Source organism: Molothrus aeneus, chromosome 10, assembly GCF_037042795.1.
Source record: "Molothrus aeneus isolate 106 chromosome 10, BPBGC_Maene_1.0, whole genome shotgun sequence".
Taxonomy (NCBI): Eukaryota; Metazoa; Chordata; class Aves; order Passeriformes; family Icteridae; genus Molothrus; species Molothrus aeneus.
Window position 1 is genome coordinate 24,842,882 of NC_089655.1, and position 65,588 is coordinate 24,908,469.

The 65,588-nt window shown below is 48.8% G+C and overlaps 1 protein-coding gene across 1 annotated transcript; it reads right to left on the reverse strand.

Annotated features, from left to right (window-relative positions):
• Nucleotides 1-15,586: 15,586 nt before the first annotated feature.
• Nucleotides 15,587-47,564, reverse strand: MME (membrane metalloendopeptidase). The gene is made up of 22 exons (XM_066556651.1): nt 47,405-47,564; nt 45,806-45,841; nt 42,009-42,170; nt 40,470-40,550; nt 39,694-39,789; nt 39,474-39,592; nt 38,697-38,762; nt 36,040-36,174; nt 34,587-34,688; nt 32,901-33,037; nt 32,712-32,805; nt 31,886-32,014; nt 30,389-30,487; nt 29,812-29,892; nt 29,464-29,567; nt 29,231-29,289; nt 23,420-23,539; nt 23,043-23,176; nt 22,044-22,109; nt 19,876-19,971; nt 19,396-19,472; nt 15,587-16,929 (listed from the first exon to the last, which is right to left on the reverse strand). The coding sequence occupies exons 1-22, from the start codon at nt 47,562-47,564 to the stop codon at nt 16,830-16,832; spliced, it is 2,253 nt and encodes a 750-aa protein (XP_066412748.1). The 3' UTR covers nt 15,587-16,829.
• Nucleotides 47,565-65,588: the final 18,024 nt, after the last annotated feature.

Sequence of the window (65,588 nt, forward strand, 5' to 3'; positions counted from 1 at the left end):
AAGGGCTGGAGAGGTGGGGTAACAGAAGTGTGGGCCATGGAAATGTTTTCCAGGGCAGGAGGGGCTCCCTTCCCCTGCCAGGGCTGATCTTCTCTCCCTGGTGGTTATTTTAAATAATTCCCTGAGGTGGCTGAGGGGCGGGGAGAGCCGCCGCGCTGTTTGCTGTCTGCAGGTTCTGCATCCCAAGAGGAGGGGTTTGCATCCAGAAATCACAGACAATACAGTATTTATCCTGTAATGTAATTAATTCTAGGAATGCTTCATTATTTTTCATTTGTTTACCCATTCAGAGGAGTTTTCCCCAGGCGCTGGCACCGCGGCAGGCCCGGCTCTGCGGGCAGGGATTGCCCTCTGCAGGCAGCCGGCCCTGCCTGGAGCAGCCGAGCTCCCCGGGGCCATTCCCAGTGCCCAGCCCCTGCTGGCACCCGGCAGGGCCCTCTGAGCTGGGCAGGACAGGGCCTGCGGCTCCGGAGTGCCAGAGTGCCCGGGGGCACGGCCTGGGGCAGGGCTGGGGGCACCGGGCTGTGCCAGGAGCCAGAGTGCGCAGCTGGCACTCGGTGCCACCCTGCAGGTGTCTGACAGCTGTGAGCAGGGCACAGCTGGCACTCAGTGACACCCTGCAGGTGTTTGACAGCTGTGTGTGAGCAGGCACAGCTGGCACTCGGTGACACCCTGCAGGTGTGAGCAGGGCACAGCTGGCACTCGGTGCCACCCTGCAGGTGTCTGACACCTGTGAGCAGGGCACAGCTGGCACTCGGTGCCACCCTGCAGGTGTTTGATAGCTGTGAGCAGGGCACAGCTGGCACTCTGTGACACCCTGCAGGTGTTTGACAGCTGTGTGTGAGCAGGCACAGCTGGCACTCGGTGCCACCCTGCAGGTGTTTGACAGCTGTGAGCAGGGACAGCTGGCACTCGGTGCCACCCTGCAGGTGTTTGACAGCTGTGTGTGAGCAGGGCACAGCTGGCACTCGGTGCCACTCTGCAGGTGTTTGACAGCTGTGTATGAGGAGGGCACAGCTGGCACTCGGTGCCACCCTGCAGGTGTTTGACACCTGTGAGCAGGGCACAGCTGGCACTCGGTGCCACCCTGCAGGTGTCTGACACCTGTGTGTGAGCAGGGCACAGCTGGCACTCAGTGACACCCTGCAGGTGTTTGACAGCTGTGAGCAGGGCACAGCTGGCACTCAGTGACACCCTGCAGGTGTCTGACACCTGTGAGCAGGGCACAGCTGGCACTCGGTGCCACCCTGCAGGTGTTTGACACCTGTGAGCAGGGCACAGCTGGCACTCGGTGACACCCTGCAGGTGTCTGACCCTCGGCTGTGTCCCTGGCACTCAGTGCCATCCCTGCAAACATTAAAGGGTTGCACAGGGCTTGGAGCATCCTGGTCTCTGGAGGGTGTCCCTGCCCATGGCAGGGCGTGAAACCAGAGAGGCTTTGAGTCCCTCCCAGCCTAAACCAAGCACTGGCTTCCAAAAGCTCAACCCAGTCAGTTCTGGGAGCTTAGTTTGGGGTGAAATACGGTGAAGAACCTGGAGACATGAGAAGGGCAGGGAGAACTCCTGCCAGACCAGCAGCCCGTCTCTGTTTCTGCCTGCAAATACTGCCCTGGTTACGCAGGGATCTCACCAGCGGGCAGAGTGCCCTTGCCTGTCACCTTGGAGCATCCTGGCAGCGCCAGAGGGACCTCAGGCTGAGCAGGGGCTTCAGGTGCTTCATTTCCTCCAGCTGTTGTGAGATTCACGGGAACAGGGCCAAAGGCACCCCGGGGGGTGGGGAATCTCCTTTTCCAAAGCCCCAAAAGAGTGAGCACATCTTCCCTGAGGGATGTTTCAAAGCCAGCAGGTTCAGTTTGGAACCCCCAGCCCACACCTCTGTGTGTGGCTCTGCTGACCGAGCCTCCTGCTTCCCTGCACACAGGAATTCGCTCTGGCTGTCACAAGAGGGAACTGCAGCACCAGCTTGGAGCTGCTGCTCTTCACACACCTTTTCTGCAAGGACTCGGTGGCTGCAGTCATCTTCCTCCTAAAATTGCTCCATTCTTACAAATAAGATTGTCTTTTAATTCGTGCATGAAATTGTCCATTTTTATTGCTTTTGAGAACTTTATTTCTGGTCAGGCAAAACTTGGTAATATCTTCACAGCTTTTTAAGGCTTGCAAAGGCTTTTTTGAATTAATTAATTTGCCACGGTAAATTTAAAAGTGCATTTTTCCCAGCACAGAAGGTTAATTTACAAAGGAAAATATAAGCTATAGGAAAAGCAAGGACAAGGATCACTCTCATGTTCTCCTTCAGGTAGATGGACTGCTAAAGGAAGGAACATCTCCAGTGGTTGGACTTGGTGATCTTAAAAGTCTTTTCCAACATTAACCATTCCCTGATTCTACAAAAATTTAGAATAAAAGATCCTGAAGAAATCATTCATTTTGCTCTAAAGAGGACATTGAAATTAGCTTGCTCCATTTTATCCAGTGTTTATGGTCAACTGGAATGGTCAAATCAAGAAATAAATCTTAGACAAACATGACATTTGAGAAAGTCTTTCACAGTTTATGAGCACACCCTTTTATCTTCAGCCAGTTTGTGTTTTGCCATTGTGTTCCTTGCTGGCACAAGCCCATGTTCTTTCAGAGGACACAGTAAGATCAAATAAAGATGTTTTCAGCCTGAGTCTGACTTTGCCCAGCACATGAGCTGAGTTACACAGGTCAGTGGTGGTTTGTGACGTGGGGCTGAACCAAGAGCTGGGACACACATCCCAGCCGAGCACATCCCCTGTTTTTCAGGAGCTAGAACAAAGCAGCAGCCAGAGCTGTGTCCCAGTCTCAGGTCAGCAGAGCAGCCTGGTCGAAGCCCTGGGGCAGTGTCCCCGGTGGCTCCTGCCTGCTGCCCTGTGCCTCCCCTCCCCAGCCGCCTCTGGGGGAAGCTTTGCCCGTGCCTGGCCTGCCCTGGCAGCTGAGGAGCGCTGCTCACTTGGCTGCAGCTGCTGGTGGGCACTCTGGGGGCTGGGGGAGCCATGGGGGTGCCCTGGGGGTGCCCTGGGCTCTTCCCAGCTTTGTGCCAGCCCCATGGAGCTGTGCCAGGGGTGACTTGGGGCCAAAACCACCTCCTGTGCCTGCACCAGGGAGCCTTCCTCAAGCTCTTTGCTGCTCACAGAGTGCACTGCAGGTTCTTTTTTCTCATCCAGAGAAACAGAATGGAGTAATTATTAACCTCATTCACTGCTCTTCTGGGACCCCAGTGCGGACTGGCCCAGCAATGCTCATGGGGATCTCTGCTCTGCTCTTTCCCTCATATCTGCTGCTGGGTTTTGCAGGTACCTCAGAACTCAGCTGAGTGATGCTGCTCTCTGCCAGCAGAAAGGATGTGTACACCCAGAGCCTTAGGAAGCAGCATGTGGAATTAATTATTTAATAGCTTAATACATGGATTTTTTCAGGTCTTTGGCTGCATAGTTATCAAATAAATCAGCCTTTATTTTCATGATGTGAATGTGAGTAGAAGTAATGTCTAGCAATTTTTAAGGGAGCTTTCAAATGTGAAGATTGGTGTGACTAATAAAATGCATGTCATTCGACAAATTCTCCACACATAAACCTATTTTGTGAATGCAATAATCTGATATTCTCATATGTTAGTCTGCAGGTCACAAGAGAGTATGGGAAAGTCATAAAATAATTCAAGGCATATAAACTTGGCTTTTGATTCACTAATAAATCAGGGTTTTCTCTTAAAGGAAAAAAGATCAATTAAAAGAAATATGATTTAAAAATTAATACCAGTATTACAAAGCTATAAAGATTTTATTGCTTGGAGCATTCCCTTTGTGAAGATGAGTTGGTCTGTCCTTCTAATCCCCTCTAAAGCTGTGTAGGCTGCAGTTGTTTATAGGGATCATATAGAATTTGTAAAACAAAACATTTCTTTGCCAGCCTCTTGGACGTGGGTTCAGATTCCCAGAGGTTACAAGTACAGCAACAAAGACAGAAATGTGACATTCCAGTATTTGATCTCTGGCTACTGATACAGCGATGAAGACTGGGATGTGCTCTGAACGTATTGGGTATTTTAACACTAAAAATGGCCAATTTGCTTTGCAAAGTGGGGGAGGTCAGTGAGGTTCTGACAGTTCCTGCCCAAACACCAGGCACTAAAAGGATTTCTCCCCTTGAAATCACTTCTCTCACAGAAAGCCCTGCAGCCCTGCTGCCTTAGCCTGTTCCTCCTCCTAATGTTGGCCCTAACTCCCTTGAAGCACTGCAGACATTTACAGCATCTGAAGGGATTCCCAGCTTGGAGCAGTTCATGGCAGTGAAGCCCTGGAGGCTGCCCCAAAGGCTGCCCTGAGCCCAATCTGTCTGAGCACCTCAGTGAGCTGGAGACTAAAGAGGAATCTCATTTCTGAGCCCAGCTGCCCATCCACGTGTAACTGTGCAGATTGGGTGTCTCAGTGTCCCAGACAGAGGGGGACAAACAAACACCAAGAGCGCGTAATTGCTCACACAAATAGAAATGAGGGGATTGTTCTTGGGGATTGTTCTTCAGCAGCAGAGCAGTGGCTGCATTTTACCACAGATCATTGTGAGTGTTTTCTTAAGCCTTGTGTCCTCTCCTTGTTCTTATATTTTGAAAATGTCCCTCTGCTTTTTTTTTTTTTTGGGCTGTTGGACTGAGGTCTATTGTGGAATTGTTGTCTGCAGTTCATTCCTCAGTTCCCAACAGAAGATGTGTTGTTTAAATAATGTCTATATTGTTACTGTCTTTGCTGCAGTTACAGCTTTGATCTCCTTTGAGTCCAGCTGTGGACGTGCAGGGCAGCACTCATGGGGAGAGCACCCAAACCTGGGGTGAGCAGCACCCAAACTGGGGTGAGCAGCACACAAACTGGGGTGAACAGCACCCAAACTGCTGTGAGCAATACCCAGACTGGTGTGAGCAGCACCCAGACTGGTGTGAGCAGCACCCAAACCTGGGGTGAGCAATACCCAGACTGGTGTGAGCAGCACCCAAACTGGGGTGAACAGCACACAAACTGGGGTGAACAGCACCCAAACCCCCAAACCGGTGTGAGCAGCACCCAGACTGGTGTGAGCAATACCCAAACTGGTGTGAGCAGCACCCAGACTGGTGTGAGCAGCACCCAAACTGGTGTGAGCAGCACCCAAACTGGTGTGAGCAATACCCAAACTGGTGTGAGCAATACCCAAACTGGTGTGAGCAATACCCAGACTGGTGTGAGCAGCACCCAAACCGGTGTGAGCAGCACCCAAACTGGTGTGAGCAGCACCCAAACTGGTGTGAGCAATACCCAAACTGGTGTGAGCAGCACCCAAACTGGGGTGAACAGCACACAAACTGGGGTGAACAGCACCCAAACTGCTGTGAGCAATACCCAAACCGGTGTGAGCAGCACCCAAACTGGTGTGAGCAATACCAAACAGGTGTGAGCAGCACCCAAACCGGTGTGAGCAGCACCCAAACTGGTGTGAGCAATACCAAACAGGTGTGAGCAATACCCAAACTGGTGTGAGCAGCAATGACTCGCTGCCCTTGCTTGTGGCAGCTGGGCCTGGAAGGATCCCAGCCCCTGAAGGTCAGACTGTCTTGTCAGGAATACATGATTCCTGCTGGAAATTATTTCCATGAGATCAGATGGATGGATATAGTTAGCAGAACCAAGCCAGATAGGATTCTTACAGGAACAGCTGTGCAGCCAACAAAGTTATTGTATCAGAGATTTCTTTTTTCCCAATAAATATTTTACACAGAGTCATATTTCTTTTCACAACAAATTGGATCGTATTCCAAAAGGATTTGCTTTGTGGCAAAGCCAGACAAAGAAAGTGAAGCTCATGGTTTGTTCTAGTGTCTCAGAATGTTGTGATAGGCTGAACAGTGCATGGCATGGTAAGTGTTACATAGGCCTGAGTTTTTTGTAGGGTTGCTCCCATTTTGGAGAGGCAGTAGTGCAATTCCCATTTTGGAGAGGCAGTAGTGCAATTCCCATTTTGGAGAAGCAATAGTGCAATTCCCATTTTGGAGAGGCAGTAGTGCAATTCCCATTTTGGAGAGGCAGTAGTGCAATTCCCATTTTGGAGAAGCAATAGTGCAATTCCCATTTTGGAGAGGCAGTAGTGCAATTCCCTTCCTGAGGGGTGCTGGGGAAGGGCTGTCCCTCCCAGCTGTGCTGCAGGGGTGATGCAGGACACATTCCTGCCCCCCTGATCCCTGCCCTGAGCAGGGATCCCTGCAAAGCAGCCCTGCCCTGGGACTGACCTTCGGCAAGTAGAGAGAGCTGGGAACGACAGGGATTCCTGCACAGGAACCCTGAGCTGGGAACCACAGGGATTCCTGCCCAGGAACCCTGAGCTGGGAACCACAGGGATTCCTGCCCAGGAGCCCTGAGCTGGGAACCACAGGGATTCCTGCACAGGAACCCTGAGCTGGGAGCTGATAACCACAGGGATTCCTGCACAGGAGCCCTGAGCTGATAACCACAGGGATTCCTGCACAGGAATCCTGAGCTGAGAGCTGGGAACGACAGGGATTCCTGCCCAGGAACCCTGAGCTGGGAACCACAGGGATTTCTGCCCAGGAACCCTGAGCAGGGAACCACAGGGATTCCTGCCCAGGAGCCCTGAGCTGGGAACCACAGGGATTCCTGCCCAGGAACCGTGAGCTGATAACCACAGGGATTCCTGCCCAGGAGCCCTGAGCTGGGAACCACAGGGATTCCTGCCCAGGAACCCTGAGCTGATAACCACAGGGATTCCTGCACAGGAACCCTGAGCTGGGAGCTGGGAACCACAGGGATTTCTGCCCAGGAACCCTGAGCTGGGAACCACAGGGATTCCTGCACAGGAGCCCTGAGCTGGGAACCACAGGGATTCCTGCACAGGAACCCTGAGCTGGGAGCTGGGAACCACAGGGATTCCTGCCCAGGAGCCCTGAGCAGGGCTTGGCTGGGTTTTCCATAGCAGAGGGTGAGAGAAGCGTGGGGCACTCAGGACACAGCAGGTCCCTGTCCTGCTGCAGGTACAGGGTGCTCCTGAGCGTTAGCTGCATTTGCCATGGGGGCTTCATGCCCATAAAGGGACCATAGAGCAGTTTTCAGCCTTGTCCCTCTCCCTGTTCAGGAAACGGAGCCCTCTGCAGTCAGAGTGCTCTCAAACAGAGGTGCAGTGGCAGGAACAGGCAGAGGTAACCTTGAAGCCCTGAGCTCCTGCCTTTTTAGACAATTGAATGCTTATAGCCAACCCCTGGCACCAGTGAGCCAGGCAGCTGCAGCACATTCCAAATATTGCTCTATTTAAAGCATCCCAGGGCTCTCAGAGCAGCTGCAGAGGCAAACCTTGACCTGCCATTAAACTAGCAGAGGGGAATGGCAGAACCAGGTAAGAGGCACAATGACATGTGGATGTATATATATATATATATATATATATAATTATATACTGAAATTAACAGATCTGGGCAATGCAGTGTGAGTACACTCAGCTACCTGGGTTCTTCTCTGATACACTAGATACATTTTACTTTTCAGTTAGAAAGTGTAATCTATTTAAAAGCTGATTCTATTAACAGCTTGGGTTCCTCCTGTATTTTTGAATCCTACCAGTTTTGTTTTCTTTATGTTTTGTAGTTGTCATTCCAGGTTAGCTGACACAATAGGACAGTGTGTAAAATGAGTTATGTTTGACAGCATTTCTGTTATACTGTGTGGAGCTGAGTTCCAAGTATAGTGCAAATGAATGCAGAATAATTTAGATTTTAACCCCACAAAGCTCAAGTGGCAGAGCAAAATGAAATTTCAATAATGACCTTTCCATTGTAAGCACACTTCACTTTTCCAAGGAGAAAAGGCAGTTTATACAAATGCATTTTATATCTATTGTAAATTTTTTATTTATTTCACTTAAATTTACAACTGTAGCTGTGCTGTGTGCACAGTTACTCAGGTGACACTTGTGAAGGGAACTTCTTAATACACCTTCATAGCTATGTTTAAACTTTTTAAAGATTTTTCTCCTGTTTTTTTGCTCCACTGACTCTAGGGAGAGTGAGTTTCTGCTAAGGTACAAAGGGACGCTGAACACTATTTACTAAGTTTTCATTGATAGCCTCAGAAATTACCCTGATACTGGTTTGAACTGGAGCTCCCCTAACAAAGCCCCCAATCAGCAGAGCTCTGACAAACCCCTCAATATATATAATATCAATCCTGCCCCAGCAGGACCCAGCCCCGCCTTTGTGATCAGACCTTCAGAGAAAGGGCAGGAAAGTGATTCCAGCAGCTTCACCTGGTGGCACGGCAGGAAAGGTCTCTAAATGAAACAGTGAGGGGCTCCCCTGGGGCTAAAGGACACCCGGTTTGGGGCAGATTTTAAATGTGTTTATGTGTTTAATGTTTTCATGGCGGCACATGCAGGTCTGTGCCTCTGGCAGACACCCTGTGCAGTGTCTTGGTGAGACAGGTGTGCTGAGCAGAGCTTCAGAAGAGCAATGGGGCAATCCCTGCATCCCTCTGAGCCTGCCTGCTTGGTCTGAACTGTGCTAGGTGTTGTGGATAGTTTTACACAATTTATGAATCCCTTCAGAAACAACCTGTAATTGCATTAACTGTGTAAAGCTGTGCTGTAAGAGGTGTAATGTGCTGGTCAGCAATAGGGTCTCAAAGGTTGTTATTCTGCTTTCTGGCAAGGGTGTGCTGCTTGCAGGGCACCCACAGCAGGGTCCATGAAGTGCTGCTGCTGTAAGGAGACGTGAAGGCAGTGCAGTGATGGCAGTGTCACACAGTCCTGCTTCCCGTGTGCTCCACACCGACCCCGGGTCTGTCCTGGGCTGCTCTGAGCCTGGCCTAGGCCTGCTGAGCAGCTGAGCCATGGCTCTGCACCTGCAGGTGCCCATCTCCTGTTCTGGCAGTGGTGGGATCTGCTCAGCGAGTCCCTGCCAGCGTCACTGACCCTGTGCTCTGTGTCCCGTGTCCTGTGTCCTGTCCCATGTCCTGTGTCCCGTGTCCTGTGCTCTGTGTCCTGTGTCCTGTTCTGTGTCCTGTGTCCTGTTCTGTGTCCCATGTCCTGTCCCATGTCCCGTGTCCTGTTCTGTGTCCCATGTCCCGTGTCCTGTGTCCTGTGTCCCATCCAGCCCAGGCCCCGCTGTCCCGCCTCCTCGTCCCCGTGCTGCTGGCACTGGGCTGGATCCTGGGCTGTGCCCTCATGGTGTACATCGTCTTCTCCTGACCTCGGAGGGATGGCAGCGCCACACAGAGCCCTGCGGTGAGTGACAGTGTCACACAGAGCCCTGCAGTGTCACACACACACACCCTGCAGGGACAGCAGTGTCACACAGACCCTGCAGTGACAGCAGTGTCACACAGAGCCCTGCAGTGACAGCAGTGTCACACACACAGAGCCCTGCAGTGACAGCAGTGTCACACACACACCCTGCAGTGACAGCAGTGTCACACACACCCTGCAGGGACAGCAGTGTCACACACACACACCCTGCAGTGACAGCAGTGTCACACACACATACACCCTGCAGTGACAGCAGTGTCACACACACACACCCTGCAGTGACAGCAGTGTCACACACACAGAGCCCTGCAGGGACAGCAGTGTCACACACACACCCTGCAGTGACAGCAGTGTCACACACACCCTGCAGTGACAGCAGTGTCACACACACACACCCTGCAGGGACAGCAGTGTCACACACACACCCTGCAGGGACAGCAGTGTCACACACACACACCCTGCAGTGACAGCAGTGTCACACAGAGCCCTGCAGGGACAGCAGTGTCACACACACACACCCTGCAGTGACAGCAGTGTCACACACACACACCCTGCAGTGATGGCAGTGTCACACACACAGACCCTGCAGTGACAGCAGTGTCACACACACAGAGCCCTGCAGTGACAGCAGTGTCACACACACAGCCTGCAGGGACAGCAGTGTCACACACACAGCCTGCAGGGACAGCAGTGTCACACACACAGAGCCCTGCAGGGACAGCAGTGTCACACACACACCCTGCAGTGACAGCAGTGTCACACACACAGCCTGCAGGGACAGCAGTGTCACACACACACCCTGCAGTGACAGCAGTGTCACACACACCCTGCAGGGACAGCAGTGTCACACAGACCCTGCAGTGACAGCAGTGTCACACACACCCTGCAGGGACAGCAGTGTCACACACACCCTGCAGGGACAGCAGTGTCACACACACAGAGCCCTGCAGGGACAGCAGTGTCACACACACACCCTGCAGTGACAGCAGTGTCACACACACCCTGCAGGGACAGCAGTGTCACACACACACCCTGCAGGGACAGCAGTGTCACACACACACACCCTGCAGGGACAGCAGTGTCACACAGACCCTGCAGTGACAGCAGTGTCACACACACACACCCTGCAGTGACAGCAGTGTCACACACACACACCCTGCAGTGATGGCAGTGTCACACACACAGACCCTGCAGTGACAGCAGTGTCACACACACAGAGCCCTGCAGTGACAGCAGTGTCACACACACAGCCTGCAGGGACAGCAGTGTCACACACACACCCTGCAGTGACAGCAGTGTCACACACACCCTGCAGGGACAGCAGTGTCACACACACACACCCTGCAGTGACAGCAGTGTCACACACACCCTGCAGGGACAGCAGTGTCACACAGACCCTGCAGTGACAGCAGTGTCACACACACACCCTGCAGGGACAGCAGTGTCACACAGACCCTGCAGTGACAGCAGTGTCACACACACAGAGCCCTGCAGTGACAGCAGTGTCACACACAGCCTGCAGGGACAGCAGTGTCACACAGAGCCCTGCAGTGACAGCAGTGTCACACACACAGAGCCCTGCAGTGACAGCAGTGTCACACACACAGCCTGCAGTGACAGCAGTGTCACACACACCCTGCAGGGACAGCAGTGTCACACAGAGCCCTGCAGGGACAGCAGTGTCACACACACACACCCTGCAGGGACAGCAGTGTCACACACACACCCTGCAGGGACAGCAGTGTCACACACACCCTGCAGTGACAGCAGTGTCACACACACACACCCTGCAGGGACAGCAGTGTCACACACACAGAGCCCTGCAGTGACAGCAGTGTCACACACACACCCTGCAGGGACAGCAGTGTCACACACACACCCTGCAGGGACAGCAGTGTCACACACACCCTGCAGTGACAGCAGTGTCACACACACACAGAGCCCTGCAGGGACAGCAGTGTCACACACACACAGCCTGCAGGGACAGCAGTGTCACACACACACACAGCCTGCAGGGACAGCAGTGTCACACACACACCCTGCAGGGACAGCAGTGTCACACACACACCCTGCAGTGACAGCAGTGTCACACACAGCCTCCCCTGCCCTACGTGGCACTGCCACCCTTTTAAATGCTATTTTCTGTGTCTTACAGGTGAGAAGAACCTACAGTGAAGTTGATGAGAAGAACACAGAACTTGTTTAGATTTCTAATGACTAAAATACATATAAAATGAATTATTTTTAATATCAGCCATGTAAATGTTGTGCACACTTTTTATCCATTAGGAAGAATCACCAAACCAATTTCCCTGTTCTCAGATTATTTGCAATTTAGGGAGTGGTTTTTGCAATCCCGTGGTAGGTCAGATCCCACCTGCTTGCTGAACAGCAAATTAAAACAGCTGCTACCAGCTAAGGATCTTCAAGCTTGGTAGAAACAGGCAAGGGTTAATTTCTCATGGGGCCTGGGCAAGTATTTTTAGCCTTATTATGGGGAAAATCTCTTGGACTCTATTGTTATGAAACAGGAACATTGCATGTCCTTGGAAAAGAAAACCCCAGGCTCAGTGAGGGCTGGGAGGGTTGTGCAGCTGAGTGTGTCTGAACCTCGGGCTCACCAGGGCCCTCAGTGCCCTGTGCTGGGGGTTTGCCTTCTTAATTAGAATTGGAGATAATTATACTCCCCCAGTCAATAAGAAGCCACGTGAACTTGCAGTGACTTCGCCATTTAAATCACAACTGAGCATCAGATCACTGCATTTTCACTGACAGCTCGGGGCTTTTGAGCATGAAGAGTTTTCTACTGAAGAACCGCAGTTCTGAGAAGATGAAATCATTAATAATTCAGTCCCCAGTTAAAGCAGAGAATTGATTGTGAGAGGCATGTCTGGAAGATCCCAGCAAGATGCATGTTTAAGGGAATGTGAAAAAACTCTTAACAACCCCTGATGGGGTTAAATAGAGAAAGAAACTAAATTTTTCACTCCTGCTCACATAATTTGTGTAATTTTGAGAATGTGAGGAAGGCACATCAGTCAGACATCCTGTCTCCATCTGTGGGCACTGTCTGCTGAGCTTTGGGAATGGAAACACAAATAGATTTGGCCGTGGTGCAGCCACGAACATTCCTGGGCCACTCCAGCGGTCAGCGGCAGCCCTGAAGTGTGACATTCCATTTGGGAATTGCCTTAGCACCGGGTTTCTGCCCCTGGGAAGGAGCAGAGGGCACAGGGGGTCCAGTCTCATCAGCTGTCCTGAGAGAGGGGATAAACGCTGGAGATTGCCATGGCTGCAGGGCTGCCGTGCCCTGTGACACCTGAGCAGCACCTCGGGGTCCCTGCAGGTGGGAGCGTCCCCCTCCTCCCTCAGGGGGCTGGCTGAGCCCGGAGCCCACCCTGGCACACACCCCAGGGTCTCCCCTTCCATTCCTGGGTGTCTGAGCCCACCCTGGCACACACCCCAGGGTCTCACCTTCCATTCCTGGGTGTCTGAGCCCACCCTGGCACACACCCCAGGGTCTCACCTTCCATTCCTCGGTGTCTGAGCCCACCCTGGCACACACCCCAGGGTCTCACCTTCCATTCCTGGGTGTCTGAGCCCACCCTGGCACACACCCCAGGGTCTCACCTTCCATTCCTCGGTGTCTGAGCCCACCCAGCCTGATCCAGCTGTGGCTCCACAGTGACCACGTCCGTGTTTTCACAACTCACTTCATTTACCAGGCACAGAGGGAAACAGTTCTGAGAGGGCCCGCTGGCCCAAACTGCTCTTTGGGTATCCCACAGCGCTGGAAATCAAATGTTTCCAATTAAAATGTTACAGAGATAAAATGTAAACACTGCAATCTGGTTTAGCTTTACCTGATTTTTGAGATCTGATTTGGCAGAGCAAACCAAAATAACTTTCTAGGCTGGCGTCAATATCATCGAGCTGACTTGCTGTATACAAAGAAGGAGTTCCTGCCAGTTTTATGGGGTAATAAAGAGAGGATTATTCCAAGAAAATATGCATCCCCCACGCTGCTGGAAGATCACTGAGCACTCTGCAGTGACCTTTTGTAACCACCTTCACACAGCCCACTCGGGCGTCTGCTCATGGTGCAGCTGTACAGCGTGAAGCTCTCCTTACATGCGGGGGTAAAAGGGGGAGCAAAAGGTTTGGGGTTTTTAGTTCCTGAAAAATAAAACGAGTGCTTGAGAGCCAGGTTCTTTTCTCTCAGAGAAGTGCTGGTGATTGAGGGGAAAAAAGCCATGCACATTCAGATTTATTTCAAAATGCTGGTGCTACACTATTGAAGTGAGGTGATAACTCAGTGCCAGGCCACCACAGTATTGTTACAGAAGGATGCCAAGCTTGCCCCACAAACGCTTCCTGGCTTCTCTGTTTCCCCTGAACAGCTCTTGGAATAAATGAAGTAAGGAGGAGTGTCTGTCCCCCCGCAGTGTCCTGGGATGTGGCATTCTGGAAACCTCCAGGCTCATGTTTATTTTCTTTCAGTGCTCATAATCCCATTTAAAGGTGTTGGTGTACACAGAGCATGACTGGTGCAGAGCAGAGCCCTGGGGATAACACCTGCCTGTGAAGCAGAGTTTGGGTGGGACAGGGGTAACACCTGCCTGTGAACCAGTTTGGGTGGGACATTCCCAGCCCCACGCCAAGCACAGCGGCTCCAGGGCTCTTTGCCCGCCTGCTGTGTCCCTCCTGCCCCAGAGGCTGCCCCCCGCCCAGGGAAGAGGTTCACCTGCTCCCGGCTGCTGCCCCGCAGCGCCTCACACACCTGGGCTCCCCTGTGCCCGCGTGACCCCGCCATGGCCCAAACCTCCCCGCGGGGCTGAGGGCCCTGCCTTGCTCTGGGTAGAAGCGCAAAGGGAACAGCGCGCGGCGGGTCCCGGGGCGGGGGCGCCAGGTGCGCTCCATGGGGCCGCTGCCTCACCTGCCCCCGCCCTCAGGAGCCCCTCGGAGCCGCTGCGCTGTGAGCGCCGAGCCCCGGGACCCCCGGCCCCGCTCCGTGTGAGCCCCGGGACCCCCGGCCCCGCTCCGTGTGAGCGCCGAGCCCCGGGACCCCCGGCCCCGGTCTGTGTGAGCCCCGGGACCCCAGCCCCGCTCTGCTGTGAGCCCCGAGCCCCGGGACCCCAGTCCCGCTCTGCTGTGAGCCCCGAGCCCCGGGACCCCAGCCCCGCTCTGCTGTGAGCGCCGAGCCCCGGGACCCCAGCCCCGCTCTGCTGTGAGCGCCGAGCCCCGGGACCCCAGCCCCGCTCTGCTGTGAGCGCCGAGCCCCGGGACCCCCGGCCCCGGTCTGTGTGAGCCCCGGGACCCCAGCCCCGCTCTGCTGTGAGCCCCGGGACCCCAGCCCCGCTCTGCTGTGAGCCCCGAGCCCCGGGACCCCAGCCCCGCTCTGCTGTGAGCGCCGAGCCCCGGGACCCCCGGCCCCGGTCTGTGTGAGCGCCGAGCCCCGGGACCCCCGGCCCCGCTCTGCTGTGAGCCCCGGGACCCCAGCCCCGCTCTGCTGTGAGGGCCGAGCCCCGAGACCCCCGGCCCCGCTCTGCTGTGAGCGCCGAGCCCCGGGACCCCCGGCCCCGCTCTGCTGTGAGCGCCGAGCCCCGGGACCCCCGGCCCCGCTCCGTGTGAGCCCCGGGACCCCCGGCCCCGCTCTGCTGTGAGCGCCGAGCCCCGGGACCCCCGGCCCCGCTCTGCTGTGAGCGCCGAGCCCCGGGACCCCCGGCCCCGCTCTGCTGTGAGCGCCGAGCCCCGCACCTGCGGGCACCTGGAGCCCCGCACGGCACGGCCCGCGGCGGGCATGGCTCCGGCAGGAACCCCGGCTCAGGAAAGAATCCCGGCTCACGGAAGAGCCCCGGCTCAGGTAGGAGCCCCGGGCGGGGTCAGCGGCGGGTGGGGCCCTCAGAGCCGCCCGGGCCCGCGGGCCCAGCGCAGGTGAGGGCGCTCCCTCACCTGTGCAGGGCCCGCCTGGCTCCGCTCTCCGTCTCCAGCTCCCTCCGAGCCCCGGAGGCTTTTCGTGGTCCTTGTTCTGCGCAAAGCTGTGCGGAGCGTTGGGTCCTGTGTGAAATGATGGTTTCTGTGTGAAAACAGAGGCGCTCTGGGTTTCTCCTCTCTGTAACAGGCTCGCTCCGGTGCAAAGCCGGGCCTGGGGGCTGCGGGAGGGATTTGTTGTCGTGGTCTGTGTTTTCTGACTGTGAGGCTCGGGGGCAAGCACGGGCATCTATTTGCAGAGAATTTGTGTTTTCATAATTCCTATGAAGAACACGCACTGCATTTGGCTCATAATTTCAGTTTATTATCAAAATGTTTTGATCAGATGACAAACTCAGCTAAAAGGACATAGGTTTTTAAATAGACCTATTGTAGCAGTCATCTGAGGTATCTGGTACTTGGTTTGCGAATGTCTTTGCTTTGATAAACAAAGCAGTAAGTTCCTTTGCAATCTGCATGAGGATGTGTAATACATATCATTGCAGATTTAAAGCCTTTTACCCTCTTACTTAAAGCTCCTTCAGACTCTTGCAATCAGCTGTGCAGCTTTGCACATGTGAGGACTGACACTGATCAGAACACGTACAAGTGATGTGCAGGATCAGAGCCTAAGCACTGACAGTCAGCCTGAAAACTCCCATGTTTGTGCCCTCCATTGGAGAACTCAGTTTTGTAGGCTTTATCTTATTGCCCGATACCATGCTTTAGTCCAATTTCCCAGTTCTATGCAGCCATTGATAAAATATGTTACAATACTTCAAGTCAAAAGTGTAGCTCAAGATTTAAATATAAAAACTATGATTTATACATTACTAGAAACTTTAAAAAAGAGCGACTTTAGAGAAAGCAAGATAAAGCTTAGAAAATGGTGAAAGGGTCTTTGATCACAATCTTACAGATTATAGGTACAGAAATTAATAAATTACCTCTGATTTCATTTGGGCTGGAAAGCTGTAAATTAACTGTTCTAAATAGAGACTTCAGGTAATACACGCTGGAGTAATTAGTGAGAAGTTACTGAAGTACAGCAGGTCTTTGGACTCCTCTTGTATAAATGGTTTCAAGTACAAATGAAAACATTTGGTAGAACAGATTTTCTGCAACAGCAGAGGGTACAGAGTCTGACACTGGGATATGAACTGCTGTCTCTCTGTCGTGTTATGGTGGCTAAAATGTGTGTTACTGAGCACTTCCATCCTGCCCTGGTCAGAAATCTGCATTCACCCACCCGGGGAGATCATGGGCCATACTTTGCCATTTCAAAAGGACTCCCTCCCACTGGCTGTGGGCAGGCTTACAGCTGCAGGTGTGCACTGCCAGGTGGGTCAGGTCCTGCGGGCTCTGGGGGGAAGCAGCCGGGCAGCCACGGCGCCCTCCCTGCTGCCACGGCGATGATTTGGGGTTTGCACGTTTACCAAGGATTACAGCCATGTCTCCAGCACATTCCACTCAGCTTTCTTCCCTCCTCCCCCTCTCAAAATCAGCTGGAAAGGTCTCTTTTCCTGGAAAGCTCCTTGAGATGTGAGGTTTGCAGTCCGTCACCAGACACGGCACTTCTTGGCAGGGTCCATGTTGTCTCTCGTGGTGCATGAAAAGGCTTCTGAAAACTCTGGGGAGTTCTGCAGTGACCCCAGGACCCTTTAAAAAGAAATCAACATGCCTGGGTTTGAAACAAACAACATGACCCGTATTTTGTAACTTGTTTTTGTTGTGTCACCTCAGTGTAGTGTGGGGAACGCCCTGCTGTTGGGCTCTGACTTGCTTCATCTCACCTCAAGGGCTGGCTGTGTTTTCTCCTTCAGTTTGTCTTGCCCCTATTGCAACCCAGAAATACAGGACCCGTCCCCTCCTCATGGCTGGCTCTCATGAGCCAGTTCTTTCCCCCAGAACAGCTTTCTCACTTGTCAGTAGTTTTCACTGAGGGCTTTTTCAGCTCCATTTTGCTGACAAGTGTCTTGGTGAAGGGAAAACAAGACCCTGAGGTCAAGGGCTGTGGCGGTAACTCATCTCTGAATGTTCATTTACATTTTTACACCAACCAGGTTTTAACTGAGATCATGCTGCTCCTCTGGGCGTTCTGCACAGATTTTCCAGTGAATGAGTTTTCTGGCAAAAAATCTCATACAAACAATGGCTTTCAACTCAACATGGGGAGTGAGTATGAGGCCATTCCAGCTAAGGCTGAATTTACATGTGTAATTGTGAACACGTGTGAATAGATCTGCTAAGAGTCACTTGTTCCTTCAGGATTGGGAACACAGCAGCACATACCTATGCAGGGAAACGGCTCAAATACAGATACTGATGGACATTGATTGTGGCCCAGAAGTTCTTTAAAGAACTGTTTCTTTGAGTAATTCATGATTATTCTGAGATTTGTGTTCATCATCAGAACCAGGGTGTGCCCACAGAAGCTGAGGTGAAGTTCAGCAGTGACACCTGCAATACTTCAGCTGTTCTAGAAGGCCAAAAGTGACTCCCTGGTCTTGGGAGCCAGCAGTGGAACAGGAGGAGATGGCACAGAAAAAGGGTTATCAGAAACCTCATGCATTTTGATGATCTAGCTGTGCTTCAGTGCTCCAATGAACAAGGACTGCTAAAATGGGATGCACTGCAATTAACAATTACTATGAGGAGCTGCCTGTTCCACTTGCAGGGAGAAGCAGCCCCCAGCCAGTGTAGCAGGTACTGAAAAGGCTCATTGCACTCCCCAGATAATAATCAAAAGAGGCACCTGGGGAGCCTCCGTGACGCTTCTGTAGTATCTTCTTAGGTGTTAATTTTGTGGGTATGTCTCATGAAATGTTTTCTCTTTTAGAGCTCTTAGGGGGCCTCATCCTGTAACTGACTGCCCACTCTGAGGATGTTGTCAGGTTTCTCATGAACACTTGTATCCCTGCATGTCCAGTTTATGCCTGTCCTACCGAGGTACAGAGAGCACAGCACGATGTAACGTGTCCAGGGTACACACAAACACAGCTTGTTGCACTGGCATGCTGAACCAGCCGGCTTCAAAGGCCTTGTACCTCGGCCAGATCAGATGTGCTGAGGTTCTGAAGGGCCTCTGGAGCCTCATTAGCACTGAGAGCAGACAGGAATGGCTGCAGGAGCTGGTGCACAAAGTGCCTCTGGGAGAGATCTCAGATAGCACAACCCACCCACAGGGAAGCACCAGGAACAGCGAGGAACAGTCGCTGCTTTCACTGAATATCCCAGCGTGGGGGGTAAACAGGGCCTGCTGGAAAGCCCTTGGAAGAAAGACACTGGAATTAATGCAGTGGATTGTATCAGCACAGAGCTTGGCTGTGGTGGACGTGGAGCCTGGAGGTGGCTCAGCCTCCCAGCAGATGCTGTGATGGCTGCACTGCCACTGATAGCTGGCACGGGACCAGGCAGGTTTATCAGAGCACATTGGTGCTGCTGATGAGTGGGCTGCTCTGACTTCAGAGAAAAAGAAAAGATCCTAGTCTGGCCTGAGCAGCCACGTCTCCTGCATGGCTCCACTGAACTGAGCCCAGCTGATCTTGGGAAGGCTGGCTGGGCACACCAGGCACAGAATGCACATCCCTGTTGTGCCACAGCAAAGGGCTTGTGAGGAGGGAGGGCAGTGATTTCCCACTGACTCTAGCCAAGACTCCAGGGGAGGATGAAAGTTCGTCAGTGCTGTTGGTGTACAAGAACCCTACCAGGAGCTATTGTGGGAGCTGGGATTTGTGGATGAGCCCTGGATCCCAGACACAGTCCCTGGGACTCTGCATAACAGTCACACAGTGGCAGCCAGGTGATGCTGTGTGTCCTGGGGGGGAGGCTGTTCAAAGCTGCTCCATAGCGTGGACAGAATTAAGCTGGATCTTCTCAAGGATGAGACAATGATCCCACATCCTTCCTTTGCCTGTGGAGCTGCCTGGGAAGGGCTGTGCCCGTCTGGGCAGTGCTGGAAGGGACAGAGAGAGCCCAGCCCTCCTCCAGTGAGCTCTGCCTGTGGTGTGTGCATGCTAAAGCTCCCTGGGAAGGGCAGCCCAGCCCTGGGCAGGGTCTCCTCAGTTCCCCCACTAAGATCCCAGGCTGCAGAGGTGTCACACCTCAGGTGTTGGCTCTGCTGACCTGAATCTGCCTGGGCTGTGCACGTCTGTCTTGATGGAGTTCACTGCATATTCTGGTCTGTACGTGCCACACCACACCTGCACAGGAAACAGAGAAAAGCATCGTTAGCCTGAGATTGTACAGGAAGAGACCTGCTGTTATTTAACTGTGAAATACCTGATGTTCATGAGAATGAATTCCACATCAGAACACAGAGAAAAAAGGGTGTATTTTGTTAAAAAAGTATGTCTCTGTCCTCAGACAAAGGCACTTGGGCACAAGGCACTTCCTACCAGGCTTACCAGTGGCTGAATTAATTCCTTTGGGGAAGATAAAAATCAGCTAACAAGACTTTATTTTCACTGCTTTGCAGTGAACACTGCTCAGCCCTGCAGCTCTGCCAGCTCTTAGTTAGCCCACGGGAGTCAGCCTGTTCTGACTTGCTGTTAAGCTCTAATGTCAAGTGGTTTTCAAAGCCCTCAGGCCAGAAGTAAAGGATACCTGTGCAAAGTTCAGAAAAAACAGCTGTTTGTGGTTCATGTCGAGACCAGGAAGGAGTTTTTCTTTTCCGTGTTTTCTCTCAAAGTTTTCATAAGCCTGTAGAATGGAGTGAGTAGAAATGTTACCACTTCCAGCATTTTCCCAGTCAAAATGAAATGATGGCAAGGAGGAACATGGATTCTTTGACATAATTAATCATTGCCTCCCTTGGCCATCCATCCCACATGTGCCACCTTGAAGCAGAAGACAACAGGGCCATTTCTCAGTACTGTGCTATCAATTATCTAATGCTGCACTATGAAAATGAGATTTTTCCCACTCGTTTTTGGGGTTTGGTTTTTTTTAAAGGGAATTGCAGAAAGGTTTAAAACCTTGCCACAGTAAGAGCAGCTGCTTTCATGTTTCTAATGGAGACGTGTCAAATGTGGATGTGTTGTTAGTGTCTCATCCCTGATGAAAGATGCTGCAGAAATGTTCTGCCTGCAGTCAGTGCCAAAGCAACGCGCGAGTAAAGCCAATCAACTGCCCAAGCACAGCTGAGGGATGAGCAGATAGCAGGTCCATGGAAAAGGCTCTGGAAGTTTCCATGGATAACAGCTGAACGAGAGCCAACAGTGCCACAGCCCTGCAAAAGAGGCCAGTGTTGTACTGGGATGTGTAAACAGGAGTGGCTTATATGAAATACATGAAGTAATCCTTCTACTCCACTCGGCGCTGGCCAGGGCTCAGCTGGAGTGCTCTGTCCACTTTTGGGCACTGCCCTTCAGGAAAGATGTGGACCAACTGGAGAGAGTCCAGAAGAAAGCAGCAAGAATGAGCAGAGGTCCAGCAAACATGACCTATGAGGAAAGATTGAAAGAATTGGGTTTGTTTAGTCTAAAGGAGAGGAGTCTGGGCCTTGAAGCATGTAAGTCTTCAAATATGTGAAAGGTCACAGGAGAGAAAGGAGCAGATTGTTGTGTTTGCCCTGTTGGAGGCACTGGGAGCGCCACGAGGAGGCAGCAGGAATGCTCCTCTGGGAGACTGAAGGATGCAGAAGGGGTTGACTCCACCTGCATGGAGAGGGGGTGTGATACTGACCTCTCAAGATTCCTTCTGGACCTTTTTTTACTGTTTATATGATGTCAAAATAATTTTTAATACTTCTGACCTAATTTTTCTGGCTACTCCCATTCCTTTCAGAAAGTGTATCCCCTTTCATGGCTTTGTACTTTGCACAAATATTCCAGTAACCAAAGATCAGACTAATCTAATAAGCCTGATGCCTCTTTTAGGCTTCCAAACCATTCCTTAAACTCTCATTAATAATTGTGCTTGCCCTCAAACATGTCCATTTCCAGTGAGAGCTGGAGAAGCGTGAGCTGGCCCGTGCATCCAGAGGCTCTTTGTTGGGCAGTGACAGCACTCAGCTGTCAAGTTTGGGTGTTCTGCCACAGAAGGTGTTCAGGGAGGGAGAAGGAGGATGACGCTGCTGAGGCTTGCAGCCATCAGATCTGTGAATAACAAGGAAAGCTGACAGAGAAGCTGGCTGGCTGCTCTCTTGCAGACCACGCTCACTAAAAGAACCTGAGTCTCTCTGACTGCCAGTCTCAATGGTGGCCAACCTAGGGAGTCCAGCAGCTGCTTGAGGAAGAGAAGGAAAGCAGAGCCAGAAAGCATCCAGCTCCTCTGGAGGGCTTCGTGCAGGGAGTCCAGTGTCTCTGGCATCTTGGGATACCAGGACAGAGGGCCCAAGTCACCTGAGCAAGATGAACAGCAAAGTGTTTATGTCTATGGGTCAGAAGAAAGTCATCCTGCCCCTCCTTCCTGGCACGAAAAGCCTGGTGAAAAAGGGAGCCAGAGGCACACAGCTGCTGGTATCAGCACTTTCTTTAGGTCATGGTCCAAGTGTCAGCCAGTGAATGTTTCCATTCCTCACATTCCTTATTCACAAAGGAAAGAAAAATTGAGAAAGAATTTCCTAGGAACAGGTAATCTGTAGCCTGACATGATTAACAGGGTGAGAGAAGTACCACAGCTGGCCTGTAGCCTTAATGCAGGCCTTGATGGCACAGTAGGTCTGGTCCTGTCCCTAACACAGAAGTTGTGTTTCTTCTTCCAAGGCTCTGAAACTGACTTTCCTAATCTCTGATAGTTTCAGCTAAAATAGAGAAATTAATATTTCTTACCTTGTATGCTTGTCTCACACCCCCATTATCAGCAATGTTTTCTCCTAGTGTGTTGATTCCACTCAGCTGTAAAATAGGAAGGAAAAGTATTGGTTTCAAAAAAAAAAAGCTCATCTAGGACCTGTAACACCAAACTTTGTGCATTTCCCAGTTTCTAAAGGCAAGAATTACCTTAAAATCTGAAGGTTTAGCAGAAGATTATGTTAAAATCTCTGAAAAGTCTTTATGTCCCTTGTCTCAAAATCCATGTTTTGAGATACTATTTTTTTTCTAATCCTCTTCCTTCCCCTCCAGGCAACTTTCTCAGCTCTGTATCTCTTACCCAGATTTTCTGCTACTTAGTCATTGCTCATTTATTCTTCCTCTTTTCTCCTTGTCTTTAACCCTCAGTTTCTTACCACAGTTCCAGTTAGAGGAAGTGGACAGAATCTGTAGTCTGTAGAACAAGTTAAAATTCAAACTCCAAACTGCTGAAATTGTCTGTTAACAGACATCAGCAAACCTGCTAGAAGGTATTTTTCTGTATAGTAGGCAAATTCAGTAGCTTTGTGGTAGCCAGACAAGTAGAAGATCTCTATTTAGCAGGTATTCCTAAGTCAGTCAAATAGCACCAAAGATGATGAAGCTTTGATAATGGGAAACATCTAATTCTATTTTTAAAAAATACTTATTTTAAGATTTAGTCCATCATATTGATTAATGATAGTAAAAGCTGCAAAATCTAGAATCATCATTTGATTGAATTTAATGTGTGAATAAAAGGGCAGCAAAACACGCTGAAATTTTCTTCTCTATTTTTACTGGCCTGTCTCTGAGTTCCCACACTTCAGCACATGTTTTGGGACAACCTCAGGGCAGGGAGTTTTATCTTTGCCCTGTCCTGTGTGATGGAATATACTGTCAGGCTGTGAGAAGGCAGCCAGTGGAACTGAGAGGAATAACTCCCTGTGCCCTCCACGCAGCTCTGTGAGCAGTGCTGCCTCCCCACACAGGACCTACGTTCTGTCCACCTGCCAGGTCCCACGAGAAGTTCCCATACTGGTACACCATGCACTGGGACAGCTCCTTGAAATTCCGTGCTGATTCTTCACTCCACCAGTCCACGAGGTCTCCGTTCTCATTAAAATTCCTGCCTGGAGCAGTGAGTTAAACAGAATTATTTATACAAGAAAAGAGGGTTTGGTGCAGCGGGGAGGGGAGCGAGCAAGGCTTTGGGCTGTGCTCTTGGGAGAGCAATGCTGTAATGCCTCAGAAACCCAGGCTCCATGCTACACGTGGGGATTCAGCTCCCTGTTAGGTGCTCCTGGAAGGACTGAGCCCTGGAGCATGGCAGGCACCCTGAGCTCTGCGATTTGGCCAGGCAGCCCGGGCCTCACCGTTGTCGTCGAAGCCGTGCGTGATCTCGTGCCCGATCACCATCCCGATGCCGCCGTAGTTCAGGGATCTGGGCTGGGAGGCACTGAAGAAAGGGGGCTGCAAAATGCCCGCAGGGAACACTGGAAAGGGAGCACAGTTAACACTGGAAAGGGAGCACAGTTAGCACGGAAAAGGGAGCACAGTTAACACGGAAAAGGGAGCACAGGTAACACTGGAAAGGGAGCACAGTTAACATGGAAAAGGGAGCACAGTTAACACGGAAAAGGGAGCACAGTTAACACTGGAAAGGGAGCACAGTTAACACTGGAAAGGGAGCACAGTTAACACGGAAAAGGGAGCACAGTTAACATGGAAAAGGAGCACAGGTAACACTGGAAAGGGAGCACAGTTAACACTGGAAAGGGAGCACAGTTAACACTGGAAAGGGAGCACAGTTAACATGGAAAAGGGAGCACAGTTAACACGGAAAAGGGAGCACAGTTAACTCGGAAAAGGGAGCACAGTTAACATGGAAAAGGGAGCACAGTTAACACGGAAAAGGAGCACAGTTAACACGGAAAAGGGAGCACAGTTAACATGGAAAAGGGAGCACAGTTAACACTGGAAAGGGAGCACAGTTAACACTGGAAAGGGAGCACAGTTAACTCGGAAAAGGGAGCACAGTTAACATGGAAAAGGGAGCACAGTTAACATGGAAAAGGAGCACAGTTAACATGGAAAAGGAACACAGTTAACACGGAAAAGGGAGCACAGTTAACATGGAAAAGGGAGCACAGTTAACATGGAAAAGGGAGCACAGTTAACATGGAAAAGGGAGCACAGTTAACACTGGAAAGGGAGCACAGTTAACATGGAAAAGGAACACAGTTAGCACGGAAAAGGGAGCACAGTTAGCACGGAAAAGGGAGCACAGTTAACACTGGAAAGGGAGCACAGTTAACATGGAAAAGGGAGCACAGTTAACATGGAAAAGGGAGCACAGTTAACATGGAAAAGGGAGCACAGTTAGCACGGAAAAGGGAGCACAGTTAACACTGGAAAGGGAGCACAGTTAACTCGGAAAAGGGAGCACAGTTAACATGGAAAAGGGAGCACAGTTAACACGGAAAAGGAGCACAGTTAACACGGAAAAGGGAGCACAGTTAACATGGAAAAGGGAGCACAGTTAACACTGGAAAGGGAGCACAGTTAACACGGAAAAGGAACACAGTTAACACAGAAAAGGGAGCACAGTTAACACTGGAAAGGGAGCACAGTTAACATGGAAAAGGAACACAGTTAACACGGAAAAGGGAGCACAGTTAACATGGAAAAGGGAGCACAGTTAACATGGAAAAGGAACACAGTTAGCACGGAAAAGGGAGCACAGTTAGCACGGAAAAGGGAGCACAGTTAACACTGGAAAGGGAGCACAGTTAACACGGAAAAGGGAGCACAGTTAACATGGAAAAGGAACACAGTTAGCACGGAAAAGGGAGCACAGTTAACACGGAAAAGGAACACAGTTAACATGGAAAAGGGAGCACAGTTAACACTGGAAAGGGAGCACAGTTAACACGGAAAAGGGAGCACAGTTAACACGGAAAAGGGAGCACAGTTAACATGGAAAAGGGAGCACAGTTAACATGGAAAAGGGAGCACAGTTAACATGGAAAAGGAACACAGTTAACACAGAAAAGGGAGCACAGTTAACACTGGAAAGGGAGCACAGTTAACATGGAAAAGGGAGCACAGTTAACATGGAAAAGGGAGCACAGTTAACACTGGAAAGGGAGCACAGTTAACACTGGAAAGGGAGCACAGTTAACATGGAAAAGGGAGCACAGTTAACATGGAAAAGGGAGCACAGTTAACATGGAAAAGGAACACAGTTAACATGGAAAAGGGAGCACAGTTAACTCGGAAAAGGGAGCACAGTTAACACGGAAAAGGGAGCACAGTTAACACTGAAAAGGAACACAGTTAACACTGGAAAGGGAGCACAGTTAACACTGGAAAGGGAGCACAGGTAACACGGAAAAGGGAGCACAGTTAACACTGGAAAGGGAGCACAGTTAACATGGAAAAGGGAGCACAGTTAACATGGAAAAGAGAGCACAGTTAACATGGAAAAGGGAGCACAGTTAACACTGGAAAGGGAGCACAGTTAACACGGAAAAGGGAGCACAGTTAACACTGGAAAAGGGAGGACAGCTAACACTGGAAAAGGGAGCACAGTTAACACTGGAAAGGGAGCACAGTTAACATGGAAAAGGGAGCACAGTTAACACGGAAAAGGGAGCACAGTTAACACGGAAAAGGGAGCACAGTTAACACTGGAAAGGGAGCACAGGTAACACGGAAAAGGGAGCACAGTTAACACTGAAAAGGGAGCACAGTTAACACTGGAAAGGGAGCACAGTTAACACGGAAAAGGGAGCACAGTTAACACTGGAAAGGGAGCACAGTTAACATGGAAAAGGGAGCACAGTTAACACGGAAAAGGAAGCACAGTTAACTTGGAAAAGGAAGCACAGTTAACACAGAAAAGGGAGCACAGTTAACACTGGAAAGGGAGCACAGTTAACACTGGAAAGGGAGCACAGTTAACACTGGAAAGGGAGCACAGTTAACATGGAAAAGGGAGCACAGTTAACATGGAAAAGGGAGCACAGTTAACACGGAAAAGGAGCACAGTTAACATGGAAAAGGGAGCACAGTTAACTCGGAAAAGGGAGCACAGTTAACATGGAAAAGGGAGCACAGTTAACACGGAAAAGGAGCACAGTTAACACGGAAAAGGGAGCACAGTTAACATGGAAAAGGGAGCACAGTTAACATGGAAAAGGAAGCACAGTTAACACGGAAAAGGGAGCACAGTTAACATGGAAAAGGGAGCACAGTTAACACGGAAAAGGAGCACAGTTAACACTGGAAAAGGGAGGACAGTTAACACTGGAAAGGGAGCACAGTTAACACTGGAAAAGGGAGCACAGTTAACATGGAAAAGGGAGCACAGTTAACACGGAAAAGGGAGCACAGTTAACACTGGAAAGGGAGCACAGTTAACACTGGAAAAGGGAGCACAGTTAACATGGAAAAGGAAGCACAGTTAACACTGGAAAGGGAGCACAGTTAACATGGAAAAGGGAGGACAGCTAACACTGGAAAGGGAGCACAGTTAACATGGAAAAGGGAGCACAGTTAACACTGGAAAGGGAGCACAGTTAACATGGAAAGGGAGCATAGTTAACATGGAAAAGGGAGCACAGTTAACACAGAAAAGGGAGCACAGTTAACATGGAAAAGGAAGCACAGTTAACACGGAAAAGGGAGCACAGTTAACATGGAAAAGGGAGCACAGTTAACACGGAAAAGGGAGCACAGTTAACACGGAAAAGGGAGCACAGTTAACACTGGAAAGGGAGCAGAGTTAACATGGAAAAGGGAGCACAGTTAACATGGAAAAGGGAGTACAGTTAACACGGAAAAGGGAGCACAGCACAGTCAAGGCCCTGCCCGGTCACCCTGCAGGGACAGTGGGGCCAGGCCACTGTTATTGGCTTCAACCCAAACCACCCTGTTCCCTGGGATCTCCCAGCAGCAACAAGTGCCTGACACGTGGGAATGCTGTAGGACAGGAGAAACAGAGCAGCAGGACCACCCCCCCCTCTTCAGACACTTCCAAAACCACGACCAGCTTTTGCTTTGTTACGCTTTTGCTCTGCAGGAAAAAGCAGTTTGTTCCAATTTACATCACTTAGCATTCACAGACTTCAGTCTCATCATTAAACAAACCTCACAACATTGTGAGAAGTGGGAGGGTGTCCCCCCAGAAGAATAGATTATTTGATCATTCCATCACAAATCAATCTCAGAGACAGGAATTTATTCTTCCCTTGAAAATACAAGTAACTCCCACTGGAATCAATAAAAATAGGCCAAGCTGTCAATAAAAGAACTGGAACAAAGCAGTTCCATTTACCCACTTCTCTGCTCATTTTTCTAGGCTTCTTCTACAAAACAATTCATTTAGAAAGAAACCATGTTGCAATTCTGATCTTTTTATAAATTAAGAGTAATAAAATACTATAAAATATTCAGTTCTACTTAGTATCTTGAAGGCCTTTTCCTGTCTCCCTGCTGCCTCTGCAATATGAAGTTTTGATTCTCCCTGGGAAGGAGGTGGATGTAGCTCTACACAACTTAAACAGACAGAATTGGGTGACAATTCTCACACAGCAGAAGAAAGAAGATTGATGCTTCTTGCATTTCAGTATAAATCCAGTTCAGTTCTAGGGCTTTCTTTCAGGACAAGAAAGAGCCATGGGAAAACCAGAAAATAACAAAGAGGTTCAAAATCAGCCAGTTGTGCTGTGTGTCCAAGCTGGTGTCACAGCAGCCCCAGTGCAGTGCTAGTTTGCTGTGGAATGACTGTCCCATTTCAATCTGCTATCAGGGAGCACAGTGATGGTGTCTGCAGTGAGAGGAGCCACCTCTGGAGCTGCTGCCACAGCAATCCCAGTGCTAGTTTGCTGTGGAATGACTGTCCCATTTCAATCTGCTATCAGGGAGCACAGTGATGGTGTCAGCAGTGAGAGGAGCCACCTCTGGCTCCTCTAGCACAATCCAATGCTAGTTTGCTGTGGAATGACTGTCCCATTTCAATCTGCTATCAGGGAGCACAGTGATGGTGTCAGCAGTGAGAGGAGCCACCTCTGGCTCCTCTAGCACAATCCCAGTGCTAGTTTGCTGTGGAATGGCTGTCCCACTGTTCTATCTGCTATCAGGGAGCACAGATGGTGTCAGCAGCGTGGGGAGCCACCTCTGGAGCTGCTGCCTGTGGAAGCTCTGCCCCAGGACAGGGACGGGGCTGTGCAGCCTCAGCCAGGTGCTCCTGGGGAGCACACCAGGGCTGCCGGGTGCAGCTCAGCTCAGCTGCTCTTTGGGAGCTCAGTGGGTTCCTCGTGGTGTGAACCGCTGATGGAGCAGAGCAGGTCACACCACACCCAGATGGAGCCACAGAGCTCCGGGTTCCCTACACACCATGCACAGAACTGCTCTTTAGAGGGTTTTTGAAGTCTAGTTCTAATTCAGACATCACTCTAAAGATCAGACTGCTTTAATTATCCTGTGCATGCCATAGTTGAAGGATGAGGTAAGAATTTATGACTCACATTAACTGCCAGTCACCAGTTTCAGTCTTCCACATCATGATTCCTTTGCTACAAATTACTGAACAAAGCTATTTTAAACAAAGCCTTCTGGAAGTTTTTGTGTTAACTGTTCAGTCAAGAGCTAAATGCTCACATCAAGAAATAATCTTGTTTCATTTCTGCGCAGAGCCCTGCAGGACAAGGATTTTCCATTTTCTTAGACTTGTTTTCAGGAATTACGGGTGGATCACTGTACCTCAGTGATGGCCTGGAAAGGACACTGCAGTCTGTGACATTTGGATGACTAAAATTTAAACACTATTTGCAGAATGGACGTGACAGAAATATTGAGATGCATAATTAATGTTGTGAAATGTTTCATGACTTGCAAGCCTTGCAGCACTGTGAGGGGGCTGGGATGGCTCACAAGATGAGAAACCTTGGGGCCTCCATGTGGTTCTAATCCTTAGCCAGAATGGACAGGGCTTTTTATTCCCATGGATGGTTTTGGGTAGTCTGACATGAGGAATCTTTATACTCAAATTTGTTATAACAAGATCGTTTCAGTCCCTCATTTTAAAAGTACATACATACATATATAAAAAATATAATATATTATAAAAAATAAATATAAAAAATAGATAATCTGGGCATCAATAAATAGGTAAACCTTACCTATCTGATTCCTACTTGCTGAATAAAAAGCATTGACAACAGCAGCTCCACTTATCCACCTGGTAACACCAGAAGAATAAATGTTAGTATTTCAATTGTTAATGGCAATGTTAATGATTGCTAGAATAAGCCTAGAAACTGTATAACAGAATCATAGAATATTTGAAGTTGGAAGGTACCTTCTCCTGTGAAAACTGGATAAAAGACTAGACAGAGTATTATTAAATACTTACTCCTCTTTGTCCACCTTTTCTCTAAGCTTTTTCAACCTTTTCTTCTGGGTAAATACTAAATTTTGAATAATGTTTTCAAAGTATTCTTCTTCCTTGTAGTTCAACTAAAAAGAAAGGGAGAAGAGGAGTTAGTGGTGGTGTTACTGATTTGGGATAAAAGACACACGGATCAGGAAAATCTCGTCTTAAGTATGAAGCAATACATTTCTAAGAACATTTTCTCGTGTCACATCCCAGGCTGTCTGGTCACACTCCCCCCTTCCCCCTGCAGCTGGGCACACACAGGCCAGTGGGGCAAGGAAAGCAAATTACCCTTTTCTAATTCCCCTGCCCGTTGTGCAAACTTACCTCCAGGTACTCACTGTTGAGCTTGTTGTCGTCTGTCACGATCTCATCGGGATAACCAATCCTCTCTTTAATTGCTATTGCCTAGGGACAAGGGAATTTGATATCCATAGCAAATCCAGCCATGTTTTTAAATGATAAATTATATAAGAAAGGCAATATGGAAGCCACTGCAGAAACCGTAGGATGTTAATTATATATAGATTTTGTTTAAATTTTTTATTCACTGGAAGCACAAGTTTATGGGTTTTATCCTGTTCCTCCTAATAGCTGGTCAAATCACCAGAAATCATTCCTTCTCGTTTTCAGTATTCTTTTCCTGTAATATTCATTATCTAGCTCCTTAATCACTGATTTGCCTGAAAGGTCTTACTCTTGTATGCAGATTCTTCCTATTTTGTGTGCCTGTCTCCAGAAGCCCCTTCCCTTGGAGTCCTAAACTGCTGTGCCTATATAAGCATAACTATAAATTTGTTGGTATTATAATATAGAAGTTACTGCTTATTTTTTGTCAGGACAAACAATTTAAATACTGATTTTTATAGAACTACACATTACCAATATTTCAGACAGAACTTACTTTTTGTTCTGCTCTCTTTTTGGTCTCTGCATCCATCCAGGGAAGTTCATCTAAGGTTTTTATAAAAACATCACGTATATCTGCAATCATTTCTTCAACCTGGAAAAAACACCAGAATGTTACAAACCCACAGAGTAAGAGGGTGGGCAGTGCAGTTCAGTCATGCAGGGTTACCATAACTGATAGACATTGCCCCACTGGATGTTGTGCATCTGAGGGAATCGTTGTGTTTGTGCCAAGCCCAAAAATGGGTGGTTTCACACCAAGATTCCAGTGGTGATCGCACTCAACTAAGGCTTCACTTCAGGTCCGTTTTCAGGAATTTTCTGTGTGGCTGGAGGTGAACAGAAATAACCAATTGTGCCCAGTGGTGGCAGGATGTGAACTGTGTCACTCTCAGAGCATCAGCGGCTGCTGGTGCCAGCGAGCTCCTGGGATGTGAGGATGGGCTCCTGCACAGCTGCCCATGCACCTGGCTCAGAGAGCAGGCAGGGCTTCTTCCCTCCAGCTGTGCACCTGCAAGCCTCACATTTCACACTGTACTCTGGTAAAAACCTGCATTTTTAAACCTTTGTAATAACCGGTATTGACATTGAAAATCAAGCCCACCTTGATTAAGCTGTAATAGAAAGTGCAACCAAAGCTGTGTCAGGAAGAGCATGGCTATAGGAATGTGCTTTTTGTTGATGGAGGGACAAAACTATTCTTTGTCTTTTTAAAAAGGAAAGAGCTTAGACGTTTCTTTCCTCGATTAGGTGAAAAAGCTACTTTATAGGCTTAAGGGACTTCAAACTTAAGGATAGCTAATTGGATAGAAGCTAAAAAGTCTTGCTTGGGCAATTTATTAGAAAAAGAAGAGAACAAAGAAACTAATTGCTTTTGTGAGGTGTTTTACTAGGAGCAAAAACCTCTTGCACTTGGCTCGGGTTTTTTTTTTGTTTGTTATTTTGCCTTTTATTAAACCTTTTTGTTTCTAACACTGCAACAGAAGCTATCCTGTTATTTTTATGTCTCCAAAGGTAGCTGATCTATCTTAGGTGAGTGATAGACCTCCAAGAGCTTATGAGACCTGGCTTGAGGAGGCTCCTATTATTCATGGTGGTGATGAAGGTACCATCTCCTGTGAAAACTGGATAAAAGCCTAGACAGAGGATAATTAAATACTTAATGCCCCTGATGTAGTGCACTCGTGTCACTACAGGACACCACACGAGCGCTGTTCTCAAGGTGAAACAAGGGAAGTTTATTGTCTGACTCTAACATTTATAGATTTCTAAAAGTGACAGTGGATTGGAGGGTGACAGTGCCACCTCTCCAATGACACTGGACAATCCAACAGTCCATCAAATTTCTTTCTTCCACAAAAGAACGCGAAACAGTGAGTTATTTACAGAAAGTGTGTGAGAAAGCTCGTTACAAGAATGTCGACACCAGAAGGCTTAGAAAATCTTAAAGAATCAGGGCGACACACTCAGGCTGAGGGGCTGAAGGCCTTACCACGTGCTTGCTGTCCCCAGCAAAGGCCTCCTCCACGTAGAGCCGGCCCACGGCGCTCTCCATGTTCCCGTTGACGTAGTTGGCGCAGCGGCGCCACACGGCGCTCTCGGAGGTGGTGCCGTAGAGGGCCTGTGGGACACACAGCAGGGCAAACGGGGCTAAATGGGGCTAAATGGGGCTAAACGGGGCTAAATGGGACTAAACAGGGCTAAACAGGAGACACACAGCAGGCAAACAGGGCTAAACAGGAGCTCCTCCACCTCCCTGCACACACCCAGTCCATACCCGGCCAGGGCACTTAGCTGGACTCACTCTAACAGGAGGATCACTAGGAAAACTCTTTCAAAGGAAGAAGTTCTGCTGTGGGAATACAAAGAACTTCCATGCCCAGTTGCTGAAATTGCTCAGCATTTCCTTAAAAGCACTATGCTGTCAGCAGGATCGAATGACTGGAAACCAAGATTGGGGCCATAATGTTTGCCTCGAATATATTCCCTTGGATGATGAAGAGTTTCTAACAAGTCAGTCAGAACTGTAATGCCTTGCAAATAAATGTGACTCTTCTGATACTAAAATGGGGATTAATTTAGATTCAGAAAAACAAGAGACCAGGTACCAGAGCAGTGCTTTCAAATCCACTCAGCTATCAGGCATAAATCCCATAAATTATAGATACACTCCAGCAGAGGCTCAGCAAACACATCTGGCTTTTGTGTGCAAAATCCAAAATACATTAAATATTTATATCCTACACCTACATAAAAAACTATCTTTTGTGGCTCACAAAAGCCATCATTACAACTTAGGGAGAGGTGAATTTCTGCACCTTACGGAAAGCATTCCTCGTGTCCTTGTAGTCCCGGCTGAGGCTGTTGACAAGATCCATGACAAAGCGCCAGGCCATGTAATTCTGAAGGTCTCTGTTTAACAAAACAACCACAATAAGCTGGTGATGTTTTGAGGCTTTTGAAGTTTTCTGGAAAGAAAATGCAAATACCACACTCAACACACCTACCTGGAGGAGTATTTTAGGAGAACAGACCTGAGGTTGAGCAGGTAGTCAGGGTCATAAACAATGACGTGTTCCGTGTTGTCAACGTTGATTTGCACAGTTGACATGATGGCATTTATGAATTCTGACCAGTTGAACTCCTGGAAAATCAATATGCATTATGATAGGGTTTGATCATAAACAGTTTAAGTATGTTTGCATGACACAGCTGCTCTGCCTTTAGTTTCCCTAATATTTGCACTACTTATAAATGGGGTCATTGTAATAATAGCTAGCCTGAGATCATTTTATAGCTCTAGAAATGTTGTTAACATAGGGGGGTATTTGGCAGAAGGGGTAGAGAAATTGCTTTGATTTCAAACTAACACAATTTTTTTTTAATTTTTAAAGTTTCTGTTCTGCCTATTACTTTAAAAAGTGTTGGTGATTTTTCCCTGCCTGTGTCTTTGGAAAGGTTTATTGGAAGAGGTAATGTCTTCCATCAGACAAGTGGAAGTAGCTGAGGAGAGCAGATAAACTTTCAGGAGCAGTCACTGCAGGTCTGGGAGAGAAGCAGCAAACTCCAGGCTAATCTTGGGAATAATTGCTGTTCTATCCTTAGACATTACAACACTACCAACTCCCATCAAGTGTCTTTTGAGCATTTTGGAATAAATTTAAATTAGTGCTGATCTGCAGCACCCCCCAGGCACTAATAATAACCAGGGCAATGCCACTCCATGACAGGAGTTGTTGTTTTCTGACAGGATGACTGTAATGGTAACCAACTACACCTGTGGGAGACAGTGAATTATGAAACCAATTAAACCAGGCAGGAGGCAACTGTCAGAGAATTAAAGTCAATAAAATTGCAGTGAATATGAAAAAGTGCCAGGACTAACAGTGTTTCATTGCACCTTACTGGCCTCAGAAACCTCAATAAAAGTCATGAGAATAAAAACTGCCCATGTTCAGTACGACATTATGTTCCTGGGGAGACAGAGCTGTGTTAGCAAAGCTTGGGCTGCTTCTCAGCTGCTCTCCGGTGCCATGAGTTAAAGGCTGCCCTCACAAACAGCACATGGCTCCAGGTGAGAGCAGAGCTGACACATCCCGGGGGAGCTGCAGTGGGAGGGATGTGGAGAGCTGCCCTATTTCATGGGCCTGACAGCCTGGGCTCCTTGCTGCTTGCCCTGGGAGCAATAATTACAGAAGCAATACTGGACAAACTGGATTTCTGTTCTGGATCTGCAGCTCTGGATGAACAGAGTGGGGCTGAATATTCACTCAACATCCCTGAAGCAGCTGGTGGCTACAGGCTGGACTCCAGTCCTGGGCCATAAACCCATGAGGATAAGGAACAGGATCAGAGAACCACAGAATGGTTTGGGTTGGAAGGGATCTTAAAGATCATCTGTTTGAACCCCCTGCCATGGGCAGAGACACCTCCCACTGGAAATGGTTTTTTCCTTTGTACTTTTCCATCTTTTTATGTTGAGGCCAATGGGAAGATGCACCTTCAGGTTAGGAGAAGCAGTGGGTACAGAATGTGCATACAGATCAGTGTCATCAGAAGAGCAAGAAGGACTGTGCACATCAGGGATCCTGTTCAATTGCAAATATGTCTTTAACAGAAAAAAATCCAGGCTTCATTGTTTAATCCCATCAGTGATAAATTAGAGGTTAAATACCAGGTTATTGATCACTCACCTTATGATTGATTACCAGTGAGAAGTTCTTTTGGAGTTGTGCCAAGGTCATTTTATTGTACAGCAGAAGTGGATCATTTCTGTCTTCAGATTTTGTTGTTGCCTGCCAGAGTTAATCAGGAGAAGATTACTGAGTGTATTAGTGAGTTCCCCGGAGTTTTGGTTCGCTCAGGGTGCGCTGCTGCCCTGTGTGTTCTTTGTGACCCACAGCACTGCTGGGGAGGCTCAGCCCCAGCTCACCCAGCTCTGTGCTGCTCTGGGCACTGGCACTTTGCACTGCTGAGTAGTTCAACATCTGCATCTACAGCAGCAGATTTTACCCTTTTCAAGTGCTTTGGAAAATCAGTTATGCCAAGCCTCCTTTCATCCTTCTCTTCCGCTTCCTCTTTCCTATTCTATTGTGCATTCAGTGGGTTTTTTTCTGTGTTTTTTAAACAAACTCCCAAGAGCACAATGCCAGCTCTCTTCAGTCACGTTGAGGCTGATGCTGAGTTTTGGATGAAAGGTTAAAATCCCAGGCAGTGGCAGCTTCCCCAGCACCAGCTGGGCCCCACCAGCAGCAACTGCTGCAGGGACATTGCAGGCATGAGTTCCCCTCATACTCCTCTTTAGCCTTTCTTCAGTGAATTCCCTTTTTGATAATAATTGCCCATTTCTGATCCAGGCCCAGAGGTGTGTTTCTCACGAAAATGAAGACAATCCAAATCAGATGGCTTTAGTTTATATAAATGCTTTTCCCAAGTATGTGACCTTACTATCAGTGTAACTTCAAAAATAGCTGAAGCTATAAAATATGTATTCAGCCTGTTTCATGGTCACCCTCAGCTTCAGGTCCTGCTGCAATGCTTAATAATAATAAGCCACGCTTTGCTCATGAATGCCTTTGGTTTTCTCCATGCACATTCAATCCCTCACTATTCCTCCAAAGTCAAATTCATGATATTATTTTTCCTTTGCCCTTTTCTTTTAAGGGAGAACAGTGTTTGGTAAAAAATGCCCTTGGAACAATCAGCATTGTGGAGCAGCTTGTGCAGCACAAACATGACTTTGTGCTCACAGCAGGCCAAGGGCTGGGAATCTGCTGCTCTGGGATCCAAACAGCCCACAGGGAAACGGGACAAAGGGAGGAGAGGCCCCACTGTTCGAAGCATCTCCCAAAACTCACGCTCTAAACCACATTAACCAAACCCCAAGTCTGTCTCTCTCTGCTCTTGCAGGTTCTGTGAGCAGATCAGGATAAAACATTTTGTTGTTTGGGAAACAGCTGCCTCAAATACTTTCCCTGGCTCCTCCCAGGACACAGCTGTTCCTTCAGGTGTAACAGGCTCTGTGCATTTCTACTCCCACGAAACAGCAGCAGCAAGGAGGTTAACCACTCACTGCACAGTCAGCTCTCTTTGGTATTATGAAAAAAGCCAGTTATTTCAAGGATAGTTTAAAGAAGTTTTTCTTACATTGGCAATCTCTTTCTCCAGCTCCATAACTCTTCTCATTTGTGCAGAAATGTCGCTCTCATTGACAGAAATATTTCTTTCTTGTCGGATTAGTTTAGCTACAGAAGTCATGAAATCAACATAGGCAGAACATGCCTGCAGGAAAAAACAGGAACAGTTTAAAGACAAAACTCTTCCAAGGAGAGCACACCTTGATTATCTTCAAGATTTCACCTTCATTTTTATGAACTACAGTTCTTCATTCCTTATTTAAACAGGTCAATTTTATCAGAAATACTGTTAGGTCACAACTAGAAATTAACTGTGAGCATTCCCTGATGGAGCACTGCTGGGTAACTGGAGCACTGTTCAAAGCTGAACACTCCCAATGACTGCACTGTTTTCATTATTTAGAATGAGACATTTGTATGTCCATATTTAAACCGTCACCCGTGTTTTTTCTAGCTCACTTTAATTACAACTTCCAAAAATACCATTTCCAAAGAGCTGTGTTCCCAGGAACATAAACCGAGGGAATTTGCTTTGTGGGAAAAGCTCTCCCAGAAGCTGTGAACCTCCCCCAGTGCTTCTTGGAACAGCTAGAACTCACATTGCTGTATGCAAAGTTAGGTATACTACAGACAATTTATATGAAATCTAACATTAAAGAGTTCAGTAATGATAAGAATGTAAATACAGCAGCAAATTCTCTGAAATGCCACACAGCCAAATATCTTAAGGTGTCATTATATTTTATGGAACTTTTATTGTAATTCCATTATTATTTGTAATTCTAGTTCCTCATTTGTAAGCCACACTCATTTTTTTATCAACAGAAATGCTGTTTTCAATATTCCTTTTCAATGCAAATAAAAAGCCATGCACAGTGCTGGATCAGCTATCAAATAATAAATCTGTTTTATGCAACGTAACCTACCAAAGCAGTGATTAAAGCTAGGATTAATAAGGTGTGCATGTCATCAGCTTTACTGATAGGAGTATTTTGGTACATTCAGCTCCTAAGGCAGGGGACACACCTCTGTAATGAGTGCTGCATGTGAGCAATCGTTCCCTGTCCCCTCCTGGGCACCTTCCCTGCCAGGCTGTGCCCACCTGGGGCTGTGCCCACCTGGGGCTGCCAGCAGGGACAGGGACAGGGACAGGGCTCAGCTGCCCAAAGGGCTCAACTCCCAGGGCCAGTTACAAGCAGGAGAGATCACTTCAGAAATAGAAAAGCCCATGAAACCACGGACAGCTACAACAAGTCACAAAAGACAGTGCATACCAGCCATCATGAAATTCAATATAGCTATTACCTCAAACCCGTGATTTTTAGGTACCAATCAGTGACTTTATTTTTCTGCTAAGTGCAGCTCTGAAGTCAGGTAGCAAAGAACTAAGTCAGCTAATTTCATCTGGACTGTATAAATAGCTCAGCACTTTCAGTGGAAACTTAAGGCATTGGAATCCCTCCTGTGTGAGCAGAGCCATCCTGTATCTTACAAGAGAAAAAGATTTTGAAATGATCTCATTGGCAGGTTCCAGCTGTGGCTCTGGGGCGGGCAGTGCTGCTGGGGCAGAGGAGGCAGAGCCGGTTTTGCTGTGTGCAGCTCCTGCAGTGGAATAAGAGCAGGAAGCAGAGCCAGGAGCAGGAGAGCGGGGCTGGGAGGGAACAGCTCTGCGTGGAGCAATGACACTGGGACACTGGGAACCTGCCTGCCATGATAAAGCTGTTTTCCAGCAGTATTGCCTCCTCCACTTTCCAGCAGTGCCGAGCTGATACTCAGGTAGGTCAGAGGACAGGAATGGTCTCTCAGTTAACACAACACATGGAAGGCACAGACTGTGCAATGTGAGTCAGCTCCTAAAGGCCATCTCACATGGAACTGGGCAGTTCAGATGGCAATGATTGTCTTAATGAGCATGTGATCTGTAATTAAATGTAATCACTATTAACTGTTGGCACATCAGCAAAATACCTACAAAGCCCAAATGGCCTGTACACTTTCTCATTGCTCCTGCATTTAATTACACAGAAGGAATGTGGTTAATTAAAGGTCACTGTGGTAGCAGTTTCAGCTCCATGACTTCAGCACAGACAGCCATGAGCTCTCAAGGACTTACAGCTCATCCAAGATTAGCAACAGGGATACAGTGTCAGTGCTAACAGGTTAATGAGACCCACAGAAGTAATGAGCAAACACGAATTAAAGGAGACCATGCGAGGTTTCAGGTATCTGAGCCATTTCTGTGCTATCACATCCTTTTGCTGCTGTGTTTGTGCTCAGCAGTTGGGGCAGGAGACTGTGATCTTTTCAGATCTTTCATACAGCAAAGTGTCTCTTTGGTTCTGAGTGTTCTGTCTTTCTTCCCAAGCCTATTCCTGGTGGAAGTTCACCTGCAGCAGCTGCTGCCAGTCGGTCACAGCTCAGAAGTGACCTCCTTTCTGCAGTGGCACAACAGGGCTGCTCATGGCCACTTGTATTCTGCCTAAATACAACTCTGACAGCCAGGGGATAGCTCTTGATCCAGCTGTGAAGCTGTGACGCTCTGTAACAAAGCTTATTTGTTTCATGTTTTATCTCCTTCCAAAGGGTCTTAAAAAGTCAAGGAGCTGCCTTGGAAATAGAGGCTGAAACAGGAGCACTGTCCCCAGGGGTGTGCCAGCTGCCCCTCACCTCTTGGTATGCCCCAGTGCACTCGTAGTAGTCCCGGGAAGGCAGCCCCAGCCCAGGCTGGTCGATCTGTAAAGGCAAAGAAAAACCCAGAAGTGCTCAAGGGGAAATGGCAGAGCCCTGCACTCTTCTTTTGGTAACTACAGGTGCTGATGCTTCACTGGACAGATTATTTTCTGGCCACAGTGGCATTCCTCTCTCTTCTTGTTGCCCACCTTTTTCAATTGCCCACCTTGCCCAACTATTTTAATTCTTGTTAAACTCTTTGTTTTTTCTTTTCAATCTTTTCTTCTCCTGTTGCTGAACACTGCAAGGCACTGGCAGCCAGTGTGACAACAGGTGAGCCACAGGTGACAGAACAGCCCAGAGACAAGCCAGGCAGCTCCTGCATCTCTGGAATCCCTGCACGTGAGGGCCCATCCACCCCTGGCAGGAGAGATTGGCCCTTGCTGCCCTGACTGCTGCATCCCAGCAGTGCAGGTCCTGCCCTGTCTGCATGTTCAGGTTTCAGAGATGACCTTTCTGTCTCTGCCACTCCTGTCTCACTGGCAGTAACACTGGAGGAGCACACAGAACAAAGCTGTCAGCTGGGAGAGCAGACAGGGAGCTGTGAAACCCAGAGTCTCAGCTGAAAACCACATTAACTCGCAAATTCATCTACAAAGTACTCGGGTCAAATTCGGATCACTGATATTTCTCCTTGCTAACTTTTATGTCTGTGCTTCCAGTTATTTGCTGCAGTTTTGTGATCAAAAGGCCATGGCACCCAGGCAGACTTACGTGAATGATATGTGCTGTGGAATTTTTATCGTCTGTGCCAACAAAAAAATTAATAAGGACCTTTTTTCCATATCTGGAGTTGAGCTGTGCAATAGCTGTCTCAGCTGTCCAAGCAGTACCTAAGCAAACGGAAGGTATAGTCAGTCTGTATTTTTAGTAAGCAATAAATTAAATAATTCAGATATTTTAACAAAAAGGAAATAAGCACAGGTTATCTCACCATAGGAATCATCCCAGTTAGTTGTTGCTACAGGCCACTCAGACACATTTGGCAATAAACTAATTAGAGGACTTCCACCTCGGAGATCAATAGCAGCTTTTGGAAAAGACAAAATGAGTTACCATGACATTTTAAACCCCACAAATGTTCTATATTATCACATATATTATAATGAGTTCAGAAAAATGAAGCTGAGAACAGTTTCTCCCATCGCCACAGCAGCAGTTTGCTGTGATGTATGACTGTGCCTTAACATTTAATGTAAAAATGTTCCAGTCACAAACAGCATATGAGACCATGGCATTGAAGTACTTTCTTCTTTTCTCTCTGCAGATAGCTTGAAATAATAGTTTTGAAAAGTATTCATACTATTACAGAAACTATAAAGATATGATTTAGGAAGCACTGCAAACTGTTTTACTGCTCTTTGTTCCAGTGGCAGAGCCTGGTGTGCCAGGTAGCTTTCACTTCATCCCTGCTAGCTTCTACAAAAGAAGTCAACTCCCATTTAACTGAAAGGCTTTGAGTTTATGTATCTGCAGCAAATTAGTAACTGAAGAGTTGCCTAAAACACCTAAGGTAGTAAAGCAGGAGGTACAACACCAGTGTTACTGCTGGCATTCTGACTGGGCTCTACAGAATAGACACATTTCAGTTTTCACACAGGATATTATCTGAGAAAGGATGCACAGAATGGGACACGGGTGCAGCTGCCTGAGGCACCCTTTGGGTGCTGCTGGGGTATCCTGTTGGCAATGGCCTCAGGGGACACTTACTTTCATTTATGCAGGACCTGTAGAGGGTTTTTGCCTTCTGCACTGCTGGGATATCGTTGGTGCTGGGGGTGTCGAGGACATCTGAAACACACACAGTGAGTCATGGTCACTGCTGCTCTGCCATGGTCATTGCTGCTCTGTCATGGTCACTCCTGCTCTGTCATGGTCATTGCTGCTCTGTCATGGTCACTCCTGCTGTGTCATGGTCACTGCTGCTCTGCCATGGTCACTCCTGCTCTGCCATGGTCACTCCTGCTCTGCCATGGTCACTCCTGCTCTGCCATGGTCACTGCTGCTCTGCCATGGTCATTGCTGCTCTGCCATGGTCACTGCTGCTCTGCCACGGTCATTGCTGCTCTGCCATGGTCACTCCTGCTCTGCCATGGTCACTGCTGCTCTGTCATGGTCACTCCTGCTCTGCCACGGTCATTGCTGCTCTGCCATGGTCACTCCTGCTCTGCCATGGTCACTGCTGCTCTGTCATGGTCATTGTTGCTCTGCCATGGTCACTCCTGCTCTGCCATGGTCACTCCTGCTCTGCCATGGTCACTGCTGCTCTGCCATGGTCATTGCTGCTCTGCCATGGTCACTCCTGCTCTACCATGGTCACTCCTGCTCTGTCATGGTCACTCCTGCTCTGTCATGGTCACTCCTGCTCTCTCGTGGTCACTCCTGCTCTGCCATGGTCACTCTGCTCTATCATGGTCACTCTGCTCCATGCTGGCAGGCTCTGAGGAGCAGGGCTGGGCCAGGAGAGCTCTGTGCCCAGCCCAGGGAGGCTCTGTCCTTCAGCTGAGGGGAAAGCTCTGCAGGTGAAGGGCCCTGCAGTGGCTGCAGTCTGTGCTGGGATGTGGAACAGAGCCAGTAGATAACTCTCTAGGATCCCTGGGTGAAATACAATGCTCTGACTCCTCAGGGACAGGTTTTAAGCAACCAGGCTATTGTGTGAAGACACAGCTGGCAAAACCAGGAGATAGGCAAAGTAAAAACAAAAAGGATATTTAGCCTGGAGAGAATGGGCTGGAGAGTGTTACATGAGTACAGACTGCCTTCTTGGACTCTGTTATTTTCACCTGAAAAAAGGGATGGTGAAGAATTTGATACTGTTGATATGGCAGGTAGGGAAATAGCTTCCCTGCTCTTTGGGCTTTCTGATGGAACACAGATAGGCAGGGCATGGGCAGCCAGAGAGCAGCTTGCAGCTTTTCAGCTGATGTGGACACAGACAGACCGCTCCCTCCTCCTCCTCCTCCTCCTTCACCTGCCAGGTGCTGTCGCTGGGCAGGCTCAGGGTGGGGACTGCAGCTGGTCTTATCTGCAGATAGCAGCAAGGGCAGGTCTGCTCAGCTCTGCTCCAGTGTCAGACACAGCAGCACACTCCCAGAGCCCTCAAACACTTTGGGGTAGATTTGTCCTGAAGCAAACACAAAAAACCTGAAGTATCTGGTAGTATTTTTAGCTTTGCTAGAAAACTACAACTTCTTGGGATAACACGTAAGGCCAAGCAGAAACTTTATTTAGTCCCCAAACTGCACTGACCTTTTAGAACAACTTCTAGTTCGTCTCTCAAAATGTCAAAGTTGCTATAACGGGAGCTGGTCTCGGGGATGACGTTCCTCTTGAGCCACCCCCCGCAGGCGTACTGGTAGAAGTCCTGGCAGGGTCTGGCACTGGGGTCCATGTTCTCCAGGATCCTGGCAGCTGCAGCACACAGACACATTTTGCACACACTGCACCTTGTCTCTCAGCAGGGAGGTCATAAATGTACTCAGTTCAGGATAGGCTCAAGCGTACTTGGGTGTTCTAGAGCAAACAAAGTTCTCAGCGGCGAACAAGGAATTGCTATTCCTGTGCTGACCACACTTCCACAGTTTCCAGTTGGCTGTGTTTACTGGTGGTAAACTGACAGAAGTTCCTGCTCCCTGTGAGTGGTCACTCGCTTCTAAATAAAATGTAAGATGTTTCATTTACCCTTCACCTGGCCTTCTTTGTACTGAAACGTGGTGAAAAGGGACATGAAAAGCACAAGGCATAGCACAGGTTAATTATTCACTGTAATGTAATTTTGGTCATTAAGTATGATTTAGACTCAATTCAATCCTGTCTATTTCAATCAAATACTGGCTTTGTTGGACTATTTCAGTTCTTGTCAGGAAAGGTTTTTCTATTAATGCCTTCTGGAAGCCACACTCATTATTAGACCTGCTCCCCATTTTACTCTAGAGCTGATCCTGCCTCTTGCTATCCCTTTGACTCCCTGGAGTGGCTTGTCCAAGACTGGCCAGTCACTGACCAGTTGTGACAGGGATTCTCAGTGAAATCCAACTCCTTGATGGCAGCTTCCCAGCTGCTGCCCATAAACCCCCTGGGCTTCTCCCTGTACCTATTCCTATCCCACCCAGACTGCTTCTACCACCAGTGTGTCAGAACAGAGTCTGTCACAGAAAAGGGAGATCTTGGGAGTCAGGCAGGAGCTAGGGATACCTCTGAATTTCCCAGGATACTGAATATTCTTCCCATTTTTCTGACATTATTTTTAGTAAATTATGAGGCTTGTGATTTCAAGTGTTCATTCCTCCACATGGGCAAGTCAAATATTTATAGTTATTTTTCCAGTACTTTCAATATTTTCCATGTCTCTTGTGCTGGTGGAAATGGAGACAGAGTCTATGGTGTTTGTGTTGGTTTGCCTGCCCCATTTTTCTGTTGGCTCAGGAGTGTTACATTCTAGGCCAACATCTGATGGTTTTACAATGTTCCAGCTCCTGCAAGATGGAAATAGCCATGGACAGGTGCATTTTCAACCTCAGACTGCTTCTGTAGCATAAAACCCACTGTGGAAATAGATGCAAAGCCTCCTAGTGATGGTTTCCTTTCTGAAGTCAATGGCTTCAGGGTGACTTCTATTTGAAGGGACACAGGATCACGCCAACAGCCAGAGACTGGGAAATTCAGTCATGTTCTTACTAACTGTGACACTTGCTGCAGCCCCAAGTGCTCGGGGATTGTGGAAGCTCCGGTGCTGGTTTCTGTCCTTTTTCCCTGTTTCAGTTAGGGGAAGGGGAGTGTTTTGAATGCTGCAGTTTATTCCTGTCCTAACTCCACCAATTTGCTGTGAAAGAGGAAGGTTGTAACTGTTCCTGCCATCTCCTGTTTTAAGGGCATCCCTCTGATCTCTCTGCCAGGCTGAGGCAGCCCCTGAAGGGCATCCCTGTCCCTTGGATGCCCTTGGCATGTGTCAGTCCAGCAGCACAGACTTTCCCAGCCAGGAGTGGGCACCCAGCCCTGCCAAACAGTAACAGCAGGACAGAAACATCTTCTGACACCAGGAGAAGATGGCCCTTATCCACGGACTTGTCCTTTGGGAAAAACCTCACAACAAAAGCCAGGAGAAAGCCATGTCTTGCTTAAATCTGAGGAATCATTAACAGTGTAATATCAAACCTGGCTTGAACTGTGCAGTCAGGTTGCTCTGCTTGGAGTCAGCTCCTGGGTAATCCAATGTGCCACACAGAAATAATCATCTCCCATAGCTCTCCTGCTGCAGTGTCCAGCCCAGCCAATATCAGCTATCCAATTTGATCAGAACCTAAAGCCTAAATACTGCAAAAGTACCAGGAAGGGCTCAGCTGTGGGCACTGTGGTCTTTCATTTAGGGCTGCCTGTGAAGTACATACAGTAAGTATGACCATGCAGAATACTCTCCCCAAGAGTGCTACTTGCACACCTGAGCCCCAAGATAACCATTCATTATTTGGCTGACACCACAGATACATTATAATCAATTATTTTTAATGACATTATAATCGATTATGTTACAAATATTTTATTATTTTATCTCTAAGCCAGGTGGATTTATACCTATACAAATACAGGTAATACACAGTGTACTCTTCATCAGTGCTCAGTGTTGCTGTGACAAACCAGAGTTAGGCTTTGTTCCTACTGTCACTTGTTTACTCAGTTCCTACCTGGCACCGAGAATGTAGAGCTTCATATCATCTACTAGTAATGATTAATCTCACTGTAGTACTCCTGATTGCCAGTTGTTGCTTTAATAGCTTACAAATAAAGAAATATGAGCTGGCAAAGCAACCGGTGACCTGGGAAGGATTCAGGAGAAAACAATATGCTTACCTAGGTAAGAAAGAGAGACCAAAAAAAACTGAGACCAAAATCCCAGCCTGTTCCATCAGGCTGTGCTGCCTGAGCTCAGGGAAGTCATCAGAGTGTCTCAGCTTATCCAAAAAATGCTCAAATGTACAAACTGCATTGTATCTTCCTGTGCCACACTGCAGTGGCCTCACAAATCCATGGATGACAGTGCCATGCAGTTACTGGTATTTACCCTGGGTATAACCAATGAATTCTCATTATATTTTTTCTTTGTTATTTGTTCATTATTTATTTTACTACTTTTTTTTTCCTCTGGTCATTTATTTGCTCTTCTCTCAAAATGAACAATCAACTCTGTCGGTATCTTCACTTTATCCCTTCCAGTGGGTAAATGCCGTTAAAGCATTTAACAGAAGCATAAAAGAGCAAAATTGTTCTGATTAATTATTTCAGGCACTTCTTGCTACATTGTGCCTCATTTCTCCAAACTTTTCCTGCTTTTCCTTTTGGAGTTCATTCACCATCCCATAGTCTGTCTGAACTCCCCTGTAGCAATGTGTATTCAGCTGAAAATGAGCATCATCAGAGATTAAAAACAATCTGCTAGAGAGCTAATTGGATCATTTTCCCAACCACAGCCTGAGCTTTCATGCTGGGAGAAGAGCACCTTGGAAGTGCAGTGAACAGACAGCGATGGAAATAACAAACCTTACATAGCCTGAAATGACCCTGATGGCACTGGGCAGCTCCTGGCACGAGGGGCTGCCCTGGGGCCTGCCCTGCAGACCGAGCTGCTCAAACAGCACCTGCAGCCAGCAGTCCCATGGAAGTGAGGACACCAATAAACTGACTTTGCTGGGCTGGCTCTGCGCTATCTGCAGGTCTAAATGGTGTCTGTGAATCAGCACCTTTGGGAGCCTCCATGGTGCTCTGTTCCTGGGATTCTTTAACAGCTGCCCTTGTTACTGAAGGATGAAGCAGCTTGTCAGACTATAACAGGCAGAATCTCTTGGACATGGAGGAGGACTCTGTAAGATTGACAATATCATAGCACAAGAGTTTACTTTTGCAGAAGGACTATGCCAAGAAAATCATGTGGGGTAACAGACCCACGCTCCCATGTGCCATACTTGTCTGCAGTTAGGTGGGAGAATTCCGTGGTAGCAATTTTGTTTAAAACCACATAAATTGATTTAAAACATATGTATTTTCATTCTTACCTGATTTGATACAGTCTGGTGTCTTGCAAATGCCATCTAAAAGAGAATACAATCATATTCTTAATTATTTACTCAATGTCAATATAATAAAATCTACTGTAGATATTTCCATTGACAGTCAATTTAATTGCAGTGTACAGTAAGATAATATGAATGGACACCTTACAGTCAGTAAGGGAATATTTATAGGATCAGGCTCTAAAAATATCATCATCTTCAACCCTTTAGGGTCATTCAGTGCTAGTCACTCATCATGTGGAATTTTTGTAGTCATCAGAGGAAAATGACCCATCAATTGGAGGTGGGCAAAATACTATTTTTATAACAGAGAAGCAATTTAGAGAAAAATAGCTCAAGGACTGGAGAGAATGACAAAGCCAGTTTGAAATTAGCAATGCTTTACAATGACAAAAGGATTTTCAAGGAATTATATGAAAATTCTGAGACATTCACTCTGAAGTCTTCTGAACAAAATACAGGATTCAGGAATATGAAAATATTTCCATTTGAGACTTTGAAAAGAAAACTTTCTTTTTTCCCCCATAATGGTATTTTTCCAGCCCGTAATTGAACTATACTTCAATAAAAAGCTTAAGCACAACTGCTAGGTACTTCAAAATTTAAAAAAAAACCAAACACTTAATTCCAATATAAGGAAAAATTCTAGTTTGATCCTAGATGGAAATTTTAGCTTCTCTGTATTATCTTTCCCAAAAATTACCAATGTATTTCCTCCGAATGAAATTATTTTGCTCTGGCTACTGAAGCACAAAACCTCTCAGGATGACTACACTCACTGAGAGTCCTTGCTGCAAGAGCCTGAAAAAGGAAAAAATAGGAACACAAAGGGAGCCCTGAAGTTTGGTTTTCTTCAGCAATGTTGTTCTTTGTTGGGATTGTTGCTTACTGAAGCATTAATTACAAACAGAAGTATTCCTAAGTCAGAGCAAGCAGATGGTTTGTGTTTACCACAACTTTGCATGAACAAACGAATCTACCGAGTCCCAGTTGGAAAGAGGCAGTTTCTGAGTTTTTCCAGCAACAAGCCATGTGGATGCAGCTTTACATTTCAGCCATCCCAGCCCTTTCCTCACTGCCTGTACCTCCAGCATCCCAAACCTTCCCCCTGCCTGTACCTGTGCTCCCAGGTAGAGCAGCTTTACATTTCAGCCATCCCAGCCCATTCCCTTGCTGTACCCCTGCTCCCAGGTACAGCAACTTTACATTTCAGCCATCCCAGCCCATTCCCTTGCCTGTACCTGTGCTCCCAGGTAGAGCAGCTTTACATTTCAGCCATCCCAGCCCATTCCCTTGCCTGTACCTGTGCTCCCAGGTAGAGCAGCTTTACATTTCAGCCATCCCAGCCCATTCCCTTGCCTGTACCTGTGCTCCCAGGTACAGCAGCTTTACATTTCAGCCATCCCAGCCCATTCCCTTGCCTGTACCTGTGCTCCCAGGTACAGCAGCTTTACATTTCAGCCATCCCAGCCCATTCCCTTGCCTGTACCTGTGCTCCCAGGTACAGCAGCTTTACATTTCAGCCATCCCAGCCCTTTCCCCTGCCTGTACCCCTGCTCCCAGGCAGCCCCGTGCACTCACCGTCGTACGTGGCGTACAGGACGATCATGGTGATGGCCACGATGGCCAGCAGCAGCACCACCACAGCCAGCCCTATTTCCAGGCCACTCCATCCCAGTTTCTTCTTTGGTTTTGGAGTATTCATTTCAGTTATATCCATCTGGCTTTCTGACTTGCCCATAACCCAGTGTCTGGAAGAGAAATATTCACTGAGTGAATTAGGGATATTCACTGAGCGCTTACCCTGAGTCACAGGCTCGAAACCGGCTCCTCAACTGCACACAACAAAGGTGTTTTCTAGGTGAGTTTTCCAATTGTTTGTAATACTACTGGGCTGTCAGTCAGGAAATGAAGAATCCTGCCCTCTGCCAGGCCCGTGCACACACACACACACACTCACTCACACTCACTCACACTCACACTCACGTACCATGCACTTTGTGTCATGGATGGAGAGCAGAAGAGTGGAGTTCCTTCACGTGGAGGAGCTTCCTTCACACCACACAGAAAAGGAAGGCCAGCAAACCAAAACCTATTTTTAAAATGTACCCGTGGAGTTTAATCTTGTGTGAAGGTACAGGAGTTCACAAGCAGTAAAAAGCAAGTCTCTTTGCTTGAATAAAAATTAACTTAACCTGCCAATTACTTATCTAATGCCAAAGGTCAAAATATGCCATTGTGCTTCGCTGTCACTTCTAAAATATTATGTAAGCAGTTCTTGACTACAGCTTTACAGCTGGCTCTAAAAATAGGAAAAAAAATCAGGCTCTGCTGGGAGCCTGTCAAACTCACACTGAAGACAGTGAGTGTTCACAGCAATTTTTAAAGAGCTGTGAGCAGGGCTGTCTTTGGAGGTTAGAGCCCCACTCTCAGGAGTCACGCAACGCCGCTGGCAGCAGCTCCCGCTCACTCGTGCAGCCCTTGCAGCAGCGCTGGAGATCCTCCTCCTCCTCCTCCTCTTGCTCTTCAGAGGGAACTGGGCCACCTTTGCAGTGCTGTGGTGGCAGCTCTGGGCCCTCCCTTCACCTGCTCCCACTTATCCAGGGCCAGACTTTCCTCCACCAACTGCGATTCCAACCCCTACACACACAGCAATGTATTTCTCAGTACTTCACAATGGGAGTCCCTGCCAGCATTTCCTGGGGCACTTTACATCCACAGGCAGTCCACACCCTTTCCATTCAATGAGAAAGATTATGAGAGTTTCACTGGGATAAATAATGGGAACACTACATTCACCAGACCCCTCGCACAAAGGCCAACCTTCCTTACACCCTCTCCCTCTGCAGAAGTCAGTGAGGGACCATTCTCAGGCTCTGCATCCAGTCAAGTCTAAGACTCAGAACTTCATTATTTTAAACTGGCTTAGCTGTATTGCTGCCCTGTGTTCATCCCAACTCAAACTCTCCTCAAACTGCTGCAATCTCTCAGATCTCCAGTCTTTGCTTTTCTACTGGACTCCTGCCTGATTATTTTCCTTAGTTTTCTGCCTGATTCACGTTCCTTAGTTTCCAATAATCTCTTCCTTCCTCTGATGTCCACCTCCCCTAGAACGAGGCTCCTCTGCTGCAAAAACAGGTCCCTAAAGTGTATGTTTATTAATAAACTAAAGATGGCCAATATCCCACAGATGTGAGATTTCGTGTGGCATGAGTTTACCAACACCTATCTTGGTGGCTCACTGGACATTCTCACACTGTTCCTCTACATAAATGAGAGGATATTTTATTTCTGCATGTCTCATCTGCCCTTCTGTCACTGCTCCTGGGACTTCAAGCTGCAGGAGGTGACTGGCAGTGCCAGAACTGCAGCTCTTCCATGGCTCAGGAGGCTGGAATCCTGAGGTCTTCCCAGCCTCTGTCTTTCTGCACCTACAGGGACCAGCACAACTACTTTCACGTGCCTCATCAGCTGCTGTTTTTCTCTGAAGAACAGGATTTTTGGTCAAATGAGGCAGTGGTCTCTGAGGCACAGGACTGAAATCCCACTGAAATGTGCAAAAGAGTGAGAAATCTGCCCTGCATTAACTATGGGCTAGAAGTTCATAGGCAATAAAAAAGCAAATTTATCATTATCCCCTTCTCACTTCCAGCCATATTAAGCAGCAAAAGAAAAGTTATTTATATGGACTAAATAGTGCCGAGTCTCCGGAATCCTCTGAGCACTTGGAGCCTCACTGAAGCAATGATGCTTATCTCCTGACTCTGGTGGTGACTTTGAGCACTGAAAATACAGTTCCATAGAGCAGCAGGAAACACTGCACCTTTCATGTGTAAATGTGTTCTTTGCAGTCATCTGCGTTTTTCCAAGCGAGCTAATCTTTCTGTTCCTGCAGGAGAGCTCCTCTGTCTAAAGGCATCTGACGAATTTTTACTTCTAGTTATTTGGAGAGTTGAACCCATCTGCATTAACGACCACCAGGTAGAAGCTGCTTTATGTGCTACTGCAAGCACAGCGAAACTGTAGGAATAATTTAAGCAGATACAAGCCTCGGTATTCTGGTTTTCTTACACTTCTCCTGGTGCTTATGTGATCCCCTCTGCTCTGCCTGCTAAAGCTTAGACTCCACAGAGGGCTGAAGATGTTTCGCCAGATGCTGATCTAGATGGCAGAAGGAGTTAATGAATTCATTAGCTTTTGGATTTGGGATGGGTTAGTTGAAATCGGTCTGTGGCTTACTTAGTTCCCAGCGTCACCTCCACAGAAAATGTAGCACATCACAGGAATACTTTACTGCGTTTTCATTAACTTGTGCAGCCTGTCCCGTGCCAGCCGGGGCATCGCCGGGCAGCCTGCGGCGGCTGCTGCTCTTACGGTAACGGCACGGAGCCCAGCGCATCCCGGGAGCCGGGCACAGCCCCGGAGCAGGGAACAATCCCCGGAGCCCGGCACAGCCCCGGAGCCCGGTACAGCCCCGGAGCCCGGCACAGCCCCGGAGCCAGGCACAGCCCCGGAGCCAGGCACATCCCGGAACCCTGCACAGCCCCGGAGCCGGGCACATTCCCGGAGCAGGGAACAATCCCCGGAGCCCGGTACAGCCCCGGAGCCCGGTACAGCCCCAGAGCAGGGAACAGTCCCCGCAGCAGGGAACAATCCCCGCAGCAGGGAACAATCCCCGGAGCCCAGCGCATCCCGGGAGCCGGGCACAGCCCCGGAGCCGGGCACAGCCCCGGAGCCCTGCACAGCCCCGGAGCCGGGCACATTCCCGGAGCAGGGAACAATCCCCGGAGCAGGGAACAATCCCCGGAGCCCGGCACAGCCCCGGAGACGGGCACAGCCTCGGAGCCCGGCACAGCCTCGGAGCCGGGCATAGCCTCGGAGCCCGGTACAGCCTCGGAGCCGGGCATAGCCTCGGAGCCCGGTACAGCCTCGGAGCCGGGCATAGCCTCGGAGCCCGGTACAGCCCCGGAGCCCGGCACAGCCCCGGAGCCCGGCACAGCCCTGGAGCCGGGCATAGCTCTGTAGCCGGGCATAGCTCTGGAGCCAGGCACATCCCGGAACCCTGCACATCCCGGAGCAGGGCACAGCCCCAGAACCCTGTGGATTCCCGGAGCTCTGCACATCCCAGGAGCTCTGCACAGCCCCGGAACCCGGGCGCAGCCCCAGAACCCTGCACATCCCCGGAGCTCTGCACATCCCCAGAACCCTGCACATCCCCGGAGCTCTGCACATCCCCGGAGCACTCGGAGCGCGGCTCCGGCCCCCGGGGAGGCGCCTAAGGCCGGGCCGGGCCGCCCTGGGCGGGGAGGGCGCTCGGCTGTGCCGCAGCCGCTGCCCGGGCCGGTCCCGGCCCCCCGAGGGTGGCTCGGGGCGCTGCTCCCGGGGTGCGACCCCCGGCCGAGCCGGGCCCCAGCCCCAGCGTCCCGGCTGCCGGCTGCCAGCTCCCGGCTTGCGGAGCCGCGCGGAGCCCCGTCCGTCCGTCCGTCCGTCCGTCCGTGCCGCCCCGCTCCCGCAGCCCCGTCCCGCACTCACCCGCTGGTGCTCGCAGGGCTCCGGCCGCGGGGCCGCCTCGCACATCCCCGGGCGGCGCCGGGCGGAGGCGGCGGGGACGCCCCGAGCCGGCGGGTCCGCGCCCGCGGGGCCCGCGGGGAGGCGGCGCCGGCTGGGGCTGGGGCTGGGGCTGGGGCTGGGGCTGGGGCTGGGGCTCGGGCACAGACTCGGGCTCGGGCTGGGGCTCGGGCTCAGGCTCGGCTCCGGCTCGGGCTCGGCTCAGGCTGGCGGCGCTCAGCGCCCGCGGGCAGCGGCGGCGCCGCGGGGCTCCCGCATGGCCGGGACATCCGAGCCCGGGCGCTCCCCGCTGCCCGCTCGCCGCCGATCAAAGGAGCCCTTGTCCGCCGGCCGCCGGGCCAGCAGTTCTCCGGCTGACCTGAAGGCTTCTTCCTCTTGGCGATCATAAAAACGCGATGGGGCAGGAAACAAACAAACAGCCCCCCCGCCCCGTGAGGCGCCGTGCTCCTCGCCAAGGCTCCGCCGGGCCCGCTGCAGCGGCCTCTGCACCTGCCCGCGTCCCGGTTCCCCCCGGGCCGTTCGGGGGAAGGAGGGAGGGGATGCGAGGGAAGGTTAGCGGCTGCATGCCTGCGGCTCCGTGCCTGCTTCCATGCACACTCATCGCCTTTGTCAAATTAATGCAGTCGCATACGCTCCGCAAGATCTTGCATCCTCATTCACCGAGTGATTTCTCCTTGGGAGCGAGATAGCTGTGACATCTTGCACGGACAGGCAGCTCTGAGCTCTGGAAAAAGATTTCTCGGCCACGGTTATTTCTTTCGTTCTTACAAAGTTTCATCTTCATTGAGTTTCATTTTTACTAAGAGACTGACAAACATCGACAGCAGCAATATGAATTGCAGTCATTCCTTTCATTCAAACCAGACACCACACTGCTTTCTGCTGCGTTCCTTTAGAGGTTTATTACCTCTGAGGCAGACATGGCAGGAATTTCTGAAATCTTTTATTACCAGCTACACACACTAAAATGTCTGCGGCTTGAGAGGGGTAACTTCTGCCAAGAAAGGTGGAAACTGAATCCCCATTTCTTTATGGGACTGGCCAGTGAGTGATCTGCAGGGCAGATGCAATGGAGAGGGAAAGATGAGCATTAGCTGTACAAATGGAGCACTTTTGCAAAATAAATTTCTGAAGAAGGAGGTTTTATTCACCACAGAAGCAATAGAAGTGTCAAAAGTGGGCAAGAAAAAAATTTCAAAAGGTCTAGAGAACAAAAATACTGCATCTTCCTACAGAGAGAAGTGGGGAAAATACTGATTATATCCTTTCCAGGGTCAGTGTTCAAATCATTATAAATATCTCACATTCACCCTTTCCTGCAGTAATTCTTACAGAGTTCCAGTCCTTTTCCTGGGACAAGCCATGTGCTCCAGCAGGTCACTCCTGTCATTACCTGGTGCCTTAAACAATACCAAATTTCACCAAGCAATGTAAGATTAGAGGAGGCATTAAAAATGCATGTGATTTTGTAACCAGGTGCCCATTGCAGAGCCTCCACTGAACAAAGCTTGGGAAGCGCAGGGTGGTGTGCAAACAGACTGAACTAAAAAGGCAAAAAAAGGACTTGCTTCAAAAATCTTAGGTGAACAACAAAAAAAAAAAAGTAGAACTTCCTAATTAACCACAAAGAGAGAGAAAAGGAAGAAACTCGTCTGGCAATCTGTAAATAGCCCAAAGAGGACAGACATACCTGACAGGCAGTGAGAGAGTTTCCACTCTTGTAGAGCCCCGTGCTCGGAAAGAGAGAGCAGCCGTGGGTGACACAGGCTGTGAGAGGTGTGATCTGTGAGTCAAGCACTGAGATTCCTTTTGGGCCTTCCCTAGGGAAAGCTCCCAGCAAGGCAACAGTGTGATCTGCTTCTTCGGGACAATGTTATCTCTGCTGCTGTGGGCAGTCAGAGAAGGGAGGTTTGCAGGGGGACACAACAGTGAGGTGGGGTCTCTTCTTCTCCCAGATAACAATGATAGGACAAAAGGAAATGGCCTCAAGGTCTGCCAGAGAGGTTTTGTTTGCATATTAGAGAGAATTTCTTCCCAGAAATGGTTGCCCAGCCCTGGCACAGCTGCCGGGGCCGTGGGGGAGTCCCCACCTCTGGAGGGATTTAAAGGTTGTGCGGATGTGGCACTTGGGGACATGGTCATTGGGGCCTTGGCGGGCTGGGGGAATGGATAGAGAGCATTTCCAATCCTGTGTTCATAGGGATGGCAGATCTGTATCTTCATTCTGCTCATGGACATGGCCTGCAGGTTCCCGAGGGCAAGCCCCCAGTGCCAGGATGACCCAAGGGGCAGCTGACCCTTGTATTGATTCCAGCTAAGCTCTGTGTGTTTGCTTCCTTCTTATTCACCTTCCTCTGCCAGGACTGGGACTTCACCAAGATAAGAAACAAAGAGGCAAACCAACAGCAGAAAATTCACCCCACAATTGAAAGAAACAATGGAATTCTCAAATTTAGAGATAAGAGTAAATAGTTTTTCCTTAGCACCTTGCTGAGGTGTGCTGCTCTGGTCTTGCTTCTTGCTGTGGGAAGGAGCAGGAGGAAGAGTGTGCAGCTTCATCCTTTAGGCACGAGTTTGGAGGGTCTGGCACTGCTGCTCACAGACTCCTCTGGGCTTCTGATGCACAGCCACCAGGCTGAAACAAATATGAGGTAAATTTATAGAACCAAAACCCACTCAACATAGCATTTAGAGTTAGAAAATGAACAAAAGGGAGTTAACGTGGAAGAGCACACTACTGTTAAATCCATGTGCTTGAAAAACAAAGAGTTCTGCTCACTGCTGATTTGAGAAGAGCTAGCAATACTTAGCAGTAGTATCCCTTAAAAATATGGCTAGGGAAAGAAGCTGCTCCAAAATCTGGGCCCACAAGTAGTTCAGAGCAACATACAGGAATGGATTCACTGTCCAGCCTTCAGAAAAACAAGCTGTATCCCAAGAGCTCAACTGGAATTCCTCCTGGAGTCAAGAAAAGCCAGCGGCCCATTCGATATTGTGCTCTCTGGTGGATCCAAAGGACCACAGCACGACCTCATTCCCCATATGCCCTCTGGGTGACGTTAGGGCTCATTCACACGACTGTGAAACAACTTCATTGATACTTGTATTTAGTTCCTCTTGGAAAAGCTCACTTTTCAAAGCAGCAAAGCCAGGGTTCAAGGAACAAACAACGTGAATGCTGCCTGTGTGAGTGAGACCACCCTTCTCAGCCCTGCTGATCCCTTCCCCATCCTGTCCTCTGCTAGAGGAGAGGAAAATGGGGAACCTTCTGCCTTCCCTCCTTAGCCCTGTGCATGTTCAGTGCAGCTGGACCGTGAGAATTTAGGTGATAAAGTCTTACCACACGGAGTATTTCCTCATTTGGTTCTGGTTTTGTTTCTCAGTAGGTTTGTAATGAATCCAAGCCTGGGTAATTTCTCATTCAGGAAAGCAAACAGTCTTGGTCTCAAAATATTTGTTTCAATGCCTAAATTATTCAGGTCTAATTGTATTGTATTACAAAGCTTTGTCTTTGTTAGGCAACAGGCTTTGCAGTGCAAGTGATTTGCAGGTGTTTGCAAGCCTGACAAAACACTTGGCTGAAAAGGCTGAAAAGCTTGCTTCTTTTTGGTGGTTTTTTTAATCCCCCTCCCCGTATTTTGTTTGTTTGTTTGTTGGTGTTTTTGTTTTGTTTTGTTTTGTTTTGGCGGGTTTGGAGCTTGCCCCACACATTGCTGCAGTTAGCTCTGGCTCACAGGCTCTTTGGGGTCCTGAGTCCCTGCAGCCCTACCAGGAGCCTTGTGTTAAATGGTACTGGGACAATAGGGGGTGATTTCGTGGAAGAAGTGGGTCAAAACAGGGGATGTAAATCTGCATGTGCCACGCATGATGGAGTGAAAACGGATAATGGTGTAAGCACAGAAGAAAAGGAGAGGAGAGAATTGAGATCCGTTAACCACAGGTTTCCTGTTCAGTGCTAATACAGTTATGAAGGCTCAGTCACACTTTTCTGGTTAACTTTAAAACCACAGCTCTAGGGAAAACGAGCAGAAGCACAGAGGGGCCTCCACTGCAGCCAAAACTGAAGCAGGAACTGCCAGGGCCTCAGAGAACCCAAGGAGTGAACCAGCTCTGCACCGGGGCTCTGCGGAGGAGCCACAGCAGAGGCTCCAGAGCACCGGGAATGCCACACCCCTGGGACTCCAAAGCACTGGGGCGCCTGAGGTGGGGCTGGAGCCCCAGAGCCCCCCGGGGCGTTGGAGCCCTCAGAATGCTGCCCCTGGCAGGGTGGCTGTGCCCTGGCAGGGCCGGGGGCTGCCCAGGGGCAGGGGCTGCAGCTCTCCCCGCTCAGCAGGACCCAGGAGCTCTCTGCAGGACAGCTCTGAGGTGTGGGTTCTCCCAGCAGGCTGCAGGAATGTCCAGCCTGGCACAGGCGCTAATCAGGTTATCCCTGCCAGGGCTGTGATTGCTTTCAGTGTCAGAGTCTGTTGGAGCAGCGAGCCCCTGCTGGACTGCCAGGCTGATAAACGCACTCAGCACCACGGGCTGTGTCTGCCGGAGCCTGACTGCAGCCACAGCCCAGCTGACTGTTAGGGGATTCAAAAGAGAGGAAAGAAACGTTTAAATGTAGGATGGCAGATTAAAAATATTAATTAGTAATGTCTGGGTCACTGGAAAACAATCAGCCAGAACCTGACAAAGTGCTGGGTAGTGGCACTTTGCCTGGCCTAGTGGCAAGTCCCATTTTTCTGTTCTTTCTTGCTGCTGGCACCCTGGATGAGAGGTTCTTTTCACCACCCAAATGACATAAGCAAATAGTCAGCAAGAAAAATAGGTTGTGTTTCAATGTCACAGATTAGCTGTCTCCACAGCCCTGTCCATGAGATCATTTGAATCAAGTCCATGACTTAAACGTCTCTTTCTGGTCTTTTTTAATGTCAAATGACAAAGTACAAGGCTTGTGTGGCACAAGTGCAGTATGGAAAATGGAGAGGAAAAAGTGCTGACTCTGGACTGTCAGAGCACTGGGAGAGTTGTCCTGATCCCAGCCATCCTTCTCAGGCCACACTGAGATAGCAGATCTGGGAGAGAAAACCAAGAGCTTTTCCTAATGGTTTACATTAGATTTTCTATCTTAAAATATGAAAGGGCAAATGTGCTGTATCTGTGAATATGGGAAAAAAAAAGTCTATTGTTTGTGTCAGTGAGAACTTGTCCTGCCTTCCTGGGGCCCGTGCCCAAGCTCCTGGGAGCTCCATGGGTGACACGAGGAGCCAGGAGGTGCCTGTGCCCTGGGAAGTGGCCCCTTGGGTGGGTGCTTGTGCCTGCTGTGTCCAGCTGCACCCTGAGCGCTGTCTGAGCATTCCCACAGCTCAGCTCATGTGTTACAGCAGATGAATACACAGCATCCTGCCACAGAGAGCTGCTCCCAGTCCCTCAGTACCAGAGAGGTGCCCTGGCATTGCTCATGTGTTAGAGCAGATGAATACACAGCATCCAGCCACAGAGAGCTGCTCCATTCCTTTGGTACCAGAGAGGTGCCCTGGCATTGCTCATGTGTTAGAGCAGATGAATACACAGCATCCTGCCAGGGAGGAGCACACCTGTGCCAGGGGCAGCTCCACAGGGACCCTGCTCCTTGCCCAGCCATGGAGAGCTGCTCCCAGTCCCTCAGTACCAGAGAGCTGCCCTGGCACTGCCAGCTCGGTGCCCCTGCCCTGGCTGGCCAGCCCTCACACCTGGCCAGCTGTGCTCTCTTCCCCCTGGAGCTGAAAGTCTTCCCCTTTCCTGAGGGCTATTTCCCTCCCTGCTCGGTCATTTTCCACTGCTGTTCACTTGCCTCACAATTTCAGTTTTCCTGCTCTCTGATCCTGCTCCTGCCTCTCCTGTTGGCTCTGTTTTGCCTGTCTCTGTTTCACTGAAGCTTTTACTGTGAGGAGGATCAAATAATTGCAGGCTTAAAGCAGACCCTTGAACTAACAGTGTTTAATGGGTTTGTTATTAGGCCATGTTTCCCTGTGAGAATGGGCACTCTGGGAATTTGCCAGGATTTACAGGGGGATTTAGTAGCCTACTATGAGTTTCCAGACCTATTACATTCCTTAAGAAGTTTTAAAGACACCACTGATTTTGGCAGGGAGCTAGGATGTCTCAAAATACACATGGAACTGAGGGATGAGAATTAGAAAACTACTTGTTTTGTAAAGAACAAGGAGAAGTCTCACAGATTTCATCACTTGAAATGCAGGAATAAATGTTCAACATTATCTTGGTAACACATGCCTGGCTTAGAGTGTATGATGTGTGTTTTCTGTGAGGATGCACGTTTCCATATTTGATAAGACATGAATATTAAATCACACATTAGCCAGGCTCTGTGTATGCATTGTACTGTAGGTATATGTGACTGCTGCTGCTTTCTGATCTTGGAGTATGTAATTGTGTTTAAAAAAATTATGAAGTCTTTGCTTTCCTCCATCATACTTGTTTGTCACTTACAAGGTTCTGTGGCATCGCATTTTCTGTGTGTTTTGGGGAGATCAGTGTCTGCTAAATGCCAGGTGATTTTAGTATGAAGTCCTGGTTTATTTTTTACTCATAACTGAGACAAGCACAAGCTTCTGTTGTTGTTTACTTTCCAGAGAGGAAGGGAAAATTACATCTAACCCAAAAATACCTTCCTCCCCCTACCCCATGTCTCTGAGCTTGGGCAGGGTGGAGGATGAGAAAAGGCAGAAAACGACTGGGAGTTTTCTCATAGTAGCACAAAATTGCTGTTTTTTCTTCCAGGTTAAAGAAACCCAAACCATAATTAACTTTCTTCTCTCTGTTCAATAATTACCCTGAAAGAAGACCACGGTGTTAAAACTACTCTGCTTACCTGTGCAGCAAAGAGAGTGTAGAACTTTCTGGAAATTTGACCTATCCACATCTGGTTTTGGATCAGCAATGGATTGACTTGTGAAATTGGTCTGTAAACTCCAGTTCAGACTTTTTTGTAAGTGTAATGTATATCAGGATCTCTCAGAGTGGTTTGGTCCATGCCCCTGTCTCCTGACTGCAGCCATCCAAGGATACTTGCTCATGTCAAATTGATTTGCTCCTGTGGAAAGTTTTGAAGTTACAGTGAGTTTAAGTCTTGTTTGAATACAGGAGTATAAATTCAGCTGTTTCTGTTCCTATTACAGCATAACTTCACTGATGGTATCCTGAGCACTAAAAACATGTGCTTCTAGAAATGCTGATCCTGGGAGGAGTGGGATAAAAGACAAATGCTGGAGTGTTCCTTGGCCGTAGCAATTTGGGTTTATGTATATCAGGAGCCACAGTGAGCTTTTCTTGCTGTTCTTCCACAGCCTCAGAGTAGCTCTGTCACCTGTGGGCAGGGTAATTCCATTAATATATTTGGCATTACACTGGATTTCTACCCTTGCTCTCCGACTTGAGGCAGAGTTTGGGTTTCTGTGAGTGACAGCAGCAGCAGGAACCCACAGCTCAACGTGTCACACTGGGAGCTCTTAAAGTACAATCAAAACTCTCAGTCGGAAGAGCTTCTGGAAAACAAATTTTCAGTTTAAACATCAAGCACAAAGCGTCCCTTCCTCTTTCTCCAGTGAATTGGCTTTTGAAGGAGCCGTGAGCTGCCGCGGGGATCGGAAAGGGCTGGAGAGCCCGGGGCAGGTGTCGGGAGCAGTGCAAGCCCAGCGGGCAGGCAGCAGCATCCAGCCCAGCTGGGGGACCCGGGGCTGCAGGAGGAACCTGGGGCCGGTGTCAGGAGGAGGCAGCAGCATCCAGCCCAGCTGGGGGACCCGGGGCTGCAGGAGGAACCTGGGGCAGGTGTCAGGGGCAGGCAGCAGCATCCAGCCCAGCTGGGGGACCCGGGGCTGCAGGAGGAGCCCGGGGCCACCCACGCCTGGGGCTCCTCTGTCCCTAAGGGACACCGGGAGAGCCGGGGCAGGACAGCCACAAGCAGCTGAGCTGGTGTGGGGCCAGCCTCCTCGCTGGTGGGGACAGCCTGGTGACACTGCTGGGCCAAGGAAAGGTCCTGTGCGAGAGCAAGTCTGGTGTTAATTTTGGGGGGATAGTGACACTGACCCACCACGCGTGAAGGGCTACAAAGTACGCTAACTTAAACTTCTTTGTGTGAAAATTGTGACATGCCTTCCTCACTTCTGAGGACTGGAAATAGTAGTATTTGTTCTGTGAGGATTCGTATGAGATACAGTCATGCATTGATGTAATTTCCACATGTCTTCACGGACTTTTAAGTTTTTCTTGTCTTAGACTACTGTTATAGTTAAAGTTTGACTTCAGTCCAGCAAAACTTCCTCTGGAAAATATTCAGCAATGCTCAGAACTAGTACAATTATTTTGTTTATTTTCATACTTTCAAGAATTATTTCTGACAGCACTGTTCTTGATTTAGGTGAGAGAATAGTGCAAAACAATGGCTATAAAATATCCACACCCACACAGTGCACCGAGCTTGCCTCACTTCTGTTCTCTTTATCCTGTGTGTTTGATTTAAAGCACTGTGAATGCTCTGAAGTCTCTCCTTGTAGAAATCCCCCTTTGGGAGTGTGCTGTGCATCCTGTCCGGGGCAGCTCCTTCGGGATCGTGTTCTGCGGGGAGGCAGAGCCCTGCGGGTGCCCTCACTGCGGGGAGCATCAGCATCAGCATCATCATCATCATCATCATCGTCATCATCATCATCATCATCATCCTCAGCACTGCCCTCCCTGGGCTGGCTCCGAGCAGGGCAGAACCCGGGCTTAGGCTGGGCTGAATCCCGGCAGGGCAAAACCCGGGCTTAGGCTGGGCTCAATCCGAGCAGGGCAAAACCCGGGCAGGGCAGAATCCGCCTTTGCCCTGGAGCTGGGAGAGAGCGAGGAGGAATTTCCACACCTGCACCTGCAGCTCCCGGTGAGAGGAGGAATTTCCACACCTGCACCTGCAGCTCCTCCCGCTCACCTGAGCTCCCAGAGCAGAGTTTCCCTGCACTGGGGGAGCCCCATCCTGTGCCCTTTACATTCCAAATGCAGCATCAACTGACTGCTTACGTTGTGAAATTTCAGCTCTTTCCATTTACAGTTTACAATTTCTTCATAGAGAGGTTTTTTTGTCCTCATGTTTTATTCAAGCTTTTCTTGACAGTTGTAGGTAAATGCTGTCTTTGCTCATGCATCATTTACAGCTGTTCTTTAGCTTTGGGCACAGTTCACACTGTGATGTGTGACACTATTCCTCCTTTTTCACTGACTGCCTGCTCTCACGTTGATGAGTTTTATTTGTTTTACCTGAGACAAAAATCCCCTGCCCTCAGCATATATTATCACCCTGATCATTAGTTTTTGTTTACAGATAGGAGCTTGCTTTTACTATGTAAATAATGTTCTGCTCTGATGGCTGAGCCAAAACAAAACTCACAGGAGTGTTTATAAATATTTATTCCTACGCCTTCCCAGGTCTTGTGTATCCTGTGCTCTGAAACACTCCTGGAACACCCTGCTGCCTCTTGGATACCTTAATGTCAGATATCCAGACATTAATGGTTGATATGGCAGCAGTAAAGAAAAGGTATTTTACCTTTTATCTCCCAGGTTGCTCTTTTACACTTGTCTGATGCAGATATTGGTTTCCTAGGAAGCCTTTAGCACTGCTGGGCTGATAAAAGCACTGTATCTATAAGGTGGCTGGGCAGAATGAGATCAGAATTGGAAGGGTGTGTGAGACAAGAGTGAAATGCGATTGTTGGGGTTTTTCTGATGAGTTTGTGCTCCCTGGAACACCCTTGCCAGTGTCAGACCAGCACTGAAGCATTCCATGGTCACGGTGACTGGGCTGAGGCCTCCCCTGGCCAGTGACCAAATCTTTGCTGATGCAGATATGAGGAGATGGCACTTGTGAGGAGATTAAAGGGGGAGATTTCTCTGATGATTTTCCTAAGAGTGATTAAAACAAATTAGTTTTTCATTATCTTTTATATGATTTAGTGAAGATTAGAGGGAATAATCCAAATTTTTGGAGGATTTAAAAATGAACCATTTTTCTTGCAGCATTTCAGGAGATTAGAAATTTCAATCTGTGAAGATGTTCACAGCTCTTTGTTAAGATGCATTCAGAGTTCCCAGCTTTAGTTATTATAAAGATACTGACAAGTGATACTTTATTTTAAATTTTCTTCTCACCTTGTGGTGGAGAAGCACAATCAGATTTTCCAACATAATAATAATTAAGTTTTTTTTCTGTATCAGCCTTAAAATAAGATGCACCTGAAGTTCTTTGGTTTGAGCTGAGATACACAGAAAGCTTAGAACACAGTGAGGAGGGAATACAGGTCCAGGCTAAAGTGACATTTCTGTGCTGGTGGTAGGGCTCAGGAGCAGGGCTCAGTCACTGCTGGTTTTCCTTCTCTCTGAGCTCAAACTCAGAAGATTTAGAAGCTCTGAAATTTCAAAAGTTCTGAAGAAGTTTTTTCTGAAGTTTTTTACCTGGCTGGACCACTTGCTAAATTTAAAGGGTTTGGGTGCCAGGGGATTGCATAAAGAAGCACCTGAGGGGGTGACACCCCTGGTTGTGCTAGAAGAAAGTTAATAAATGTGTTTATTACAACTCAGCTGCCCCCAGGAAGGGCCAGTCACAACCTCTGCTTTGTTACAGCTGCAGCTGCCTCTGGTTAAGCTCTGACCTGCTCTGGGCCTGGGTCTCTGCTTCCATGGCAAACGGAGGAGCTCTGCAGTGAAACCACAGCTTCCCTGGCACAGTCAGGGAATAGCCTAAAAACCCAGTGCTGAAAGGAGCTCCTGGCACACCCCCCTTTAAACATTAACAGCTTTCCCAAGGAAGAGAGAGGGTGGGAGCAGAGGGAGCTTTTGCAAAGGGAGCCACAGTTATCCTTTGTTTTGAGCTCTGATCTTCCCTCTTGCCAGAGGAGCCTTTCCCCACGGTGACCCTGGTGGAATGGGGAAGGCTCTGACAGCTCACAGGGGATGAGCTGAGCCCCAGACACTGAGGGTGAGGAGGTGGGCAGAGGTACCCTCGGGCTCCCTGGGGCCCACTAATACTGACAGCAGCATTTCTAAGTGTGAAAACATTGGCTGGTTTCACTGTACTGGCCTCCTGTTCAGCGTGACACGACTGAAACTGGTCTGAGTCTCCCTGCCTGTGTTTCTGCCATGCTCTGTGCTGGCCCCAGATGTTCTCACTTGGGCTCTTTGCTGGCTTGCAGTGGAAAGAAGCAGGACAAGAATGTTTGAAATGTTACAGCAGTTTCTAACACAGCACATGCTTCCACCATTTGTTTCCAGGTGGTATTTAAGATGATGCAATTTTACATGCTAGAATTATCCTCTGCCAAAACAAAGATTAACAATTCTGCCTTTTGTATTTTCTGAAGAAGAGTGCTCTGTGGTTACCTACTGAGGTATATTCAGTGAGCATTTCAGTTTTCTGGAGCTGCAGCCATTTATAGCACAGGTCCCACCTGCTTTCCATTAGAGCTTGAATTCATAAATTATTTACATGCTTTTGGAAAAAAAATTCGTCTGTCTTATAAATGCTTTCCTCCCCTTAACTGTTCCAGAATAATGGGTTTCATGAGGGCCTGGTTCTCTATCAGTCAGCTGCTGTCCTTACCAGGAGTTTTTATTTTGTTCATTCCACTTCCCGTGTGAGCTGCAGAAATGCAATCTCATAACTCAAAGTGAGCTGAGCATAGTGAGGGAACAGTGACATGGCATTGTCTGAATGTAAGTGGAAGATATTTGAAATGGTCTGAGAACAATGCCTGGGATGAAAGGGGTGCTGTGGAACATGGAGCACTGCCACAGGAATACAGCTGCCAGCCCTGGGACAGCCTTGGGTGGTGACATTCCAGGCACTGCCCGGAAGGAGGGACACAAAGTGCCCCAGGGCCCCTAAGGCTTCACAGCACATCTGGGGTAAGGCCCATCAGAGGCAGGGCTTCAAAGCACGTCCTGCTTGGGAGCTTGATCTCCCAATAAAACCCTAATAAATGTGTAAGCAGGAGGGCGTGTTGAATTTGCAGGCAGCCCCGACAAGGGAAGAGGTGAGAATCTTGACTCAATGTTTCAGAAGGCTGATTTATTATTTTATGATATTATATTAAAAAGAAAATGCTATATTAAAACGCTACTAAAAGAATAGAAGAAAGGATTTCATCAGAAGGCTGGCAAGGAATAGAAAAGAAATGGAATGATAATAAAATCTTGTGACTGACCAGAGAGTCTGAGCCAGATGACTGGGATTGGCCATTAATTAAGAACAATCCCATGAGCCCAATCCCAGATGCACCTGTTGCATTCCACAGCAGCAGATAACCATTGGTTACATTTTGTTCCTGAGGCCTCTCAGCTTCTCAGGAGGAAAAATCCTAAGGACAGGATTTTTCATAAAATATGTCCGTGACAGGGGATGTTTGGGGCAGCAGGGTGTTGGTTTGGGGCAGGAGGGGTGTTTGGGGCAGGGAGGGTGTTGGTTTGGGGCAGGAGGTGTTGGTTTGGGGCAGGGGGGGTGTTTGGGGCAGGAGAGTGTTGGTTTGGGGCAGGAGTGTGTTGGTTTGGGGCAGGAAGGGGGTGTTTGAGGCAGGGGGGGTGTTTGGGGCAGAAGAGTGTTGGTTTGGGGGAGGGGGGGTGTTTGGGGCAGAAGAGTGTTGGTTTGGGGCAGGAGGGTGTTGGTTTGGGGCAGGAAGGGGGTGTTTGGGGCAGAAGAGTGTTGGTTTGGGGCAGGAGGGTGTTGGTTTGGGGCAGGAGGGTGTTGGTTTGGGGCAGAAGGGGTGTTTGGGACAGGGTGTTGGTTTGGGGCAGGGGGGGTGTTTGGGGCAGAAGAGTGTTGGTTTGGGGCAGGAGGGTGTTGGTTTGGGGCAGAAGAGTGTTGGTTTGGGGCAGGAGGGTGTTGGTTTGGGGCAGCAGGGTGTTGGTTTGGGGCAGGAGGGTGTTGGTTTGGGGCAGGAGGGTGTTGGTTTGGGGCAGGAGGGTGTTGGTTTGGGGCAGCAGGGTGTTGGTTTGGGGCAGGGAGGGTGTTGGTTTGGGGCAGAAGGGGTGTTTGGGACAGGGAGGGGGTGTTTGGGGCAGGAGGTGTTGGTTTGGGGCAGAAGGGGTGTTTGGGACAGGGGGGGTGTTTGGGGCAGAAGAGTGTTGGTTTGGGGCAGGGGGTGTTGGTTTGGGGCAGGGGGTGTTGGTTTGGGGCAGGAGGGTGTTGGTTTGGGGCAGGAGGGTGTTGGTTTGGGGCAGCAGGGTGTTGGTTTGGGGCAGGGGGTGTTGGTTTGGGGCAGCAGGGTGTTGGTTTGGGGCAGGAAGGGGGTGTTTGGGGCAGGGAGGGTGTTGGTTTGGGGCAGCAGGGTGTTGGTTTGGGGCAGAAGGGGTGTTTGGGACAGGGGGGGTGTTTGGGGCAGAAGAGTGTTGGTTTGGGGCAGGAAGGGGGTGTTTGAGGCAGGGGGGGTGTCATGCAGCTCCCCAGCTGAAATAAGTGCAGTAATACAGACTGAGGAGTTCTCTCCTCTGATTTTGGAGTCCTCAGCATGGATGGCAGGGTGAGAAAGTGAAGGAGTTGTTACTCCCTTGGAGTTTCAAGCACAGTTCCTGGAGTCCTCTGTAATAATCCTTGGAAGATTTGGGGTGGAAACTGGCCCAGTGGAATGGGTGATAAGTTGTGCCTGTGTCTAACAGCTGAGAAGCTGGCTGGGATTTTCTGTATATAAACACTGAGAGAAAACAAGGTGCAGTCTTGTGTTGCTTGTTTGAGGAATATAAAGAAATACTAAACTTCATACTCTATTCTCATTTCTGTCATTCCTAACGAGCCCACTCTCCCAAATTAAAGGTGCTGTGTATGTAATTTGAATATATCTTATTATAATAGAATCTTCTCCTTACTCTTCTTAGGTTTAGCAACTATAATTTAGATTTCATATTTCCATCTGAAGTTAATTGTTATTCCTCCTAGCTCAGGAGAAGCTGCCAGTGGTGCCTAATGAAGAGAACTCAAGGTAAATTATGCCTCTTGTCAGTTAATTTAAATTTTGTGCTGGCATTCAGAAGAGATCCGTCTCATCCCATAAACATTATTAGCATTATGGCATTATGTTTTTGAGGAAATTATTGTGTATATGAAATAAGCTTTTTGGAGTGAAGATTTCTTCTGGCCAGACCCCACAGTGCTCTGCTTTGCTCTCACTATTTTAAAATTGTGTACTTTTGG

Excerpts from the sequence above, each read along its gene's own strand:
- MME (XM_066556651.1), bottom strand. The coding sequence starts at position 47,564 with ATGGGCAAGTCAGAAAGCCAGATGGATATAACTGAAATGAATACTCCA. Across the intron at positions 38,763-39,473 it reads CCACAGCACATATCATTCAC|ATCGACCAGCCTGGGCTGGG; the intron begins GTAAGTCTGCCT and ends TTGCCTTTACAG. Across the intron at positions 36,175-38,696 it reads GCACTGGGGCATACCAAGAG|GCATGTTCTGCCTATGTTGA; the intron begins GTGAGGGGCAGC and ends TTTTTCCTGCAG.